We start from the raw sequence: 60,948 nt of genomic DNA on the forward strand, positions 1-60,948 counted from the left end.
TCTGAATGTTAAGTCTGTGAGTGGTTAATTGCCCCCTGCGGGGGCAATTAACCACCCACCCCTTCAAACAGTCAAAGCAGCCTACTCCCGAATAAGCCGGACGGTTTGACACCTCATTCATGGGACTACGACGAACGGTGCAAGACTCAGTCAAAGTTGTTCTCAGTGTTAAGTCTGTGGGCGGTTAATTGCCCCCTGCCCACCTCATTCATGGGTCTACGACGAACGGTGCGGCACTAGTAATTTTTTTAAATTCCCATTATAAGTCAATGGGCAAAGTCACCAAATTCCCCATTCAAATTCTATGGGGCAACTTTGGGGACCTCTCTTGCCCCGGGGGTCGAACTTATCCCCCTGTGCCGGGTATCTTCTGACACAGGCTGCAAACCTCTTCAAATCTGGTAAGTTTGATGTCTCTACAAAATTCACTCTCTGCGCTATAATTCGTCAAAGTTGGTCTCAATGTTAAGTCAATGGGATTTTTGGGGCGGTTAATTGCCCCCTGCGGGGGCAATTAACCGCCCACCCCTTAGAAAAGTCATAGCACCCCATTCCCGTATAAGCCGCACGATTTGACACCTCACTCATGGGTCTATGACAAACGGTGCGGGACTAGTTACGCGCCAAACTTTTGTACGGAAGAATTTTGCAAGATAACAATAGTGATGCTTTGCAAGCACCACTAATAAGCCTGCAAGATAACAATAGTGATGCTTTGCAAGCACCACTAATAATAAGTTTGCAAGAGAATAGTAGTGATGCTTTGCAAGCACCACTAATAATAAGCCTGCAAGAGAATAGTAGTGATGCTTTGCAAGCACCACTAATAATAATAATAAGTTCGCAAGATAACAGTAGTGATGCTTTGCAAGCACCACTAATAATAATAATAAGTTCGCAAGATAACAGTAGTGATGCTTTGCAAGCACCACTAATAATAATAATAATAATAATAATAATACACTTTTAAGGAAAATGTCCTAAAATGTATTTTTGAGAAATGATCATAATCCCCCCCCTCCCCCCACAGTTTAGGTAGAAAAAAAAGTGTGTGTGTGTGGGTGTGTGTGTGTGTGTGTGTGTGTGTGTGTGTATGCAAGTACACTAAAAACTCCAACTAGATAAATGTTGAATGAATCAATAGTGTGTTGTCCCAAGAAGTTGGCCCAACTTCTAACAGTGGTATTTGTTGAGACAACAGGTAACATTGTGTACTTAAAAACTTTGAGACGCAGACTAAATGAACTAATAGATTCCAGTTGGGCCAGCAATTTACCCTCACTGAGATGCAATCACATGATTTTATGAACTTTTTAAGTCTAACACATTGCGGGAAAAAGATGCTGTTCTTTTTTATCTTTAAGTTTTTAAAAATGGTTATTATATTGCAACATAAAAGAATCAGTAAGAGAAAAAGAATATTTTTTTTAAATAAATGAGCAGTTAGGTTAATTCAACCCTGGAAAAATATAATTCATTGAGCCCACAAGCAATACTACTGTACTTGAGCTGATTCAGTATTTTAATTGAAGTCAATTCTTTTAAGCTGTTCACACTGTCAACTAAACATCAATGTGAAATGTTATGTTTTCTCCAAAAAAAGAAAATTTCTCCAAAAGTTGAGTAAACTTAAAAAAGTTGTGCAACTTCTTACTAAACTTTTTTACTTTTAGGGTGGATTTTTATTTAATTTCTTTTTTTACAGAGTAAGCTAAAATGTTTTGCTTAAATAAACATAGAAAAACAGGCCACCTAGGAATTTAATTCTTAAACAGTGTAAAATGCTGTAAAACAAGCTTCAATTTACAGTAATGCCAACATAGTTCTTGGAGGAAAATGCGTACCTAATAATACCTTGATCACATAATAGAGGGTGTGGATAAAATTGTGTGACAGTATTCTTTCTGACAAGGAAGGTTATTTGATTTTTCAGTCCTTAGGGACAATTTAAGTCTAGATCTTTTCAAGCATGTAGTATCTACAATACACATAACCACTACTGCATTAAAGGCCCCAGCTTGAAAACCTTATAAAATCTGTTGATTAAAGAAGAACCAGATTTTTTTGCACTTTATGTTGACTGAGACTTAATCGAAAGCAAATGACTAAGCTGAAGCTCAGTACATGGCATGACTAAAATGGATTCCTGATGTCAGAATACACTTGCGTGGGTGTAGTTTCATCCTGAAAATCAGACATGAAGGAAAAACCTACAAGGTTGTTTTAGATCTTTAAAAGCAAAAAAAGTGTAAAATCAGCTTTTTATTTCATACGGCATACTGTACATATACTATTTGTATCAGCCAGAGAAAACCCTTCAAGTGGGCAGATTTGTAGCAGTTCTGAGAACTACAGGCTTTCCTGAGCGGAAGTTCTTCCTTATTTGCATGTATTACAATCAGAAGTGAAGTTCAATTCCTTTTTAAAATCTGGTTATCTCTAAAACTGTATCGGGAAAACTGCACTTAACAAATTCTTGCCAAATAAACTGTTAAATAAAATGATCTGTCTGTTTTGACATTTAAAAGTTTATCTACTTATGCAAAAACAAAAATGTAAAAAAGATATGCTTAGAAGTGGAACCGGAGTTTTCACTTAGCATCATCCACGTCCCTCTTCATTGGTTCTTCAGTTATCAGATCTCGGCTCAAAATAAGATTTGTAGGGAAACGATCAGTGATTAATTTATACCATTCTTATGACTAAACTTTGATGCATTAATGTTCTTGTAAGATGATTAAACAAAATCCACTGCTATCTGTACAGACTGTGTGATTGCCCTTATGGGGTTTGATTCCCAGCTAGGCTCGATTCCCGTGTCTGTGTGCATGAAGTTTGCATGTTCTCCCCGTGCTTGGTGGGTTTCCTCTGGGTACTCCGGTTTCCTCCCACAGTCCAAGACATGCAGATTAGGATTATTGGCGTTCCCAAATTGCCGGGAGTGTGTGTGTGAGTGTGCCCTGCGATGGATTGGCACCAATTCAAATTCAAATTTTATTTGTCACATACACAGTCATACACAGTACGAAATGTAGTAAAATGCTTATACGACTGCCAGTGACCATAAAAGAGAATTAAAGCTTATAATAAGAAATAAATATGAATAAAAGAAATAAGACAGAAAAATTAAATAGAAAAAATTAAATTAAACTAGGAAAAATAGAACAAAAAATAAAAATGGAAATATTCTGTACATGAAAAATAGAAATATACTGTACAGATTGAAATATACTGTACTATACAAGAGCATTTAAGAAATTGAGAAATTTTTATATTTTGTAAGAAAGATGGTGTGCAAATATGCATAGAACCAGGGTGTACCCCGCCTCGTGCCCTAAGCCTACTAGGATAGGCTCCAGGTCCCAGCGACCCTGAATACAGAATGAAGCAGTATAGAAGGTGAGTGAGTGAGTGACTATCTTTGGGCAGGCTGACTGCGTTTATAGCCTTGTTTCTAAACTGACGTGAGCGTGTTAGGAAAACAGCCAAGGCAAGGTTTTCAGTTTTCAGTTCTCTTTAAACAGTCGTACAATCAGTTTTGATTTAGACAAAGGCAGATTTGTTTTGTTACTGTTTCTCTAGATACTATTAACAGATACTGTTAATAATTCAAACCTTTCTGTTAATGATCAAGTAGTATTGCGCAGCCTGGACAAGTTGTGAGGTTAAAGTATGATTAGTCGATTAATGGTTACTTGGCTAAGCCATGATTAATGATTAACTTACAGTACTAAAAGTTGGTGAAGGCGATGTGGATTGTAAACAGGCTTCGCAGCTCAGGTGTGCACAATAAATTTATTTTAATGGAAACATGGAAACAAATCTGCTATATAAATGTATTGTAAATTGGGGGTGTTTGTTTTCTTCTTCTTTTCACTTCTTTATTCATTTCTAACATTACCGTTTACTCAAAATCTGCATTACTGAAAGGATCCCCTATAGGTCTTTCAGTTTAATTCAATTTCATTTGTATACCACTTTTAACAATGGTCACTGTGGCAAGCAGCTTTACAGGATCAAAAGAAGATTAGGGAAATGTGTATGAAATGTGTGAAAAAATAAGTATGAAACAAAATGATCAGATTGTCCCCGATCATTGAGCAAGCCGAGAGCTGACGATATGGCAAGAAAAAACTCCCTGAGATGGCAATAGGAAGGAAACCTTAGAAGAATGAAACTTTAAGAGGAACCAGGCTCAACAGGGAACCGGTTCTCATTCGGGCTATAACGTAAAGCAAGAACTGTTTCGTTATAGGAGGCTGGACGTTCAATGTAACCGAATGTGTTTAAGTTAATACTGTATGGAGTCCAGATTCGTAATTAGAGGCTCAGGTACAAAACTGTATGAAATTCCAGTTCGGAATTATTCAGCAACTGCAGTCACAAGTCAGCAGAAAACAGTTGTTGGCCTTAGCCAAATCCAAGACCGTCTTCATGGTAAAGTGGAACCATTCCCAGTCACCACACACTTCCCAAGTAAACCACCAGGATGAGTCAGATAGGTCTGGAAGGTAGAATTTTCAATGAGTTCATGGGAAAATAATATACTCAGCTTACTCACGTATTAATTTTATGCTAAAATGTTAAGGAAAAAAAAAAAAAAACATACCGTAAACCAAGTTCACAAATGGTTTTATAACCGCATTAAGACATTGATCTCAGATTTTTTTTCCACTTCTGTTTATTATCCTTGAGATTCCTGATTATGTTTCACGATGAGGATTATGATCAGTGTTGCATGTTAAGACTGAAAAGTTCAGCTCTCTCTCTCTCTCTCTATAAAACCTCTCTCTAAACCTCATTAAAAAAAAAAAAGCCATGCAATGAAAGGAACTGTTTGTCATCCCCCGAGACTTTTCCTAGAACTGGTTGCTAAGCCAGACTGTCAAGAAGGTGACCAACCCAAAGGCTATTTTGACGGAAGTCTAAAGGCTTTCACTAGAAAACCTTCTCACATTGTGTTTATGGTAGTACAGCTACACAGAAACCACTCCTTGGTGCGAGGCACATAACTGCTCACAAAAAGCACCTATAGGCCATGAAAGATTCTATGATCGGACAAAAATAACTCTAATCTTTTTAACTGAAACATACCAGCAAAATTGTGTGGGGAAACAGTCCGTGGATGTTCTTGACAAGTAGATGACAAGTAGATACAAAGACACTTGATAGAAGGTGAGATTTTTTGCAAAGAGGAAGAGGAAAAGATTCATCCAACCCAAATGTACCAAGCATGTAGCGCAATCACCATGACTTAAGGCTGTACAAATTAAGCTTCAACAAGTTTTTATATGTCACTTCAAATAAATGTAAAAAAAAAAAAAAACCTTCTTTATGCATTTACATTATTGAGAGGAGTTTTTGCAGATTGATGAGTATAGAGCTATAGTCAAGACAAGAGAACAGGACTAACTGAGATCAAATTAAGGCCAAGTCTTGCCACACCAAGCTTAAGATTAAATGCACGTGAGAAAGAGTCAAAACCCAACCCTAAGAACATTAAATAATTTCTAGACCAAGCCTTTATTTTAAATACCTGGTGTCAGTTATGCATCATGGCAAAGATTAGGCAATGTTTTCAACAAGAAGGAACAGCCTTGAACAACTCTTGTCAAACTTTGTGCATGCAATAAGACAACACAATTTTTTTGGTCAAAACTAAAACCATGTTAAGTGAGACCTATACCAAAAAAAATATATATATTTTTAACTAATTATTATTATTATTATTATTATTAATAATAATAATAATAATAATAATAATAATAATAATAATAATAATTAAAATAATAATAATAACAATTTAAAAACTGGTACAAATTTCAGTTTACAAGGTCCAAGACAAGTCCAGGTCAGTGCAAGAAATGTCTTGAGATTGGACTCAAGTCCTACAAATAAGAAATGAAAAAAAAAAAAAAATAGAATATAGATAAGAAATAAAATTTCTTTAGAAAAGACAGGTAACATAAAAAAGACAATCAGACCAGACAGACAGAAAGACCGCAAGTGCAGGCTTCTCTCAAATAAACATTGTGCAATGTAATAGGGGCTGAACTGTCAGCCTCTATCTGGAGTTCTGAACTGGTGTTAGTTTTGGAGCACAGCTCCCTCATTCCAGCCAACGCACCAACTATAACTATCTGACCCTTCAAGAAATATATTTTACTGGCAACTCATACCTAAATTTGGAAAATATCTGTCGCAAGCCATTTCTCAAGTCCTAAAAGTTTCCTAGCCTTGGGATCTTCATGGATATACATACTGGATTAGCAAACTCCACCAGGCTCTCCCAGTAAAATTGCCATCGCAAAAGCAACCTGTTCAAAGTGGATGTTATTTTTGTTGTCCATAGGAGCCATAATGTCTGTGAACCAGTTTTGTGGAATCTGGAGCATGCCAATCACTGGAATTGAGATCTTGGTGCCCGCTCCAGGCTTTTGCATACTGCATCCATTTTTCGCTCAGATTAAAGTACAAGAAATGACAACAATGCATGTGCATGAACAGGAACTCAACTATGAATGTAATACTAACATGAGCTACACTAACACGTGATACACACAACAGGTGCTAGACTCACATGATACCACAAGCGATAACATAAATACCTGAAGAACATAACACAACAGGTGATGTGAATAAGGGCATGTGATATACAACAGGACCTCTATACATGTGCTGTTCTGCCTGTCGTCAAGATGTTACCATCAGAGTCTTATAAAGTAAAGTAAAGTGGCCCAAGACTATTTCCTGCTTTATAGGTCTGGGTTTCTCATCTACCATGCGGAAGGCCTGGGTTCGATTCTCAGCCAGTGCCCAAACCCCGGCCACTGCATGCAGTGCCGGTCCCAAACCCAGATAAATGGGAGAGTGCATAAGATAAGGGTGATGAGCTGATATCCTCTGTTTCTATTGAGACCCCTGTCTACTGCATTCTGAACCAACTGGAACTTGTTTATACACCAACCCGACCTAAAGGTAACAAAAACGTGAACTCATTTTTTTTTTCATGATTTAGCGACATTATGTTGTATTTCTTATTTTAGCAACATTTATAAAATAAACGAAGGCCATACCTTATGAATACTCATTCATATTATCTACTCAAGCTCCAAATGAAAGACTGCGATCGATAATCATACCAAGGGCATAGAGGAGTTGAGAGAGTGAGTGATAATGATGAGCTCGCACCTCTGCACCAAACTTGGCAGTATGCAAAGAGGTTACTATCTACATTTACCAGAGCTTCCTGAGCACATGTTGCTTAAATGATTCTTGCCTTCAACAGACAACAGATCAGCACTATATTCTGTATTCACTGCATGAGCACGATCGAATGTGTTACAAAACCCCATGACTTGTAATATTTGGTTTCCATTAGCGCTGAATGAAATGAGAAGTAGATTTAAGGCTTATCTGTGTAACCCTGGCCACTACTAAGTGGAGGACACATTGTTCATTTACAGTAGGTTGACAAAAATAGCTAGATGATGAACATGACAGAGGAGGATCTATAAGGGCTACCGATGTGGATTCATAGTCTTGAGTTTATTATCTGACAAAGTAACAAACACATGGGAAAGTCTGAATGAGTAATTCCAGAGGAAACCCCCCTGGTGGTCTTCCGCTGTCACATTTGGATGTGCTGGAATGTACACATTACATCATAGTATACCGATTGAACTGTTAACTATAAATTAAACTAAATAAAGGACCTGTTGTAACACTATTGCTATCACACTACACCACATATATAAAACACACAGCAAGGCCAGTAATTGCTTTGTTTGGCATGCTAATAAAAGTGCGTTGGTTTTGAAATACATGACGTTTTTGCATTTTTCATATATTTTTATATATTTTCCCTTTCTTTTCCTGCTTTCGTTTATTATAGTGCATCCTACAGATGTCCTAACATGTCCAAATATACAAATGACTGTGTGACTTTTGACATTATGGTTAAACCTCAGTCAAATTTCTGTTTACAAAACAGTAAGGGTATTCAGTGTATTCGTCGACCCGTTATGCATATATATATATATATATATATAATGTATATATATATATAATTTGACTGCACCACTGTATCACTTGTATTCACTTGTATGGATGCTTCTTTTTTTGCGTCGTGTTTCCCTTAAACTAACCAACATATTCTAACCATAACTTTTGCATAGGACAAAAACCACACACACACCATGCAAACAGACACACACACACACACACACAAAACACGCCTCCTGGTGAGTCAACGAAACATTTTCCATTTGATAATGCATTTTTTTTTTCAGTGCATTCTATACACAAGTATGTAAAGAGGAAGTTCTGACAGTTTAACTGAAACAGAAAGAATGATGTAGGAGGATGACATCTGCAATGAAACTGTTCTGAAACGGAATACGAAGATTCTTTTATTGAAAATTAAAAATGGTGAAATACGCACAATGATTGGTAATCATTGTGCCTTAAAAAAAAAGTTAGGTTTAAAAATCATTCACTGTTAAAAACTAATACCATGCACAATACGTTTAAAATAATGCATTTAAGTAATATCTTTTTCGGGGAGGTTTTTTGGTATTCTGAAGACTCATAATGACCTGAGAAGTCATACATGTGATGAATGGTAGATTTCCAGCAAATCTATTAATACCAAACAATTTATTAATACGCTTTTCGCTTACCCTTTAAAAGCCGGGTTTTCTCCGATTGAGTCTTTGTTTTTAATTGTACTTGTGTTTAACTTGAAAATCAGTCTATACAGTGATAAAAAGGTTTCTGATTGTTTTAATGCATGGTTGAAAATGATGCTAGATAGGATACTATAGGAGCATGATAACAGGAATTAAGGCTGCTAAAAAGTTGTATCACAAGTTGTTTAATGTGTGGATTAGATAGTTTGTTTAAAAATATAAAATTAGAAAAATACTCTAGTATTAAATAGGGGCAGTGGTGGCTCAGGTGGTTGAGGTTCTGTGTTACTGATAAGGGGGTCATGGGTCGGGCCCTGCCGCAGCCGGATTACCGCTGTGGGGTCAATAGTGGAGCGGACCTGGGTTGCATGGGGTCACCAGGGCTCGATTTGAGGGGGGACGTGTGATCCCCCCTAAGTTGAAAACATTTTTTACAAAAACCATCCCCTCCTGATTAAGGTTAAACCACTTTAAAGAAGAGTTTGTTTTTTTTTTATTAGACTTTGTGGCTTCAGCTACTGTTCATGCTTGGGTACAAAAGGATCAAAGAGAAAGAGAGAGAGAGAGAGAGAGAGAGAGACTGGTGCGTAGTCATACAAAACTACAATACTATTAAATTAAATTATATAATTACAATTGTTTATGTAGATTTTTATTCCACTCCTCTAATCCCCTCCAGATAAAAACCATGGAAAGGATCAAATGATAATTTTGACAGTTGCATGTGTTTTGTTTTGATGGCTCCAAATTGGTTTCATTAAGCTTTTTTTATTATAAAACTGTTCTTAAAAATTTCTAAGGTTAGCTGTTGGTGCCCTCGCCAAAATAAAATAAATTAAATAAAAATAAAAAAAATAACATACATTTCCATTGTTTGTTTTTTTTTTGTCGTTTTTTTTACAATTCGACCACTTGGGATAACCCTACACACCATACTGCATGCAGTGCCGGTTCCAAGCCTGGTTAGAAAGTGGGAGGGTCGTTACAGGAAGGCCTCCCAGAGTAAAACCTGTGCAAGATTTTGTGGATTAAATGATCTGATCTGGTGACCCCTAGGATAAAACGGTTAGAAATAAGTGTTCCTTGCTCTTATCTTTCACGTACATGTACATAGACAGATGCTATCTTATCACTGTAACACCCAATATGCTAAGATTATAAAGCTATTAATATGTTTAATTTTCCAACACAAAGCTTTCTCTAAAAAATATCGAGACTTAAGGTCAGAACTGTTTTTTTAGCAGAACATGCTCCTATCCTTTTTTATCCAGAAGTATACAGACCATGGAATTCGAGCTGCTGTTTGTTCACTATTTGCTACAATATATATCAGTGTTACAGTGAAGCATAAGATAACAAAGAAGAAGAAATATGAATCACTGTCAATGAGTGATATGTGATCTCCTGTGTTACTAGGTGTGTTTTTCCCCCTCTTTTATGCATTATGCAGAACTGATCTTGGATCAGTGTTTATCCAGCATTGCATAATTCTCCATATAAAAACGTCCCAGGACTGAGGACCAGCATTCAAAGAGCAACTTTCTACTTGGGTGGATTTTTTTGTCGAAAGTGGTTGGTGTGTAGTCTCTGTGGTTGACACGGGTCGGTGTGATTGTTACATCGTGTGGGAAGTCCAACTTCTTCTTGCAATAGCACTTCCTGTCCCTGTGGAGGTTCCTAGCAATGATGCGATACTATAAACAGTTTTTTTCTTTTTTTTTTTTCTTTTTATTACTCTCCTCTCTAGACAAAGATGAATTGACACTGTAAAATGAGATTACCCTGAAGTTGTGCTCTCACCCAGACGCTGGAATGGTCCAGTGAACAAACCTTAATACTTCAACATGTTTTATGATCTCGACTTTTTTTCATTTTATTGACGTGTGAAAATATCCTCTGACATATTTTACTCATTCAACTTCCTCCTTGCTCTCTTCATCTTGCTCGATATTTTTATTCCTACTTTTTTTTATGTGCAATATTGTTTCTGACTTTCCCATGCGAAGACCCAAGGAGGAAGTTAGACATGGGAAGCAGGCTTCGGCCCTATTGAAGCTACATATATTTAAAGGGTAAGGCAATTTCGATGACATGGCCTATCTTCATTTTTAGCCCCTGTTCAATTCTTATCTCAAAAAAGAAGGAACACAATGATGCCAGATGGTGAATTTGAATACACTAACTGTGGTCTTAGCTCAGGATTATATTGTCCTGATTTGAACTGTGGGATGATCCGACCATAATGATTCAAAAATATTGTTTTAAGGTATTTTATGGTATTTAACTTGGTAAATTGTGATCATTTGGATTATGCCTGGGAATTCCAGAGAGCCTTGCTCGAGGGAAACATTCTTCAGTAGGAACATCAAAAGTTGTGAAAGTGAGTGGGGTTTGCCTGTGCAACTATGAACATCTCCCTTTCCCATGAAATTCTGGCACAGTACAGTTCTTTGCTGCCATTTCTAAACTGGCACGATATTTTACACAAGTAAAGATCATAGACCCCTTTACTTTAATACCCCTAACTAAAATCCAGTGGAACCAACTGCCTTCAGAAGTCACCTAGTTAGTAAACCTGTGTGTAATTTAATCTGTTGAATTACAGTGGTTTGTTAGACAGCATTAGTGAACAAATTGTATCAGGAAGCTCAAGCAAGACACCAGACAGGTCAGGTCAAAGTTCAAGTCATGCCACACTTTTCAGATTTTGATTTGTAAAGATTTTTTTTTTTAACATTTATAATTTTCCTTCCACTTCACAATTACAGAACTTTGTGTTGGTCTATCATATAAAATCTAAATAAAATACATTTATGTTTGTAATTGTAACATGCCAAAATATGGAAAAAAAGATATTAAAACTTTTGCTGTACTGTACTATAGTGTAAGCTTACTTTTTACTACTTTTTTTCCTTTCTAGCCATCTGAACAGCAAATGTAATAGTGTATATAACTGAATCCATTGCAGATGGTTTATTATTTTTCTTAAACCTCAATCCATGTAAGAAGAAAAGAAGTTTCATCAAACTTCTCTCCTAGCACTTCCTTCTTTTGTAATAATTTCCTTTATCACACCCTAAAAAACTGTCTGCGATTACAAAATGGTCACACACACACAACCATTTTCGAATTAAACTTTAATTTCACACCCAGCCGAACATGATCGAATCTGTTGTCACACCCAGATACTCTTCGTGGCATTCCTGCATAGCTTCCGAGAAGTTAAGCAAAGAGATAAATGTTGTTGTTTTTTCCAGTTGAGATTTCAGTACGATGACCTGGGAGGCTGGGAGCTGTTGATACCTGTAGGAAAGGCTTTGCTTCACACAACTGATTGTGTAATGTCCCACAAGTATGCATGGCTAAACTCTTTGAAAGGCTTAAATGCACTCAGGTTGGCCTAGTTCATTTGACAGGTAATGGAATAGGATATTCCCAGGTGAACTTACACTTTCTTTGAGGTATGACACAACTCCCAGTATGGGTTGAAAGAAATATATATAGTCTATTAAATGCGCTTTACTCAAGAGTTTTATTCCAAAAAAACGATAATAATTTTAAGCAAATGCTCACAATATGGCCATTTTAATTTTCAGTTTAAACTGTTTTAATCAGGTCACTTCCTTATGCCCAAATACGGTGATAGGAAGCAGAAGGAAAAGTGGAACCTCAAAGTGTAAAACAGCCTACTTCGCACTAAATATTACACTTATTGCATAGTAAAATCCCGCATATAGTACGTGCGGACACAGGCACATGCACTCACGCACGCACACACACACATTCACACAGACACAAATGTTTAGATATTTCCATATATATATATCCACACACACACACACACACACACACACACACACATACACCTTTGAATAAATAGAATTACTAATCTATGTTCTACTTGGAGGCTTGTGTAGAGATATCAAATAGGCAACCATTTCAGAAACCCTGAGCATTAACGGAATTTCAAGTACTAAGTATAAAGGGAAGCTTTGTAAATAATTTTCCATTTTTACGTTTCTAACCGTTTTAGTGTTGAAGAATATTATTATAGTCACTTACTTACTCTTTATTTACGCCTTGTTACGCCTGGGAAGGGGTAGCTCAATCAATCAATCAATCAATCAAACAATCAATCAATCAATCTATCTATCTATCTATCTATCTATCTATCTATCTATCTATCTATCTATCTAATGATCTATCTATCTATCTTTACTGAACAGCCTTAACATTATGTACACCGCCCTGATATTCAGTACGTCCCCCTTTTGCTACCAAAACAGTAATACACTGTGTGTTCTGACACCTTTTTATTGTCAGCAATTTGACCTACAGTGGCTCTTCTTCTGGATCAGACTAATCAGGCCAGCCTTTGCTTCCAACGTGCATCAGTGAGCCTTGTCACATGACCCCCGTCACCAGTTCACCGGTTTTCCTTTTTTGGACTACTTTAAGTATGTCCATCACCAATGAAGACCGGGAACATCCCACAAGAGCTGCAGTTTTGGAGTTGCTCTGACCCTGACATCTAACCACTACAATTTGGTTCTTGTCACAGTAGCTAGTGCTACAATATCTCAGTACAGTGGAACTTAGTGTGGGTGGTATACATTAAGCAGCAAATCAAAATTGATGTGCTGAAAGCAGAAAAAATGGGCAAGCATATGACGTAATGTGAGTAACCTTGACAAAGGCCATGAACCGAGATACAAGAAAGTGGGAAGGGGAATCATCAGTCACCTCCGGATACGATATAATCATGATACTTTAGTGCCGAATTGACTAAAATTCTGAAGTATCACGAGTTAATATATATTAATAATATAATAATCCCTGCTTTTGTTGCAGTTGAATTGTTAATTAAATGTAGCCTGTTCCTTATAACATTAGTTTTCTTAGTTAAAAACCAAGTGCAGCATTTAAACAATACAAAATAACTTTAAATACAAGAGTTGAACATTTATTTAAAATTAAATTAAACAAAAATTTTTTTTTTTTTTTTTTACTGAGCAGCACTTATCTCTGTCGTCTGCCATAATTATTATTATAAACTTATTCACTTATTCAAACTTATTGTAAATAATCAACTTTTACCACACAGGATTAAAATGTGTAAATGGTTCAGAGCGTCCCAAATGTAAGCTGTAACTGTTGGATTTTTTAAAACGGTTAATCTCTGTTATAAATTTAATGATTTTTTTATTTTATTTTTATTGATTTTGGAGTCAGTGTGGTGATACACGAATCAGCACACAATGAATTCATAACTAAATCTATTTTTTATTTCTATGCATCTAGCAACCTCTGCAGTCCAGTATTTATTCCTGTCACTGTATTTATTTCTAAGGTCATAGGAAACTCTGGTCAACACACACTTACACACTACAGGCAATTTAGGAGCACCAATTAGTCTAACCTCCATGTCTTTGGACTGCCATTTGCATCTGTATGGTTTGTACAAAAACCATGTAGACCAATTTGATCGAATGCTTATATGCTCTTATTCTTTCCATCTTGCTTCTATTATTAATTGCAATCTGCATTCATGCTTTGTAAATGTACTGTACTTTTATGTCAAAACTTGAGCCACATGTTTGAGAAAACTCCAAGTTGTTAAAAAACGTGCCAAGAGCTCCATCTAGTGTACAAGCATTTCTAGCCGAGTGAATCCTAAATCGCAGGTCTGTCCACGCATAGGGCACTTATCTTAACCGTAGAACGCGTTAGTTTTACGCCCTACGTAGTGCTCTATTGCGTGGAGTGTGTAGCGGTTTAGGAGTTTTCCGGCGTAGTGTGTTTTTTTGCGACAGCGCGCTGCGGGTTTCCGGCAGCGAGGCCGCTGTGAGGATGAGGGGGAAGATGTCCGAGGCTCATGTCGAGGCGGGAAACGACATCATGCCGGCTAAAAAGCAGAAACTGAGCAGCGATGAAAACAGCAATCCTGACCTGTCCGGGGATGAAAATGTAAGCGAAGTGTGTGTTTGACTTTTTATTTTTATTAAATTTTTTGGCATAGTTGCAGCTGTAGTGTGAGGTGGTGGTGGTGCTGCTGTTACCAACGCAGTATTTCCCTTGTTGAAGCTGTTAGCGAGGTGTTATTGTGGTTACTACTGAGTTCACTTAGCGGATTATATAAGAGCAGGATGTGTTTATTCTTATAAAAAATGGGTTTGTTTTTATTTAATTCTCTTTAATTTGTTTTTAATCCTCCCCTGAGTGTGTTTTGTGCCCTGAGACTGGCTAACAGCTTGCTAGCATGCTGGGGTTTGTTTTAATGTTTTTGTTTTAAATATTTAATTATTTATTCTCTTATTCCTAACTAAATAACTTGTCTAAATAATTAGATGTTCATGTGTATTGAAGTTAACTCTTTGTGTGTGTGTGTGTGTGTGTGTGTGTGTGTGTGTGTGTGTGTGTGTGGAGGGGAGGGGGTTCAAACATAGGCGTTGATGCTAATCTTACTATATACTGTACTGTCTGTCCTTAAATATAGTGTAAATGCATTGGCTTTAAAGAAATCAGCAAGCAATATACACCTGATCAGCCATAACATTATGACCACCTGCCTAATATTTAGACAAAGTGGCCTGCTTCGCCACCAAAACAGTAATGAACCAGAATTAACCTCAGTTTGAGCTTCAGGAGCTCTTACATGAGAGTAAATGAGCGAGAGTGATGAGGTTAGTTTAATTTAGGGCTGTAGCTATCGAATATTTTACTAATCGAGTATTCTACCAAAAATTTTATCGATTAATCGAGTAGTCTGATAGAATGTAATTTTGCTTAATTAAACAGCAATGTAAAATATATAAGGGAAACAAAGATCAATTGGTTTTCTTTTTAGAAAAATTTCCTTTTATTTAAAAAAATTAACATTGTCATTATTCACAATGCAAGGAATAGCTTAAAGTTGACTGAGATGAATTAAGTGCATTACAGTGCCATACATTTTTATTTTAAAGCCTTTTCTTAGATGCAAAATTTTTTTTTAATAATTTAAATGACTTTAAGTATCAAAAAAACTAAGGCACATGGTATATATATGGGTGATTCCATCTCAAATCAACCAGAGGGTTCCACCACATGATCACAGATTTTGCTGATTTTTTCACCAATTGTTGATATTGCCATGAAAATAAAAACCCCCAATTTTTTTGTCCCAACTCCCACTTGTTAAAAAATGGCAGCCATCTTAATTTTTGGCCTCAAAGTGCTTTTAGACATGCCACGCCCCTTTTTGAAATCCCCTTTTCCCTGATAACTCACTTGCTATATGTCATATGGAGATGAAACTGGGTATATTTATGTAAGTTTTTATGTAGATTCAGATTCTGCAATCGGAATTTGGCTATCTGCTGTGGTTATGGAGATATTTCTGAAAAAACATTTTTTGGGGGTACCCCTTTTCGACCCCCCAGAACCCAAGGTCTGCATGTATATATGTTACTCAAAAAAATAGGGGTTACTTCACATCACCTTATCTTGAAAATAAATAAAAACCAGGGGTGTGTTATGCCCTGTTTTATAGAAATCATTAAAAATTAATTGTCCAGGTTTTGCAACATTAAATGATTTGACACACAGAAATGCACTGCAATATCTGTAGAATATTTAATGCATACTCATAAAATCTGCTTCTTTCAAAGTAAAAGTTACCTCAAATTCTTCTGTAATGCATGTCTAGTCAAAGACTGATAATGACGTTATTCATCTCTCTACACTAAAAGGACTAATCACAGTTTTTTTTTTTTCATCACCCTGGGTATCTGATTCTAAAAGAACAAAGCCCACAAAAATGAGTTCATGGAATAAGACAAAAAGGTACATGCACATGTACGAGACCTGTCAAGTTGCAGTGACACAATAATAATAATATCAACTAGGAAAGGCATGCACTTTGTAGCTACCAAAGTCATTTTGATAGGAAATGCCTCCACAAATTTGTAAAAAAAATATATATATAGTTCTTGTACTGGCTGGCTGCACCATCTAAGAAGTAATGCACATGATTTAAATTAGGTAGAAGAACTTTCAGTGGATTCATGAGAACCTTAATAAACCTGTGAACAACAATAGCATTGTGTTCCCTTTCATTACTGACAACACAAAAACTTTTGCAACTTAGTGAACCATCGTTTTCACTACCACCCCTATAGTAAACCACGAAAGGATGCAGAATCACCTGGGATGTATCCCAATGAAAACCTTGAACAGCATCCTGACAAATAAAAAATAACATTCGGCAAAATCCATGAGGATAACAGCCTCCTTTCCAATGGGAAGTTTCTCTTTCAGTTCTTTCAAATAAGCAGCTTGGGCCTTGGCTGTATAGTGATGAGCTGTGCAGTAGTCACATTTTTCACAAAGTCTCATAATGAATTCCATTGTTGGAATTGAACAATGTCATCTGGGTCCAAATCAGCATTTTCAAATATACCATCAAGATTAGGGCTGGGCCATATTATACCTTTTACGGTAATACCGGTACAATGTTAGGCAATGATAAGAAAATGAAATATTGCGATAGAATATGGGTAAAACACGCATGTGCAGTGCCTTTGTTTCCAAACGCTTATGACGGAAAAAGCATGGCGGCGGCGGAGAGTAAGAAAGGCGAAAGCGGATCGTTAAATGAAACAGATGAATCAGAATTAGTTTGTAAAAATGGTTCAGCTTCAGTGGTGTGGAATTTGCATTTGCACTGTTAAAATGTTATATAGCTTTAATGCACATACAAACAGCTGCTTTGTCTCGTGTCAATCATATTGTCAGTTATATCATTATCGCAAATTTTCAAATCTATATCGTGATAAATATTTTTGGCCATATTGCCCTGCCCTAATCAAGATAATCAGATAGTTTTGATTTAGGGGGGCACTGCTCACACCTGTGCAACATATAGTCACGAGAATTCAAAGAACAGACAAGCTTTGCCATCAAGTCTTTGTAATCAGATTGTAATTAAGATAACAAACTACATTGGAAAGCTTCAGTTAATAAATTAACATAACACACTTACATGCTTTTGTTTTTCTGCACTTAATTAGCACCAAGAAAAAGATGATGCAATCACCAAGTTCCTTGAGTGCGAGGTCACTCATGGAGTTGGTTGGAGATGATTCAACTTTCTGATCAGTATGAACCTGAATGGTTCAGTTACAGGATACAGTTTGACAGTGATACATGTATCTTACATGTACCACCATAAAATGACACATTTACTGGTAGATAAGACCTATTGTGTCGATCCATGTACATTCTCTGTATATAAAATGTGTATCAAATCATAAAACATTAGCAAAACCTGGACAATTGATTTTTGATGATTTCTATAAAACAGGGCATAACACACCCCTGGTTTTTATTTATTTTCAAGATAAGGTGATGTGAAGTAACCCCTATTTTTTTGAGTAACATATATACATGCAGACCTTGGGTTCTGGGGGGTCGAAAAGGGGTACCCCCAAAAAATGTTTTTTCAGAAATATCTTCATAACCACAGCAGATAGCCAAATTCCGATTGCAGAATCTGAATTACATAAATATACCCAGTTTCATCTCCATATGACATATAGCAAGTGAGTTATCAAGGAAGAAAGGATTTCAAAAAGGGGCGTGGCATGTCTTAAAGCACTTTGAGGCCAAAAATTAAGATGGCTGCCATTTTTTGAGTGGGAGTTGGGACAAAAAAATTGGGGTTTTTTATTTTCATGGCAATATCAACAATTGGTGGAAAATTTCTCTTTCATTGGTTGATTTGAGATGGAATCACTCATATATTTGATACAGATTTTGTAGGGGGGGGGCAATCCATGGCGGGGGGGCAATCCATGGCGGGGGGGCATTTTAGCGCATAACGCACATTAAAATAATTATACAAAAACACTAAGTTGTGCAACTTAACTTTTAGAACTAAAAGTTTAAAAAAGGAACAGCTCAGTTATTCGAGGAATCGTTTTAGCCCTAGTTTAAATATGTCCAAATGGTTAGGGAGTGTGGTAGAGAAGTGAAGACGGGAGTGGAGGCAGGGAGGAATGGGTGGAGAAGAGTAGCAGGAGTGACCTGTAACAGAAAGGTATCAGCATGAATAAAAGGGGAAAGTTTACAGAACGATAGTGAGATCAGCGATGTTGTACGGTTTGGAGACAGGAAGTGGAGCGGAAGATGCTGTGACTTGCTCTCAGCCAAAACATGGCCATGGTGCAAAAACGTGTATCACCTTATTGGAAAAAGTTAATTTTCGTATGAGATCACATAACACCATTTTTCATAATACTTAATGTTTCCTTATCTCCCAATCCATGCAGTTTTTTTGTAAATATGTTTTTATCAGATAAAAATAATAACACATTGCATTTGCTGTATTTTTAGCCCTTTTCTTTAGTGTCCGTAACCTTTTTTTTTTATTTAAATCTTTCCATGATCCTAACTGTCATTCAGATGAAACTTGGCCAATTTAGGTTTTACATGAAAAGACGTAAACCTGCAAAAATGTATTATTCTAAAATTCTAAATTGTTAAAATATCGCAACATGAATTCAACATGGTTACGGACAATACAGATTTTTTGCTTTTTAAACTTTTACTTGAAAAAAAAAAAGTAAACAATTTTAGCAACATGTTTTACAGGTCATATGCTTCTAGAAGCTTACACCAATTTTAGTATAAGTACTCATAAAGAAATATGAATTATTTGCATTTTAAATTATTATTGCTTAAGCAAGACATTATAACGCAAAAAAATGGCCATTTCTGAGGCACATATAAAATCATCTCTCCAAAACTGCTGACGTTAGCAACTTGAAATGTTTAGGAAAGCAAGATTGGTCGCTTCCATGTTGCATAAAACTTTAGAAGTAGCTTCTTTGGCACTCACATTTTCTGTATTATATGTATAACATTATTATTTTATGTAACAACATTATTATTTAATTGGGAATTAATACATTAGAGGGACAGTGCAGGTAGGACGGTTTGGAGACAAAGTTAGAGATTAAGATGGTTTGGACAGGAGAGAAAAGGGGTATATCTGGAGGAGAATGTTTGAGATGGAGCTGCCAGGCAAGAGGAGAAAAGCAAGGCTTAGGAGGTGATTTATGGATGTGGTAAGGGAAGAGGACATGCAGGAAGTTGGAGTGATGAAGAAAAATGTGGTAGACAGAGTTAGAAGGAGACAATAGTGGGGGCTACTCAGTATTAGTCAGGTGTTCATAATGTTATGTCTGATCTGTGTATAAGAGTGAAACCGGTCTCTTACAGCACTGTTTTCCAGGATCATGCCAGTAATTTGGGTCCAGCTTAAAAAATGTGAATCAACAGCTAAACATATTAATGATGATGGCAATTTATACTGTGTACAAGTATAATATATTTCTTTAATCACTTTACCACCACAACTCCACTGACTCTGGATAGATCGGACATATGGTTTCAACTCAAGACAAAAAAAAAAAATCTCTGTCCAGTCTTTTATGTATTGTTTTAACAAGCCAAGTCGTCTCTTTACCATTCACACGGATTAGTGAAATTCCTCGAAAACATCCTTGTCTCAATTAACTGCCTTCAGTAAAACATGTGCTGATTGGATACAACAAGGCACGATAGAGGTTTTGCTACAGAAGCCGTGATTGTTCATGTTTTAAAAAAAATTCTGCGGTGAACAGTACTGTGCGGAGCCACTCCCTGTTTTTTCATATTAAATGAAATACCGGTCCAATTAAAGAAATAGAAGCTAAGATTTTACTGCGACAGGCTGCAAAGTGTTATTCCAGTTCTTTAGTAATTTTTTTTTCCTAACGTCTACATAAGGGTTCTGGATATTATCTATGAAAACGTAATTAGCATATCAAGTCAATATTTCAGAAGTCATTTTTGGATGAAGCGCTTATTGTTGAGATGTTGTTTGTGTTATAGGACGATGCTGTCAGCGTTGAGAGCGGAACGAACGCCGAGCGGCCCGACACCCCTACCAACACGGCTAACGCCCCAGGCAGAAAGAGCTGGGGCAAGGGCAAGTGGAAGTCAAAGAAATGCAAATACTCCTTCAAGTGTGTAAACAGCCTGCGGGTAAGCAAGGAGCACCACATATACATATTAGGTCTGGTAAAACTAGATCTAATATAATCTTGCACTACTTTTCTTACATGCTTTATTATTATTATTATATAATCAGTCAGTGATGTTCACTACCAGTCAAAAGTTTGTGGAGAACAATATGCTAGTGGAGTTAGTAAATACACAATAATCTCCTTTAAACTGTTGATATTGAGATGCGTCTCCTACTCATCCTCTGTAAAGCTTCATAACGGCTCTAATCTGAGGTACTGTTTAAGGTTAACTGCAGCAGAGGTAAGTCTTGCTTTCCTGGAAAGGTCTACCTGAGAGACAATTTCAATCCAAACTTGGACTGGTACTGCATACAACTACTCGACAATGAAAGATCAGATACCTTGAAGTAGGGCTGGGCGATTCTTTAGATTTTTCTGATTAATTTGAATTTACGTTTTAAGACTATTTAGTTTTTTCTTAAATCAAGGTATGACGATTTTTAAATAAAAATATTAAATACATTGTAATTGCACCAATGGCAGAATAATTAAGAGGCAATATTGTCCGACCACATGATGGCTCGCGTAATTAACCGCTTACTTGTGAGTATAGAGCACTCTATGAAGGAACTTAATAGGCTACAGAAATATCATAGAGATGGACGGCTCTTCACGTCAGGATGACCTTGTGCCAAAGAAAGGTAGTAACGTTTCCTCTGTGGTTTGGAAATGGTTCGGATTTGAGAGGTCAGATGTCGAACAAACTTTAGTCAAATGCAAAATATGCAGAAAGTCAGTTGCAAAAAGGCGGAAAAAAAAAATTACAGATGCTGTGTCGTTTCATCTCGCTAAGGACATGGTTTCCATATACACCATCGAAAAGCCATGGTTCATAAAAATGCTACACGCTGCTGATCCAAGATACAAGTTGCCGAGCCGCCGATATTTCAAAGACGTAGCGATTCCCAGAATGTACTGTACACTGGAACATGTGAAAAAGTAGCTGAGCAGCTTATAAAGGAATGTTTTTTTTTTTTGTTTTTTTTCACAACTGACCTGTGAAGGAGTCGTACTTTTTAGCCTTACATAAGTCTTACAGCCCAGTATGTTAATAGCTGAAATTATGATGATGATGATTGTTTTGCTTTTGTAATAACAGTGCCACATTTGTCTATGTTAATTCTGTTTTTAGGAAGACCATGGCCAGCCTTTGTTTGGTGTCCAGTTCAATTGGCACAGTAAGGAGGGAGACCCTCTTGTCTTCGCAACAGTGGGAAGCAACAGAGTGAGTGGCTTCACCTCTGTGCCGTGTATAAAAGATTAGACCAATTTTGTACTGAGCGCAGAAGTGGCGTTTTAAGCGTCCAAGTGGCACAACAGTAAAAATATTTTATGCCGTTACATTATCAAAAATTGCATCTTAAAAGCTTATGATCTGTCTTTCTCTCTGTGAGTGAATTAGTCTCAATCCCACTCACACACACACACACACAACAGTCTCAAAACACCGTCAGCGTCAGTTCATCAAAGAGTGTTGAGTTTTGAAACTTTGGAGGCATTTAAGGATGTAAAACATCTCCATTTCTTTACAATCCTACAGGACCTACACGGAACTATTTTAAAAAATTTTCATCCTGTGTGATAGGAGTGTATAATTTACAAAGTTTGTTCAGAAATAATAATTGTCTTCGATGACTAAGACACGTGCTGCTCAGTAACAGTGTAGCTTTTCACATTATTTAATTTTAAGTTAAACGTTAAACTCTTGTATTTGAAGTTAATTTGTACTGTTTAAATGCTGCACGTGGTTAATCTTTTTATTGAGAAAACTAATGTTATAAGGAATGAGCTACATCTATTTAATCACCTAATACTTTTTTTAAAGGTTTTAAATTGTAACAAAATGTGCAAAAAAAATATTGAATCAGGATATTAAAATAAAATTAAATTAAAAAAAAAGTTAAAATGCTGCACTTGGTTAAGTTTAAGTAAAATAACTGATGTTATAAGGAATGGGCTACATTTAATAAAAAAAAAAAAATAACAAAATCGGGCGAGATGTAATACTTAATCGGGATGCCAAAAAGAAATATGTGGTCAAAATACTGTATGTAAAAATGGCAAAAATGTAGAATTTTTGTATATTTTTATGTTAAAGCATGGTCACATTTTGACACAGGTTGTGTCAAAATGTGACCATGGTTTGGTTTGTGGGTAAACGAATGTCGGGTGATGTGCAAACCTCCAAAATATTGTGCCTGGTCACCATGTTTTAAGAAACAACTCAGATAAAAGAAAAATGCAGAGCTTAAATTTTAATTAGTGGGAACATCCTTGAAGAATTAACTTTTTACAATAAAATTATTTATTTCTTATTATTTAAATAATTATTTCTACTATCTTCTCTACAGGTCACCTTATATGAATGTCACTCCCAGGGAGAGATCCGGCTCCTGCAGTCTTACGTTGACGCAGATGTATCCTTGTCTCAGTCTCTTTATTCCCAATCACTTTTTTTTAAACTCTTTATCAATTCCTTTGTTATATGGTTTAATTATTAACAGTAACATATAATACCGAGCTTCATAAAATATCATTAAGTGCTGTCACAGCACAGGAGCCTATAATACACAACTGAGCAAATTGTTCAGATGCTCTGTATACATTTACTGATGATATGGAACATTAGTGTTCATCAAAACACACATAAATTTCCTAAAATATATTTCACCTAAACAGTGTGAGGAAATTTAATTGCCCAAGCTATATTTCTACAAATATCCTATTGACCCAGGAGTAAAAACATTCAGTAGCAAGGTTTTAGATATCTTTATTTAGACTAAGTGTGATTTCCATGTGCCATGTTGCTGGATGGCGACATGCTATAGAAAAAAATTAGTATGAATCTAATCAACAACACTGTGGTGAAAATTAATTTTGTTAATTCATCAACCAGAATGCTAAACATGTTAAAATACTTACATTGCTAGTGGTTGAGAGACTTGCAAAAGGAAAACATGTGCATAAAGTGGCACATGTATATATGTATCGTGCATTTGATAGATTTTGTAGTTACATAATCATGTTGTAATCACTACAAAGAGCTCAAAAAGCTACAAATGACAACAGCCTCACACCATTGTGATCTCTGTCACCGTCGTCCTCGCCTTGCTCATCAGAGACAATCATATCATTTTGATTCATATACATTGACATTTCATACAAACTTAATTCTTTTGATTGTGTAAAGCTGCTTTGTGATGATGTAAATCGTTAAAAGCGCTATACAACTAAAATTTTATTGAATTGAATCTTCTGTAAGTACCTGAGAAGGTGACTGTAGAAATGGGTCGTTTTAGCTGATGTTGGAACTTGAGGTAAAAATGACATTTTAGTTGCTGATACTAATCTGTTGCAAGTACTGTAGATTAGTTTCCCGAGGTCAAATGCTTGTTTTATCCATTTATCCAGATGACTTTTTTTTGGTAGAGTTTATACATTTCTTTATATTTCTTTATTTTTAAAGATATGAACCTGTATTATGTTTTTTAGTTAAAAAAATTAGATTTATTAAAAAAAGTAAATTGTTCTTGCATTACTCATTGTTAAAAAGTAAAAACTATTCAGTCGTAATTCTTGTTTATCCTAAATGTTTTGTTAATTGAATTGATTCAAACTATGAGTCTATTTAAATCATGACTTACCAGTTAAAAGTGTTTTCTTGGAGTCACCACATATTTTTAGTATCGTAAATTATTTTAAATATCTGAGTGTGTTGTGGCAAAACAAATCCATATTTCAGTTCTTTTTATTTGTAAAGTATTTTATTTATTCGTATTGCTTCTTAACGCCTGCATAGACAGATGAGAACTTCTACACTTGCGCTTGGACGTATGACACCAGCACCAGTCACCCTCTGCTGGCGGTGGCTGGCTCCCGCGGTATCATCCGCATCATCAACCACATTACTATGCAATGTGTCAAAGTAAATTATCATCAATACATAATCATTTTCACTCTCCCCGTTATTCTATGCAACAATATAATCAGTAATACGGTTATACAGGTGCTATGAGGATCCCGTGATATCTTTGATTATTTCCACTCGCAGCATTATGTAGGACACGGCAACGCGATCAACGAGCTCAAGTTTCATCCACGAGATCCCAGCCTACTGCTGTCTGTGAGCAAAGGTAAAAAACATGTTTAATGTTAAAAACTTAAATGTTAAAGCTTATCTATATAACTTACATTTCTAATGTTCCGGATTAGACCATGCATTACGTCTGTGGAACATCCAGACAGATACGCTCGTAGCCATATTCGGAGGTGTGGAGGGGCATCGAGATGAGGTCCTGAGTGCGGTAAGTTGGATGGATGATAGTGTGTGTAGGTTTACACGGCATGACTTTAAAGTCTATGAGGCCTAGGCCACATGATATCTAAAAACAGGTCTAACAACTTAGGTCTTCATGAAAACACAAACATGCTGTCAAAAAATGCAGGATAGCTGTAAAGCCATGTTGACCAATTAGAAGTCTGAATAAAATTCTCACAACATATGTCACACTCTGACGTCAAATACGGGAGATGCAATGCATGAAGTGCATGCTCTCACAGGCCAAAAACAATGTTTGTCCTGTCCACATCTTAACACTGAAAACGGATTTTCCAAATATCTTTAACTTGGAAGGAGATCCCCCCCCCCCCAAAAAAAGCTTTTTTTAGTGATTTAATTAGAAGTTTGCACGTGGACTAAAGGATAAAACATATGGGGGGGAGTTCATAAAAAATACCCATGTATATGTGGAAAAGGACTGAAATAAAGGAGACATCTAGAGGAAAGGTGGAATCGATAAAATAACATTACAAAGTATTCTATAAATATTCTAATGCAGTTAGTCCCCAATTTATGAACATTTTTGAGTTACGAATTCCCGCAGATATGAACAGGCTGTGTATATACAAACATAAATATATACAACAAAAAATAGACACTGCAGTGCACCAGATACTAATATTTGGTATATTTGGCACTCAGTAAACACCATGTACCATTCTCCTCCCCCTGATGTCTTCCGGACTCCATTTAAACAAGGTCAGCTGATCCTGATTCCACTTGCAATTTAAACTAAATCTTTTTTTTTTTTTTTTTTTTTTTAAATGCTCTACATTGTATATTTGTCAAAGGAATAGTTACAGATAAATCTGACTTACAAACATGCTCCTGCGGGCCTGACTGTATAAAAAAAATAAATAAATAAATAAACGTTAATGAAATGGAAAATGGTTTATATGGTGTCTGAAGTAAGTAAAAGTTATACTCCAATTTAAATGTCCTGTCTACTATAGGATTTTGACCTCCTTGGGGAGAAGATCATGTCCTGTGGAATGGACCACTCTCTGAAGCTGTGGAGAATAAACTCTGAGAGAATGCAAAAAGCAATACGAGGCTCATATGAGTACAACCCCAGCAAGACCAACAGGTGAGAACAGGTCGACTGCAAGCTATGACTGTAGTTGTAAAAGTCCTAGGTAATGTATTGTAAGGAAAAATGTTTAACATCCATGTTTATCATATAACAGTGTTGGGTGTAACGTGTTACAAAGTAACACTTTTCGCACACTTTTCGGCTTCGCATACGCATAGACACACACACTCTCTGCCTTACACACAAACTCCGCTCTGTCGCGAAACACGAGAGGAGAGGAAAATGGATCTTTACCCCCTATGAGACTTGCTTTTGCTTTATATGCGCGCTGTGCAAACACAAAATTAAATATGTTTGACACACACACATGGTCACAGTGTTATAGTAAACGGTACACGTGTGCACGGATGCAAGAGAAAGAAAACCCGGTGGCTCTCATATTCAAATGTATATCGAAATATCAGAAATGTGTTTAAAAATCACCATTATTGAAGAAAGTTTTATCGCGATATATATTGATATCAAATTATTGTCCAGCCCTAATTAGAAAGTAGATTTGAAATAGTAGTTTATTGTACTTTGACAGAAATATTGTGAAGAGCTTACTTCTTCATAACTTCAGAATATGAATCTAAAACCTCATATTAAGTGACTGGCACTGTTATTACAAAAGCAAAACAATCATCATAATAATAATTTCAGCTATTAACTAACATGCCGGGCTGTAAGGCTTATGTAAGGCTGAAGAGTACGACTACTCCACAGGTCAGTCGTCGTAGAAAAAAAACATTATTTTTCGAGCTGCTCCGCTACTTTGTGTTTCAGTCTACATTCGGGGAATATTTGCAGCTCGGCAACTTGTATCTTGGATCAGCAGTGTGTAGCATTTTTATGAACCCTGGCTTTTCGATGGTGTATATGGAAACCATGTCCTTAGCGATACGAAACGCCACAGCATCTTTAATTTCTTTCCATCGGGCGCCTTTTTGTTGTATGGAACAGAACTGAAAAATGATACCGCTAACGACATCTGCCGTTTTGCAATTTTAGGTGGACCTTTTGCACTTGGACTTAGCTTGTCTTCATCTCTTAACTTTAAACATTCTTCTATTCAGCTTGGTGCCTTTGTCGCAAATGTTGGAATAAATTAGTGGTGCTGCTACTGCCGGTTGCAACTGGCTTTCTGCATATTTTGCATTTGACAAAAGTTTGTTCGACGTCTGACCTATCAAATTTGAACCATTTCCAAACCACAGAGGAAACGTTACTACCTTTCTTCATCCTGATGTGAAGGGCCGTCCATCTCTATGATATTTCTGTAGCCTATCACGTTCCTTCATAGAGTGCTCTACTCTCACAAGTGAGAGGTTAATTAGGCCTCTTAATTAATTCTTAATATTGCCTCTTAATTATTCTGCCATTGGTGCAATTACAATGTATCTAATTTTATTAAAAAAAAATTGCGATACCTCGATTTAAGAAAAATTAAATCGTCCTAAAACGTAAATTCAAATTAATCAAAAACATCTAAAGAATCGCCCAGCTCTAGCATATACAGATGCTAGTTTTATTTATTTATTTATTTATTTTATTTTAGCCAGTTTTATTATTTATTTATGTAGGGAGACAAATGGCTTTGTCCTGTAAATGGTGAGGAACAGTACATGTATACATGCAAGGGGGTGGAATTCCAATCAAAGTATGTATTGTGTGACAATAAATCCACCATTTAAGTCTTGAACCCCCCAATTTTTAGCTTCCAAAGAGGCAGCCTTGCTTGTACACTCTAATGTAGCCTAGAGACAGGCAGAAGAATTTTACACACTGACCTAATAATTCAAGCATTAAAAAAAAAAAACATCTAACTTAAAGTATGAACCAGGGAGAAACAGGTACTGAATGCTGGGTAGGAGAAAAGATGAGAGGGGAAATGAGGTTGCTGCTAAGGTCCTTATATAAACAGCCCGTCACACTAATGCCTTGTGTTCAACGCCATTTTATATTTCAGGCCTTTTGTATCCCAAAAGATTCACTTTCCAGATTTCTCCACACGGGACATCCACAGAAACTATGTAGATTGTGTGCGCTGGCTTGGAGATTTAATTCTCTCAAAGGTAAGATTTAATTATTGACATCAGCAAAGTGCTTATTCATCCGTGCCTATTTTACATTTGTATTTAACATTCAATCTTCATCGCTTCCTTTGTGTTTTAGTCCTGTGAAAATGCCATCGTGTGCTGGAAACCCGGGAAGATGGAGGACGATATCGACCACATCAAGCCCAGCGAGTCTAACGTGACCATTCTGGGCCGCTTCGACTACAGCCAGTGTGACATCTGGTACATGCGTTTCTCGATGGACTTCTGGCAAAAGGTGCAAAATCCTAGAAAAGCATCTCTGCTATGTCTAAAATATCTTGCACACCCTCATTCACTGTTCACTAGTGCATCACAGACACCAGACTGATACAGATATTCATTGCTGCACGCTTATTAACAAAAAATAATAATTGCACCACCTGGAAATACAAAGGTGAATTTCTGTATTGAATGCACCGCCAACTTACTATACCCTGTTGTAAACTGGATTTACATTGACGGTTATAATACAGGTAGTCCCCAACTTAAAAACATTTCAATGTGAGTTTCCACAGATATGAACAGATGGTGCTTTTATAGAACATTCATAGATTCGAACAAATCGTGGAAGTAGCTCACATGGATTATGCAAAAAATAGACACTACTATTACCAATATTTACAATTATTTACAATATTTTCATTGTGTATGTGAAGGTATAAAATGTCTACAAGACAGAACAGAAAAAAGTTTAACAAATTTGTATTGTGAAACACATTTTACCTTAGGAAATAATGTAAATGTAGATAATCCTTTCCAGCCACCGAAAAAATATTACCATTATTATCAGTTTATAGCACTATAATCATATTTTATTCATGTAAAAACAATCAAAATATTACTATCACTTTGAAATAGACATTAAATCTCACTTTTTTAATTCCTTTTGAAACCGGGTGCTTTAAAAACCAAACTGAAAGTGGCTTTTTGTTTTCTTGCTACAGATGCTGGCTTTGGGAAATCAGGTCGGAAAACTGTACGTGTGGGACCTGGAGATTGAAGATCCTCATAAAGCAAAGTATGATACTTCCTTGCTTTCAAAAATTCTAGTTTTTTTTTTTTTTTTTTTTTTTTTAATGCAAACTTACTTTTAACATCATTTGACTTTAAGAATAATGGTCATTTTTCTCGTTCTCCAGGTGCACCACTCTCACGCTGCCTAAATGCACCTCAGCCATCAGGCAGACCAGCTTCAGCAGAGACAGCAGTATTCTCATAGCAGTGTGTGACGATGCGTCTATCTGGCGCTGGGACAGGCTACGCTAATAACTTTTTATACCCTGATGCTTTCTTTCCTCGACCGCTCTAGAAAATAACGCTCGCCAAAGGACACGATCCTTACGGCTAAGCAACCTGGACTTTTGGATGCTTATTAGCTTCAGCTTTGGAAGTTGCTTACCTCAGATGTGTCTGCTTTTTTTTTTCTCTTTTTGTTACCTTTTTCTGTCTTTAATAAAAACCTATTTTTACTTGTTCACATTAGTTTTTGTAGGCCACAAATTTCCGTCTAAAAGATTATAAAACCGCTTATAATATGCAAGGTTGTAACTGATTGATGTGTTGAGTGTGGGAGAATTTTCTTTGCATCACACCTTGAAGAATCCGTAGTCTGTTTAATTATTTTTATACAGTGGTGAATAAATGGAAGAATCACCTCAAAAATCAAAAACTAGACAGTGGTAGAGTAAATACACAAAGGAACAAAAAGAATTTATAAGATTAACAAGTAGAGCTTTAATAGTTGTGGAATTCCAAGGGTATAAAATGGAGATCCAAGTACCATTTTATAAAGTTGTGCTTACAGAATGTCTTTTAAGCAAACAAGTTTAAAGAACACAGAGTGCATGAGACCAGAAACTGAATCTGAAACTATATACTCAGTCAGAAATGGCTGGATAAAATTATCAATACAGCAAGTCCCCGACTTGAGAGTATCACATACAATAGAAATCCTGGTGTTACCCAACGAGGATGGGTTCCCTTTTTAGTCTGGTTGCTCTCCAGGTTGCTTCCTCATGCTAAATCAGGAAAGCTTCTATTGCCAGTATTCATTTGGTTCAATTCAAATCTAACCTACATCTGCATCCTGGGTTCCAAAAAAAAATGAATTGAAAAAATGTATCTGGTAAAAAGCACTAAAAATAAAATGCAAGGAAAGTGAGGAACGGTTGTGACACATTCACAGTCTGTTACTCACTTTTCTTTCCAGTGAGGAACACCTGTAACGGAACTACCTGTGCAAACACCAACTAGCCAAAAAATTATTGTTTTAAATATAGATATAGATTTTTATATTATTATTGGCATCATTTGGAGGCTGAGGTTTCTCGCCTGCCATGTGAAAGTCCGGGGTTCAGTTCCCATCCAATAGCCAAACCCCAGCCAGTGCTCGTTCCAAGCCTGGATTAAGTGGGAGGGTTGCGTCAGGAAGGGCATCCAGTGTAAGACCTGGGCCAAGTTGTGTGCAGATCGGGTGGTCAACTCGACGGGAGCAATCGAAAGTCTAACAACATTATTGTCAGCCCTGTGACTTTGTGATTAGCACTGTCGCCTTGCACCTCCTGGGTCCAGGTTTGATTCCTGCCTCGGGTTTGTGTAGGTAGTTTGCATGTTCTCCTGTGCTTGGTGGGTTTCCCCCGGGTACTCCGGTTTCCCCTTCACAGTCCAAAGACATGCAAATTAGGCTGATTGGAGTTCCCAAATTGCCCGTAGTGTGTGAAAATGAATGTTGATCAGAGGTCCTAATACGGTTATAAAATGGAAATACATTGGCCTCCAAGGTGCGTAGTTTGACTACAGAGGTAACCAGGTGGATTATTATTATTATTATTAATATTAGGGGAGGAGGATTAAGGCTTTAGATAATTGTCTATGTAAACAGGCATATTCTGCAATAAATTATGTGGCAGATTGTTGTAGACCATTAATTTATATACAAATATGACAGTTTCTTTTTTTTTTTAAGTGATCCAATAAAATATGGAAGTTATTTGAGATAATTAGTAATTATAAAATAATTGTTTATTTGTTATTAAAATGTATTAACAATTAACAACAATAAATAATAATAATAATAATAATAATTATTAATATTATTATTATCCCCAGTGAACGATCCCTTCGAGCACGTTTCTTTTGCCGTTGAAGACCCCCCTAGTGGTCCCGCATATTTTCTGAGCACGTGATCAAAGCCACGCGGGTTCTCGCGTTTCATTTCCGGGGTCAGAGTTTGTAGCAGTTGTTTCAATAGATCAGGAGCTGGAGCACCGCCCACTTGTCGAAGTTTCTAGCAGCAGGAAAAACATTTGCAGTCTGATGTGATGATGTGAGCTGCCTGCGCTCGCATCAGACCGGTTATAGCACCGCTTCTTCATGAAGACAATGGTTATAGCCTCAGTAGATTTTATTAATGTGTTTTTGCTTCGAATCGAGTAATTTGATAATCTAGTAGTAGACCGGAGATTAGACTGACAGCTGAGTATGTTCGGGTGTCTGGTAGCAGGCAGATTGGTGAGTATGGGTGTTTAAAGATAACTCTGAGCGTGTTGTCTACGTATATAAATAAATGAAATGGGTTTTTTTTTTTTGTCTGTACATTTGTCAGAACTCGCTCTTTCAGTGATTATATTTATGTTTCATACGTTTGAGGACCTGAAAACAGTCTCAGAATATTTTCTGTATGTCCAGCCAGGTTATGTCACATCATCACACAAAACAGAATCTAATGAAACTTTTGCAGTGTTTAGATTTCTGTCTGCAGTCTAACCTGCAAGTGAAATCTAAATCTACTTTAAGATAAGCCACTAATATGCTACTTGCTCAATGTAAACACACACCTGCACCAATAGATATTAATTCAAATATTTTTAGTAATATAGATTAGTTCATATTTTCACTGCTGAAGTTGTATAATTAAATTTTAACACACTGGACTCGTTTTAAGACAAACTTAATCTTTATCTGATCTACTTTTTCCGATTTCTCATCTGTGATTCACTCTCGGATTACTGAACAGGGAGTGTATTTGACTGACGACGAAAGAAGAACACCTTAGTGTAAACATAAACTTTTCTATATTCTCTTTTTCCCATTGATTGTAATAAGATGAAATGACAGTATATTCAAAATATTGCTGTGAACCAGGTAAGTTTGTACAATTTCCTAATATTTAGGCACCAATCAGATGAAAACCAGTGGCATCTAATGTTGTCACACCAAATTTTTTTTTATGAAATTGCAGTAAAAAGAAAAAAAAAAAAAATTTTCATCTTTGTTGCAGGCAGACATGTCTGTGGGTTTCAACCTAAAGTAATAATAATATCGCTGATAATATTAAAGCTGATCAGTGTATTTTAAGATTTAACCGTTTAACTTTTTCCCCATACACTTTTTTTGTTATGCTAGTTATACTGTATACAAATATTATTAATACGAATTTTGATTTAACTGTTGTTTATTGGATCTCAGCCACTGTGTGTCTTTAAAATCATGTCACTTGTCCACTGAAGGTCCAGACCGATGCCCAGCAGGTCGCTGGAGATAAGTTTGTGTTCAACCTGCCGGATTATGAGAATGTGAACCATGTGGTGGTGTTCATGCTGGGCACGGTGCCTTTCCCTGCTGGCATGGGAGGTGCTGTTTACTTCTCCTTCCCTGATCCCGCTGTGGGCCAGGTGTGGCAGCTGCTTGGCTTCATCACCAATGAAAAGCCAAGTGCCATCTTTAAAATCTCTGGCCTGAAAGCTGGTAAGTTCTGTATTTATTAAGTCAGGGGTAAAAGTAGGTTTAAATTCTTGCCGGCACACCAACCGCGATACATTTCTGTATCGTCGCTTCGTATTGTTTGCTTCTTTTAGCCTTATGCATCATTAAAAATATATCTGTCTGGAGTAAAAAAGAAATTAGAAACACTTGATATTTGGCATGGAAAAATATTTGCTTTAATGATTAACAGGCTTCACTGAAAATTGACCAAATTGATTATTTATAGAAATTAGATTTCGTTTAAAATCTTTGCCCAAAAAATTACTGTATCAGCTTTTGCCATGACACTGAAAATGAAAGTTATGTGCATCCTGTTTCCAATGATCATCTTAAGCCCGATTCGGACGGGACTAGTTTTCCAAACGACGTTTGAGTTAGAATTTTTTTTAAACGACATCTGTCATTTCATGTATGCATTTGGACGGGACTAACATCTCCATGTTTATTACGGAGGTAGGAGTGTCTGTGTTTTACGTGTGGGCGTAAGAGACATTATTGGTGCGCAACCTTGAATACCTGCGCGTTAGAGATAGTACGGTAGTTTACATTGAACAAAACACAAAAGAAAACGCTTTTCGGAAAAAAACATTTTCGGCAATCACAGACATTCACATTTGGACGGGTTTAGATTTCTCAGAGGACCGACGAGTTTGCTAAAAAACAGTAGGTAATTTGCTCTGAAATTTTTACAGAGGTCGTGTAAGAGAAAGACAGACATGGCATATTTGAACGATGAAACAGAAATTTCTCTAACAACCCCCTGTAAAACTAGTTTCGTCCGAATAGAGCTTAAGAGATGTTTCTACAACTCGTTTGGATTCACACACTAGTGGTAAATTCAGTTAATTGGACATAATAACCAAGCCATGAAGTCCAAGACCTCAGAGACAGGATTGTATTGAGATACAGGTCTGGGGAAGAATACAAAAGAATTTCAGCAGCATTGAAGGTCCTAATGAGCACAGTGGCCTCCATCATCCAAGTTTGGAACCACCAGGAGTCTTTTTAGAGCAGATCACCTGGCCCAACTGAGCGATCGGAGAAGAAGGGCCTTAGTCAGGGAGGTGATCAAGAACCCGATGGTCACTCTGAAAGAGCTTTCAGAAGAACAACCATCTCTGCAGTACTTCACCGATCAGGCCTGGAGTTTGCCAAAAGGCACCTGAAGGACTCTCAGACCATGAGAAACAAAGATTTGGGTTTTGTTGAAGCACCTTTTGCACCAATTACAACGTCAAGTCTTTTTGAGTATGATGCTACAAGATGGTAGTTCTTCTAGAAGGTTCTCCACTGAACTTCTTTTTTGTAGAATTTTAAGTAAAATAATCAATTTAATCAATTTTGGAATATGGCTGTAACATAACAAAGTTCTGTGAATCCTTTCCAGATGCACTACACACTATATGGCAAAAACAGGTTGCTAACTTATTTATCCTGTGAAAGCTTCAAAGAATGAGGTCATGATTAAAATATCTCACAGTCCATCCCTTGTGTGTCCTTGTCTTTTCTAGGTGAAGGCGGAACTCACCCGTTCGGTATGATGGCTGCCCCACAGGCCACCTCAGTGGCTCAGGTCGGTGTTTCCGTCGAACCCCTCGACCAGCTTGCTCAACAGACTCCGGTTTCCAATGCAACTGTCTCCACCGTGGATTCTTTCAAACAGGTGAGCGAGAAAAACTAAAGTCCAACATTTTCCCTTGTGTAATTTGGAATAGTTTACCTCAGATAAAATGTCTTGGCTGCATGTTAACATTCTGTCTACTACTCTGGTTAGTTCACCCAGAAGATGTTGGAGAGCCTGTACAACTTTACCTCCTCCTTCGCTCTGTCACAAGCTCAGATGACACCAAACCCCTCGGAAATGTTCATTCCAGCCAGCTCAATCCTTAAATGGTGAGTGTTTCTCAAAAACTATTTTTTGATACTCGAGGTTAACCTCAATGATAATCATAATTATAAAAAAAAAATTAACTAAGAAGTCGTCCAGTTGACATGACTTCTAGATAACCTCACCTGGATAACTAAAAATCTTCACAGACTGAGGAAAGTAATATTACCAGGAACGGGCTATATTTACTTAATTATTAAACTACTTAAAAAGGTGTAATGTAATATAATATCGTATTGGGATATTTATAAATTCGTGATATCTGGTGCCCTCGTGTCAACTTGATTTTCTACCCCAAGGACATTTTGAGTTGTTAATGTGAAATACAGTCTTTTAATACAGCTTACATTATGTTTCTTAACTTGGCTAACGTTAGACATGTTAAAACGCAGATTCGCCATAACGCTAGATCCATTTAGGATTTAAGTTCCCCTTGGGCCACCAAAACAGCTTTGATCCTTTGGAGCACGACTCCATAAGACCTCTTTAGCGTTACTGTGGTGTAAATGCTATGTTTCAAGGAGAACACCCCATATTTTCTAAATCAGATTTAAATCTGGGGGATTTGGGGGCCGGATCAACAAACTAGAACTTGTCTGCTAAGTCCCATACACTGCAGACTGATTCACTGGATGTTTTGATATCTTTCTATCATAGCCAGAATTAAGTTTTTGTAGTTTGTACTGCATTGTTTATTCTTCGGTATCAGACGAGACGAACCTCGGGTGCCCATGATCTGGTCACTGTGTATATAACAGTTGATCATCAGTGTCATTCAATTTACCTGTGGTGTTAATCGTTGTATGTAACATAAGTTAACTTTTTTTGGGGGGGTGGTATGGGGGGGGATTCACAAAATTCAACCAATGAAAAAGAAAACGGCAGAAAAGTTTGTAAAACAGTGCTGATCATGTGTTCTTAGGCTTGGAGTAAATTCATGGCCATTGTAATCTTGTAGCTATTGCTTGACTTTTGAAGGTCAACGCACAGATGCCTTACTTGAATGGAGTGTTCCCTTATATTTCCCATGTTGAAGAGTGGAGAAGAGGAATAGGCCTCTGTCACATCATATTTAAACCACAGGGTCTAGAAACTTTTACTTGTATTCTGAAACACTCGTAAGCCAACTTAAGTTTTCCCATAAGAAATTATGAAAACTTAAATTATACATATCACAGCCCCAAAAAATAAATACATAAAAATAATTAACACAAAATATTAAGTCAAAATAAAACAAATTAACCTGCACTTTACCTTAAAAAAAAGTAAAAAAAAAAAAAAGTGTTTCCGTTTGTGCTCGCAGGCGCTGTGTATGTGTGTGTGAATCGAAAGTGAGCTCCCCTCTCCCCCTTCTCATCTTACACAGTTACCCTCTACTCTTATTACACACATGCACGCACACAATGTAAACATTGTTTTATTGGAAAACAAGAAACCAAGAAATCTCTCTAATGACACTTAATTAATTTGTACTTTACCTTTGAAAAGAATCGCGACAGAGCAGTGTTTCTGTGTAGAGCAGAGAGAGAGAGAGAGAGAGAGAGAGAGTGGGTGTGTGTTTCTGTGATGGCAAGGTGGTGTGTGTGCGCGCGGCACGGTGTGGAATGTCGCGCACACAGACCCAAAGAGCAGGCTGATGCAGAGATAGAAAATGGATATTAAACCCCACTAATAACACTTGCTTTTGCTTTACATGCGCGCTGTACACACACGCATACATACACAAAACAAAAAAAAGGGTTTTACGCACACACACATCTTGCAAAAAACTCTCAAACCGTGTTACCCGCAATCCGAGGTTTCACTGTACTTTGATAAGCTTAATAAACTAGAGTACAAATAAATTTAAAAAATGCTCTAATTAAAATGTTAGGGGTGTCAATAATTGTGGAACAGGTAATATATATATATATTTTTCCTTGAGTTGAAGGTTTGATTTTTCTACAAATTGCAGTGCAAGATTATGCTTTTACAATAAAAAAATTATTTATTAGAAGCCTAAGAACACATCTTTACCGGGGTACCAATAATATTGACCAGCACTGTATATACAACTGAATAGTAATTAATTGTAACATTAATGATAATTGTGTTTAGTTTGAGCAGTGACCTATTGTAATGTGTGTGGGTTTTTTTTTCTTTCTTAACACTGTACTTAATTTACATATGCCATGATCAATGCAAAACAGCTGGAATGGCAAATTCCAGGAATTTTTTGGCAATTCCAGGAATTTCACAAAACTGGAACACCAGTCTTGTGAAACCTTCATGTCTGTTGTGTGCTAGTACAACACAAGCTGTTGTAACATTGATTCAGTTTTGGTGTTCTTGTCCTCCCTTTCCAGGTATGAAAACTTTCAGAGACGAATGGTGCAGAATCCAAACTTCTGGAAGACATGATGTGCCTAAGCTCTTCATTAACAGAGCAGCAGAAACAATTGTGTATTATCGTTTGGGTTGCCTTGAAACAGCTCAGTTAAAAATATAACGCCAGTGTCAGTGTACTTCATGGATTTTATAGCTGAAATGGAACAGCAGACAAGTACGTACAGTATTACTGAAAGTGTTTTTCTGCAGTGGGAACTGACTTTTTTTTATTTTATTTGGGGTTTCTCAGCTATAGATGGGTTACAGAATTTTCATAGTGGATGAGTGATGCTTGTTTGTTATTGAAATGCAATCCTTCACATGTCTTAACTTTTACGTAATCTGTTGTACTAGCCAAAAAAAAGAATAACACTTTCTTCCTGTCTTTGGTAAGGCTTGGAAAAAAATCAGATCATGTTTTTATTATTATTATTATTATTATTATTAGTTTGTGTGTGTGTGTATATGAAGAAAATGTAATAGCAGCTTTTCTTTATACTGATTTAGGAACATTTAATGTGAAGTAAGGAAAATGAATGAACAGTTTTTTTTTTTTTCATTCTAGTCTGTTTGCTTCTATGAGAAAAATGTGAGATAAAATGCTAAAAACACATTGTTTCATTTTGTGTGTTTGTGTGTGTGTGTCTTTTTTTTGTTTTTTTTTATGTCTTCACTGGTAAAGAGTTTTTTTTTTTTTTTTTTTTTACCGTCTTATCCACGCACAGCTTGCAGGTTTAATGCCCTTCCTGACGCAACCCTCCCATTTTATCCAGACTTGGACTGGAATTGCCTCTCAGTGACTGAGATTTGGGCATTGGGTGGAAGCTAAGCTCGGGCTTAGACAGCACTGCCTAAAAAGTGGTTTTTATTGACTTAGTATGAAAAACTATGCAGTTTTAAAGAGTCTTAAACTCCTGTTCTTGGTTTCCAGGAGTGGAACCTGATGTGATCTGCTGTAGCGTTTTTTGCCTTAAGCTGTGATGCTTTTTTTTTGCTCACATTTTTCTTGCACAGGTTTTTTACCTTTTCCTTTTATGTCGGTCCATTCTCATTAACAAGGTGTTGCTCCTCGCTAAAATGTTTAAAATGTTAAAATGAGACAGATTTGTGTAAAATTTCCAGGATATTCCCGGAACATTTTCTAAATTTATCAAACAAGCTACCTGGCACAAAGCAACCATGCTACAATTAAAGTAACTACAGTCACATTTTTCCTATCGTCATGGTTGCTGTGAATTTCATTCGGATTCTTATTTAAGTCTTCTTTTAATTGGTTGTTTCTGAATTATTAAATATTCATATTACAATACAGTGGATTGGCAGCTCGTCCAGGGTGTACCCCGCGTTGTGCCCTAAGTCTCCTGGGCTCCTGTGCCCTAAGTCTCCTGGGCTCCAGCTTATTTGTACAAAAATAAGCCAGTAAGAATATTTTCCTTGTAATAATGCTGGAAACTTCTCAAATATAAACTGGCAATGCATTTTAAAAACAAGTGACTGGAACCCTGCAAAGTCTTTTTTTTTTTTTTTTTGTCACCTGCTGATTATCTCCCAGTTTTAAAAACTGTCATAGAAGAATGTTAAGAGATGAGGAGGTGTTTTGATTGAACGCAACTTTAATGCAAGTTTTAAAAGGAGTTAAATATCAAGATCTGATGGACGAATGGACAGTCAGGCAGACTATATGGGCAAAAGTATTTGGCCAAACTGCAATGACATTGTATCCAAATACATATACTTAAATATGGTGTCTGTCCCCCTTTTGCAGCCATAACAGCTTCCACTCTACTTTTAAGGCTGTCCACAAGATTGTGGAGTGTTTCTGTGGGAATTCGTGCCTATTTATTCTGTAGAGCATTTATGAGGTCCGGCACTGATGTTGGACGAGAAGCCCTGGCTCGCAATCTCAGTTCCAGGTTATCCCAAAGGTGCTAGATGGGGTTGAGGTCAGGGCTCTGTGCGGGTCAGTTGAGCAACAGTACAGACAATAACACAAACACAGGTTGTAGATGAGATTGCACACTGTATATCTTATACATATAGTTATTGTAATATGTTTATATATATATATATATATATATATATATATATATATATATATATATATTATAATTGAATAAATCTATATATAAAATTAAATTTGATATAAAATATTAATATTCTTTTCCTGACTCTGTATATGAACAATATAGGAATACAATTTACTATATATTTTTGAATATGGTACTACTATATTGTTTTATAGTATAATTGTATTGTTTTAATGTTTATAGAGAGTGTGTGCTGATTATTGGACTATAAATAAATAAAGTCTGAGGTATATTTTTCCAGTTCATTCTCTTGCTATTGTTTATCACTATGCGGGAGGTTCCGCGCGCATCAGTGTATTGCGCCGCGTCTCCATGGCAACGAGCTCAACGAGATTCCTGAGCGCGACCGCAGCGCTCGCGCACACGGATTTCTCTAATAGTTTTTAACATTATTATTATTATTATTATTATTATTCAAGGTTCAGTTTTAACGCCATGACGGACGGACTGCTCGCTGTTGTATCGGAGGCAGAACGCAACAGCTTTCCGACTCTGTCTCAGCTGAGCGAGAACGGTAATGTCCTCTCAGCGGCACGGATTAAACACAGGGAAAAGTACAGATCGTTTGGTTTGTTATTATTTACTCGCTAAGTTTCTCCTTAAACTAAAGGTTGAACAAGGAGACAAGTGAATATCACATTAACTGCCTCAAGTGTAATCTGTAACGTGACCTCTAGGAGTGTTCTAAACACCATGGAGTTACTGATTTGATTTATTATAAGGAATTGGTTTAATCTCTATAAATATCTTAAAGGATTCGGTAATACGTTAATTGCTATGTTGTCCTGCCTTAATTTAACTAAAATCAGTGATGTGTTACAAAGATTTAGATATTAAGTGTTTCCGACAGGTCAGAAATATTAGATTAGATTCAACTCTGTCACTGCATATGTAGGTAAAGTTAGCATCTAACCATAAGTGAATCATCACAGTGCAAAATAATCTGCATGTTTAAATAGTATATAGTGAGGTAGATATATTACAATGAGTGCAAATGATTTTAGATGATGCGGTAAGGAAGGTGTACCATGATAAAGATGGTAAACATTATAATGTACAGTGAGGTATAATGTGTCCAAATGAGCAAATGAATAATAAGTGGATGCAACAAAAAGATATTGTATACTATAATACAGAAGTGCAATGATTTTGATGTATGCAAAGTGTAGTGAGAAAGATATTGTATAATCAAATTTTGTATACCGTATGCATGTGTAGCTGTATACAGAAAGGGTTATATACTGTACGTGCACACAACTGCATTTGAACAAAAATTAAATACGTATGACCAATATTTCGATTTATTTGATATTTCTACACTCTAAAACATGCTGGGTTGTTTTTGTAAACACATTGTGGGGTTGTTCATGCTGGGTCATAATTGTGGGTTATTTCGGGTACTTTAAACACATTTTTGGGTTGATCTATATTGGGTGAAATGAAATGTAGTGAGTCATTTACAAATGAACACCTGGTTGGGTTATTTTTACCCAACAACTGGTTTATTTTTTATTCTCTGATTTCTCCAAACGGCAGCCTGCAAAATGTTGAAAATATTACTGTTATTGTGTCACAAGGTGTAGTTTTAAGAGTTGTTTAAGCAAGAATGCAAAGTATGTGTGTGCAGCTCACAACATCAATCGGTTAGAATAAGATAGCATTGTTAACATGTAATGACCAGACAATGTGAGAGTAGGGGGAGTTCTTATGTATGTCTTTCCTGGTGGACTTGTAAGGAGGTTTTGCCTTTCCTGAGATAGATGAAAGGACAACATGAGAAACAGGAGAAAGGCTGTGCCTAAGATCTCCACCTTGGTTGAGAGATGGATTTTCCACTTGCACCTAGATGACCTCTTTTACACTCAAACCTTCTATCCTCTCAGCCCAAGATTTGTACATTATTGTCCTCAAAGACTTTTAGTCAAAGTTGTTCGGCTTTAACAATCAACATCGACATTGTAAAAACTACTTTAATTTGCTGGCAAGACTTTCTGTTTGAGTCACTACCAAATCACAATTAAAGCATGATTTATTATTATTATAATTTTTTTAATTATTAAAACTCAAACCACTATATTGCTGATACTAAATTACATACTTTAATAACCACAAACACAGCTGCAGGCTGATTTATCTATTGTAATAGAACTGTGGGAGATGGAATTATAGTTAAAAAAAATTATTTAATTTTATTACCAAAACAATTTCAATAAAATATCAAAAATAAATAATAAAAAAGCATTTGTGCTCTTGTGACAAAAAAACATGCAGAAAATAGTTTTGCAATCAGTTTGCAATACTTTTTTGATAAACTCATTTTCCTCATTATTGTTATCTCATTCCTCATACAGTCCAAGAGCACTACACTAAAGACGTTCTTTCAAATGCCAAATGTAAGTGAAATATCTTGGAGGAGAAATGAAAGTGATTCAAAGTAAATAAATTATGTGTTTTATTTCTGCATAGATGTGGATAACATTTGGGTAAATGTGTCAGCCTTCATCGAACGTCACATGTCTATGCAAAAAGTAAGTACACAATGTAGTATAAAAATTGTTTGCAAATCTGAATTAAAAGAATATGAACATTTATTAAAAGCCAAGTGCTCATAAATGGAATTGAGTTATTAAATTATTGGATAATATTTATTAAATAAATCATGTCAAATCAAGTTTATTGTGATTTGTACAAGTCTACACCACAGGTTTCCAATCCTGATCTTTTATCATCCCCAGTCCTCCACATCTGATTCAACTAATCACTACTTACAAACCCGTCCTTATTTGTGCGGGTATGTTAGAGCAAAAAAAAAAAAATTAAAATTAAATGTGCTGAACAGGAGCTACAGTACCTCAGGAGAAGGGTTGGGAATCTTTGGTCTGGCCAATACTGTTGGTGAAATATCAGTTTGGAACATAATTTATGTGAGTCTCTTAATGTTCTCCAGTATAAATATTATCCGAATGTAAGTGGTCAGTTGGATATCCTTTAGGGAGTGTGCATTGCTGGGCTTGGCGTGTTCACCTTTTCCCAGCAGAAGCTGGATATAGGCAGCAAGAATGTCCTTTATCAGCGGCCAGTCTTCATCTTAACTGAGAAACTCTGCCAGTCTCATGGCCTTAAACAGACCAAACCTCTTGCTGCAGGTGAGTAAATGCATAATCACTCAAGTCAACTGTGAGGACGACAATGCTTTCTAAAAAATCGTCTGTTTTTAAATCGCGGGTCATGTTTTCTTCCACCAAAGATCATTAAAAGAAATTAAACACATACGAAATTACAGCATTTTACTAGGCTATGTGTTTCTGAATACTGGTATCCAGTTGTAATCATTAAAACTTTCAAGTTGTGACATTTTGCCCATTTTACCACAAATACATATGTGGAATTAAGGTGGTGTTTATTTTGGCCATGGTTTCCTTATTAATGTCATGAACAGTTGTTAATGCAGGTACTGATTATTTGACTTACTGCCTGCCAGCAATAATTTGAACCCTTACTGATGCAGTGAGTAGCTTCTTATTTCTTAAACATACAGTAATGTCAGAAGATGGACAGTCAGTGCGGTCATGGAAAAGCTGTTATTATTTTTGGCCTGTATCAAGCAAAGAAAACAACTAAGGAAACTGCAAAAATTACTGAATTGGGTTGCGACCTGGAAAGATCATACTGAACTATCAACTTGGTGGTAGAAATGTGATTAAAAAAATTATTCTGATCGGAGACGGACATTTTCCAGCCATGCTGATGTCTCACTCCCAAACAAGTATCCTGAAGGTGCAGTTTAATGGCAAGGGCTTACATTAAGTTACAAGGTGGAGCAGACTTGTTTGTCCTGCACATTCCAGGGAAGCTTGATTGGATTGAGATCTTAGAACTTTTTCAGCAATTTGTGCTACATATGAGGGATCGGACCAAACAGGTTGGCTGTGGTCCGCACAGGCATAGATCAGCCTTGGTTGGCAAATTTACTGGTTTATAATTAATAATCAATGTTATTTACATTTGAGCAACTGAAAGTATTTAAAGGACCTGTTAATGTCCTTTTGGTGACAGATACCACAGCACACTTTTATAGGTCATGTGGAGCCATGCATTGAGGGGTCAGAGCTGTTTTGATGGCACAAAGACTTGCACAATATTGGGCTTGATGTTTTGGTTTTTAATAATATGGCTTGGTGTTTGGTATATTTTCGGTTTGGTATAATATATTGTATCTTTGCAGAAATTGTTATTATTTGCTTATATTCCCATTAGCGCAATATTTACATTGCTATAATATATATTGCAAACTACACAAAATACCTATAAATAGCCCATATAGTTTCATTTTAAATTGGTCATCTTGACCTGAACTGAACAGGATTACTCGTATTATAGAAGCCCATGGAGTACTGTATAGCCAGTTATGGTTTCATTAAGCTTTCTAACATAAATAACACACAGCAGGGGACATTCCGGTGGTTCAGCTCAATTTCACCGCCCTGAGCCTGGACAGCCCGTTCGAGCGCGACGTGGTGGAGGGATGTGTAAGAGAGATGCTCCTCTTGCTGCTACGTGCTGTGTCTGCCCAGCGCACCGTCTTCCTTATCTTCAGGGGCATCGGAATCCTCTCGTTCCGTCACAGCATCGTCAAGATGAAGTTCTACCGTGACTTCATCTCAAGCATGGATGGCTCAGGCAAACTCCTCTGGGCTCTGACCAACGTGAGTCTGAATTTACACGTATATAGGTTGGGGTTTTAATGTAGAGTAATAGCGCTTACAAAATGTCTAAAATGTACAGTTATCAGTTGAGGAGATTATAGTTTAGCACAAAGTTGATGTTTTTTTTTAATTGGTCAAAGGTTAGTAATGATACTTATTATGCAGTCTAATAGCAGTTACTCTGCACTGATGGTTTTAACACAGGCTTCATGCTTTCATATAACAGCGAAATTATACAGTATAACAATCCAATAATTAATAAAACAGCTAAATTAAATTAGAAATTGTGGCCTGCAGTTTTTTGGTTCCAGAGCTGGAACAATGACACAATATATTGACTTTCTTCCACAAATGTGGCCAAATTTAATTACATTTTTTTATTAATTATTTTTTTAAGCCAATTCCAGTGTAGACTGGTCACAGATACTGTGCTTTATCATTTCCTTTTTGTCTTTCTTTCTGTCTTTTCCTCTTTAACAGAAGGGGTACTCCGTACTTTGTTTACCCAATAAATGTTTATTTGTATCAAGTCTTAAATTATGTAATAAAATGGACACACGGTTGTCAAGCAATCTTCATTAAAACCACACGCTTATTTTTTAGAGACCTGGAACAAGCATCTCTGTAGTCTCTGGGAACCTCTCAAGCCTCCAGCGCCCTGGAAGCTGCAATGCCATGACGTTCCCCAAAATCTCATCAGGAAAGGCTCTGAGAGAGGAGAAGGGGGACGAGGAGGAAGATTCTGTCCCTGAGCTGTGTGATAGACAAGGAGATAGTAGGAAAGGTGAGTTAATACTCACAGACCGCAGTTATATAATATTTAAACTCTTCCAGAAATCACTATGCATGTCTTATGTTAGGGGTTAATCATCAGACTGGAGGAATTATACATTAATACAGTCAAGAAAGTCATACCATGATTGGCATAATGTCTGGGTGTGCTTGTGTGTATTACTGTAGTTACCAGAGCACAGCCTGAATTTAAGCCATCCACAGCCGAAGCAAATGGAAACAGCTCAAGTGACAACCAAGAGACTGATATTTCATTAGAAACGATGGAAAGGTATGTCAGTTGGAATACGGTAGTAAAGCGACTATAAGGCAAACAATATGAAGTAAATACATTTGTTTTTATGTCCACAAGATAAACAGGCTAACCCTCCACAGCTTTTAGATTAAAAACCCAGTCGTCATCTTGATTCTGTTCCAAATGAAACCTTCTGTGCTTAATTTCTACACTGATTTGCATTTCATTACGTTTAAGCTGAAAATGAAGTAAAAGTGCTAAATATGATTGAATCATGTGCTCTTGTGTTCCGTGTGCATTCGGAATTGTGCACGAACTGTATAACTACCACCAGGGTGTGCTCCAGGCGCTGTTGTGTCAATTTTTATAAATATTGTTTACAGTACGGTATAAAAGTAAGTTATGTTATTAAAAGTACGTTGACACCTTTTCAAATTGTCGCCAAGCACACAAACTTTTGAAAGCCCTCATATTTGAGTGCTATAGCATTACAGTTCGCCTCTCCTGGAAATAAGGGGTCTAAAACAGGCATATGATTTTACATTCTGGAAATGAAGTGAGGTCCATGACGACATTCTTTGCCACGGTTCAATGACCATAAGGCCAAAGCGTATGGATCATGTGCATCAAATCATTCACTAATTCGTTGTGACTGTGAACTATCCTAAAGAGCCCTATGGCAGGATAGAAAAAAGTCAGCATAGGATAATGGTGATCAGTCAGGTCTCATTTGCCAATCAGGGTGAAATAAGAACAAAAGTTTGACGACTACTGTACACTCCATAAAATAACATACCATAAAAAGAGATGTCCCTGTCAGGTCAATGAAAAATCTGTTGCTAAGTACTGAATGTGTCATGATGGCTAGACTGATGTAGTTAAAGCCCTTTGTAAAGGTCACTAAAGGACATACTGCCAGATTCTAATAGAAAGCATTATATCGTAAAAGAAAGTGCATCACTGAGCTGAGAGCAGCATCAAAAGCACAACCTTGACTGGCACTGAAATCCAAAACCCTGCGGAGGACTGTGCCGTTTGTCAGCACTGTCCCATATCACGGTAGGAAGCGGACAATCTACACGCTGGCCTTTAGTGACCTGTTCCTTTAGTGTGTGCTGATTGAATAGACTTAGATTACCACTCAGGGGGTCGCTTGCTGACAGACTGATTTTTCAATTCAATTTCCCCCACAACCCCACCCAGGTAAAGTAGTATGGAAAATGAATGAAACGACAAATGAATTCCTATTATTAATAAATTAGTAATCATTATAAAAAAGTATGATGTATTACTGAGTCTCATTCAGTCTCTATACTGCTTAATCCTGTACAAAATCAAGTAAGGCCTGGAGCCTATTGCAGGGCACTAGGCAAGGTACATGCTGGATAGGGTGCCAATCCACAAGCACACACTAACACACTCATTCATACACTAGGGGAAATTTGGAACTGCCAATTAGCCTAATCTCCATGTCTTTGGACTGCATACCCACCAATCACAGGGAGAATGTGCAAACTCCACGCACACAGGCCTAGGGGCGGGACTCAAATCTTCAACATTGGAGGCGTGAGGCCACCACTATGCCACCATGCCACATTTAGGCATTACTTAATACCTAATTAAGTATTGGTGGTGCGCCCCTGCTGTAGTTATTGTATTTTTCTAAATGTGAAAACCTGGCCAATTAATGCAGGTCATAATGATGAAGGTTGTACTGAAGTGGCCCAATTCCTCTTCCCTACTGGGAATGTCAAACTATTACTGTTCTAAGGAATTTGATTGATGTTTTTTCATCAGAATAATTATTAAATCTGAATAATTTTTGGAGACACAGAAAAAATATAAACTTTTGCACAAATTTTTTTCTGCTCAAGGTTATTTGAACATGTAAATATATATATATTACATTATAAAGATGCACAACCTGACAAACATCCTGTTCGATTTTAGACATCCTAAAGCTCCAAAGCCACCAGATGGCAACACAGGAAAAGTAGAAGTGAAACAAGAAGCTGCCTGTCCCAGTCCAACATGCCTCGACCACACTCGAGCCGGACAGGTGAGTCAGCACACACCAACGTTGCAAATGGTCCCAATGAAAGGAAAATGTAATCTTAAATACATGGTTTGATGAGTTTGTTGTGGAAGAACTTGACTGACGCGCACAGAGACCTTCAAGCCCACCAACTGGAACAGAGATTGCAAGTCAGGCCTTCTAGTCCAACATCAGTGCCTGACCTCATAAATGCTCTGCAGAATTAATGAGCAGGAATTTCCACAGAAACACTCCAAAATGCTTTGAGACAATAACCATTGATAAAATATAACAAAAATATAAATAAAATTGAAAAAAATTGAATAAAATCTTGTGAGCATCTTGTGAGCAGCCTTGCAAGAAGAGTGGTAGCTGTTAGAGCTGCAAAGTGGAGACCAACTCCATACTGACGTATATATGTATTTGGATACAATCACATCCACTTGTTAGAAAGTTGAGTGCAGAGTCAGCCAGGGTACGGATTGCCCAAGGCAGACAGGGTTAAGAGTCTTGGACCACTGTTGAAGCTTGAACCATTGACATTCTGATTACTACCACAGACTTAACTGTTTCGCATGTTTTTCCATCGATCCCCTTAGTATGGAGTTGTTTCATAAATTTTATACGTCTGATATAATGTTACAGTATGCTTTTTGTTTAAGTATATTTACTAAAGCAGAATTTTTTTTACTTTTAGTACTTATTAAAATTATAAATTTTTATATATCATTGGATTTTTTTTTCATAATTGTTAAGTTTCTGAAGTTTAGATTCAAATATTAAATACAAATAGTTTATATAAGGTGGCATGGTGGTGTAGTGGTTAGCACCTCCAGGGTCTGAGTTCGATTCCCAGCCAGGCTCGATTCCCGTCTCTGTGTGCATGGAGTTTGCATGTTCGCTCCGTGCTTGGTGGGTTTCCTCCTGGTAATCCGGTTTTCTCCCACAGTCCAAAGATATGTAGGTTGGGTTAATTGACATTCCCAAATTGCCCATAGTGTGTAAATGAGTGTGTGTACAGTATGTGTGTGTGCCCTGCGATGGATTGGCACCCTGTTCAGGTTGTACCTTGCCCTGTGCCCTAAGTCTCCTGGGATAGGCTCCGGGCCAATGTGACCCTGAATACAGGATAAAGCGGTAAAGAAGATAAGTGAGTGAGTAGTTTATATAAGGGCTGTACCAAAATGCTGTAATTAAAAAAAATTGCACATGGTGCTAGAGTAACTCTTCCTCAATACATGCATTTGCTCCATTGTTAAACCCAATTATGGAATCCTCTTAAAAAAAATCCCCTTTGTTAAATTTGATGGTCTTTCACTGCGCTACAGAATGTTTACGGAGATGACACCACTGACAAGAGCAATGTGCACTGATGGAGGAAGGAGTTTAAAGAAGGGGAAACCAGCATTGCCAAAACAAACCATGCAGCAGCACAGAAATAAAAATCCATAGAAATGACTAGAATTCAATAAATAAATATGTATTATAACTTAGATAAGTATAAAAATATGGATTAAAGGTTCCTTCACCTCATTTTAATGACCATGGATTTAGAGCACATGAGTCCATCTTTTATGTATTGTATGTCCAAGTTGCAAATTGTTTATGTATTTGTGTGTAGGAGCTATGCTACCTGTGTATGCAGCGAGCCCAGCGTAATGTGCCCCTGTATCTGGCAGAGGAAAGGCGCAGGCAAGAAAAGGAAGAGGAAAAACTCCTGCTGCTTGCTGAGAAACACAAAGATGAACAGTTTTTAAAGGGAGAACAAGTGGGTATTAGACACACACAAATACCCCCCCAAACACATACATGTTGAGATCTGTTCCTAATCAAGTCATGTGATGCTTTAAGGCCAAGCAAGAGCAGAAACGGCAGGACGATAAAAAGATGGCAGCATTTAATCTCGGGGTCGCTGAAACACTGAGGGCAAAGAATTCGACAAGGTTGTCCCAGTTTGAGGTGTGTCTTATCAAAATAAACACACTCACACATTTAGAAACACACATTAAAACCCATTTAGATTACTATCATTATGGGACTTTCCTATTGCTTTGAGCATTCATGTAACTAAACATGATACATATAAGACAGGGGTGTCCACAAAAACACCAAATATCTGAGGATTGGTCACAAACACATCCTGAACTACTTAAACTATTAAACTATCTGTGCAAAAAAAAAAAAGTCATTTTCTGTGATAACACTTGTAATACGCTAACACACACTATCCCAGGGCTCGTATATCTTTGGCAAACGGCCTGCCACTCCTCCTAGACGTCTGAAACAGAGGTCCTACATGCAAGAATTGTCAGAGCAGCTGACCCAGAGGAGGCTAAACCACACAGAGAGATGCCAAGAACACAAGCTTACTGAACGGCTCCACCAAATCCAGCTCGCTGACGAGTAAGACTATGATACGTGTGTTGCTTTGTTTGAGCTTTATTCTGGATATGAATACATGATTATATATTGCTGTCTGGCCAAATTAAGTCACACAATCTAATATTTTGTTGAACTGCTTTGATCACGGCATATATTTTGTGGCAGATCATTTCGATTTTTGTTCAGAATTACTTTAAACTTTTTCCAAGATCTTGTATTGATGATAGGAGAGTAGGACGGCTGTGTAAAGTCCTCTTCAGCACAACTCAAAGATTCTCAATGGGGTTAAGGTCTAGACTCTGTGGTGACCAGTCCATGTGAGAAAATGATGTCTCGTGCTTTCTGAACCACCCTTTCACAATTTGAGCCTGATAAATCGATTGTTATCTTGGAATATACCCATGCCATCTGACCAACCTGCAGAAATCCCACCAAGCAAGAGAAAGAACAGGCAAATTCCATGCACACAGATCCTAAGCGGTAATCAAACCCCAACCCTGGAGGTGCAAGGTAACAGTGCTAACAACTAAGCCACCTTACTGCTAATTATCCAATGCTGTCAGATGTAGCATCCTCATTTTAGCTCATTCAAAGGACTGGTGCCATACCAATAAATAGGTCCAAATCTATATTAATAGCCAGCCAAACCCAAATCTGGCTCCTTGTCCTAGCAATTTGGGGACACATCTGTCACAAGTGGAAGCCCAAAGACCAACGAGCTTTTTGGGATTACTGTTTGTCTCACCCCTCTAAACAACCTTATGATAGCCAAAGGATGTGGCATAAACAATGCATAGGCAACATGTGGGTGGAGGATATTGTACAAGTCATTTAACTATGGTTGAGCCCCTAAACAACCTAAAAAGGAGTGTGAGAAATTGAACTAACTAAATGGAGTGCAAAGGAATTGGGACATTTGACTCAATACCTAGTCCACATTGAACTACTGGAGACTCCATTGTCCTTGGGAACTAGAATGATGGGGCTAGACCACTTACTGGGGCTCATCAATTTCACCCACTGCAAGCATAGCCTTTTCCTCCTAAGCAAACTATTTTTTAGGTTAAGGGAAAAGTTGGGCAGGCAGTGCACAATCAACCCAGGGGAAAGCCCAGTGTAATGGTCTACGAGATTAGGACAGCCGTACATACGTGGATTGGATGATCCTTTGCAGTGACCCCTTGAGGGGAACAGCCGAAAGAACAACAATTCTGTTTGAGGATGGTAAACAATTCCCCAAATAATTAAAACTGTAAGAACTGTAAGTGTTAAAATAACTGTAAGAGTATAAGATATATTTACAGTAAAGTGATAATTTTGTGCATAATAAAATAACACAACAGTGCATTACCCCAAACTTTGCTGATGCCCTGAGTCCCAACTCAACTCACCCAACCCTTGAGCTTTTGTCATGGTGGAATTTGTACACATCTTTTGATCTGAAATCAAAATAATCAAAAGAATAAAAGCAGCTGAATCAACACGCTAATTGAATTAGTTGTGTTAGCTCAGTGCCAAAAAAAATCTAACCACTCCATAACTTTTAGAGAACTCATAATTTCACTGTACCATTACAGAAAGTTAAACACACACAGGTGCATGACCAGGGGCAGGTAAAGGTAGCATTCTGTACCACAATGATAATACGCTTTAAGAATGTACAGTGCCTTGCAAAACTATTCATATCCCTTAGACATTTCCACATGATGTCAAGTTACAACCACAAACATAAATGGGTTTTGGGGGATTTTACGTGATAAACCAACACAAAGTGGCATATAATTATGAAGAAAAACGTTGAAAGAAAGCCATAAGAATTTCCACTTGCAGATGGGACAATCCACATGGAACTGCAAAAGGGACTTCTTATGGCTTCTTTCAACAATATCAAGCTCTTCCATAAAGGCTAGATTTGTGGAGTGCACTACTAATAAAAAGGTTCTCCTGTGGATCTCCGCCAGAGTTACTACGAGTCTCTTGGCTGCTTCTCTGATTAATGCTCCCGTTGTCTGACTGGTCAGTTTAGGTGGACGGCCATGTCTTGGTAGGTTTTTGGATGATGGATTGAACAGTGCTCTGTGAAATGGATATGGGATATTTTTTTTATAACCCAACCCTGCTTTACATTTCCTACAACTTTATCCCTGACCTCTGTATTGTGTCTCTTGGGCTTTATGATGCTGTTTCTTCACTAATGTAATGTAAATGTAAAATAAAATACATTTATGTTTGTGGTTGTAATTTGACAAAATGTTAAAAAGTTATAAGGATGTGTGGTTTAATAATGGAAGTGTTGTGATTCTCAGGTTCGCTAAACTGAAAGCTCATGAACTTGTCCAGAAAAAGGAAAACATGAAAAAGCTCCAAAAGGCCCTAGATATCCAGGTAAGGTAATAAACAGAAGAATTAACACGTTATATAATATAGTATATTGGAATATTGGAAATTTTAGGTTTAGATTCATTTTAAAGCTTTGAATACGTTTGGTTAGAAAATATTGTTAAATATGTAAAAATATTAGCTAAAGCATTTAAGTGGCACACATTTTGTAGAATGTGTCTACAACTAGTACTGTCTAGGCAGGGTTAACTCTATAAAGGGATGTGGAGAAGTGTTGCACATTCATAGAAAGAGTGTTAAAAATTATGTATGATTTACTAAGTATGCATAGATTTTTATACACCTACTAAATAATCATCAAGTCTGATGTACTGTATACTGTGTACTGTATCTTTCCACACTCAGCTGGAACACCGAAATCCAGGCCTCCCTGCACGTCAGCCTGACTCGGATGGTCCTGTGTTTGGGGTGAGGGATAGTGCTCCAGCTTTGTTATATGAACAAAAACAAAGAGCACAAAACGTTTGTGAAGAGCAAATAAAGGCAGCGTGCAACAAGAGGAAGGAGGTGCTGTTTAGCCGGCTGAGTGAGCAGAGAAAGGAAAGAGACATGCTGCAACGCAACCAACAGCAGTGAGTGAATACAGCCTCAAAATAAAGACAGGCATTGCGGCAAGACAACCAGTTATGAGAGTAAAATCTTGCTTTATTTCTCTATATAATCCCCTGCTACACTAATGCACTTATCCCAGCATTCCACTAGTGAAATCAAGGTAGAAAGTTTTCTCGGCATGCCAGAGCCATGATCGGAATGTCTGCTTCGGGTCGAAAATCCTTTAATGGCCCAAATAAGTGGAAATGGCTTGTAGCGAGGTCAGGACTGTATGAGGGATGTGGCAATAACTCCGCGCTGAGTTCCTGTAATGAGCAAGTGGTGCCGTGGGCAGGATAAGGTTATGCAAAAACAAAATACCTTTGGGAAACAAACAAGGTTGCTTTTTCCCCCCGAGAGTGTTTCACTCGCTAAAGTTCACAGGAACAACCGGTTTTTCATCTTTATTAAGAAGAAATCTCATTACAGTCCCGGATTGACTTGAACAAACCCTTATAGTTCAAATTATTTAATGTTATTAATAAAAACAGACACAAAATAGATCTGCTACAACCGGGATCCAGTCGATATGGTGCATGCGAAGTGGGAATATAATGGACAGAATCATATTTGTGCTTCTATTTATTGACATCATAGATACAGTAGATAGATAGATAGATAGATAGATAGATAGATAGATAGATAGATAGATAGATAGATAGATAGATACTTTATTTTAAAAAATTTGCATGTGTCTTATATGTGTGTGTTAAATGTGTGTGCGTTATATTCATTCATATACACCCTTACGTACTGTACATGGATTTAAAGCAAACATATCATCCATGCATGTGAGAGGGCTTAGGAAATATTTGATAAAAACAATGATAAAATATTTCTGAAGCCCTGTCACATGCATAGATGATATATTTGCTTTAAATCCATGTACCTAAGCATCAACATATGAATATAACAAGAAACAAGACAATGTGGGCATAAATATAATAGCATCCTTTAATTTGGCACATTTTCAACCTTCCCTGACATTTGAAATTTCCTTCAAGATCAATAAATTATCCATTCCTCCATCCATCCATCCATCCATCCATCCATCCATCCATCCATCCATCCATCCATCTATCCATCCATCCATCCATTTATATTTGTGTATGTCATGGATTTAAAGTAATCATCATGGGTATCCAAGGCTCATTTATGCCTGTGGAGAGCAAAGTCTGGCCTGTCAGGTCCAATACCACCAGACAGAAATGCCAATGTAGCTGAATTCAGAAAAGAAAAAAGAAAATTCTGGCCTTGAAAGGAACTTATCAGAATACTCAGTGCATAGTTGGCAGAAAAATTCAAGGTTGTTCATCTGGCTTCCAAATTCCTAAGATCTTAATCCAATTGAGCAACCATGGAGTAATGTGCTGAACAAACAATTCTCATCCATGGAAAACCGCAACTTACAGTACAGCACTTAAATAAAGTCCTGGTGCCAGACACCATAGCACACCTTCAGTGTCTTGTGAAGTAATGAGTTTTTTGTGGCACTGTTTTTGTGGCACAAGGGGTACCCAAAATCTATGTGGTTTTAACATTAGTGGTTTTAATGTTCAGACAGATTGTTGTGAAAGGGCAGGATATTATTGTATAAATTCACAATGTTGCATGAAGTAAGTACAGTCTGGGAAGTGTTCATATCAGACTAGGCTCATTACCAAGAGGTTTACATTTTATCCAGATTAATCCAGCTATGATCTAAAGGAAAATAAAATTCTTTCACAACGAGTTCATTTACATTCACCCAGAAGTGAAGATATAAACTGATACAGTTGATATATTCTTAGAAAAAAAAAATTCTCAGAAACATAAGAAATCATTTAGCAGTCAGTGCATGTGTGTATTTGGTTATTTTGTGTCCAACAATCATATACAGTTCCAGATGTAAGAGGAAACTCTGCATTTTTGAATAATTCTTGAGCCAGCTGTCAACACTATTCCTCGCTGGGAACTGTGCTTTTTTTTTTTCGCAGTCAGATGAATTAGGTAATATTTAGCAGGAAAAGGTTTTGTAGAAATCAGAATAAGAAACAATGATTCCTGTTAAACCCCACCCGAAACCATAACCATTTGTAATATAAAAAGAACTGACTTGGCCAATTTTTTTTTTTTTTCAGATTTGCAATGAAACTCTGTAAATCTCATATTTCTCTGCTTGGCAGACTGATAGCAGATCGGATCTCCCGCTATGAGAGGCTGAGGGATTTGAGGACTTCACTGGAAGACACATGGTCTCGCAGCGCTGGCCTGAAACACTTCCGAGACCTTGAGGAGAGAGCTTTCATTAGGTGGGACAGAAAAAAAAGAATATTTGATTGGAAAAAATCCTTGGAAGGTTTAAAGAAAATTGGCTCTGAAACCATCACATAAATTATTTTGCACTTCTATTCATCATGACATTGTATGGTTTTTATGATTTATTTATACAATCCTACTCCTCTATACAACAGTACTGTTAAATCTAAAATCTAATAGGTCAGAAGGTATTGATTTATTTTCTAAAGCACCTTAAACACCTAGGACCTGTTACTTCACCCAATGCTTTACTCAGTCATGTAACCTTTCTATTCTTTTTTACTGTAGTTACTAAATAGCTGATAGAAGGGCAGTGGTGGGTCAGGTGGTCAAGGTTCTGGGTTACTGATCAGAGAATTGGTGGTTCAAAACCTGCCCCTGGGAGTGTGCCACTGTTGGGCCCTCGGGCAAGACCCTTAACCCTTTGCCCATATATAATACCAGGCCACTGGAGAGGCAGGGTGATGGAGTGGACAAGGGATGACATATAGGCTATGGATAACTGAGTTCAGTTAAATGCAAAGCAATGGTAGTGTAAAGCTTACTGCATAAAGCTGAGGTCAAAAGTTGTGTTCCAGCCAACAGCCAAGCGACATTGTATTTTATAAGTTTTTTTAAATTTGCCTATTTATATATTAACTGAGTCTAGGCTAAGTCTGCTCCTGCCAACATGATGATGACCAGAGCCTCCATAATTGAGCTTCAGAAGCACTTTTCAGAAAACCTATTGGTGCTATCACCTAGTTGTACAGATCTTATAGAGTCTATGGAATTATTATGTATGATACATCAAAGAAATACAATAAGAGTAGAATAATCATAATATTAATTAATATGAAAAAAGAACAGATTGACATTTCCAAAAAAATGTTTTTTTTAATATAGGCCTCATGTAAATGTACAGTACATGTGGTATCAGTGTCACTTAATCCACAGGATCATTAGTTTTCTGATATTTAGCATGTGTTCGTATACGCAGGTCAGGTGGCAGGCTGCTGATGAATCAGTGTGAACAGTACCGCCGCTGTTTCCAGTGCAAGAGAAAAACCACCAACTGCGGCGAGAGCAACATCTGGAAGGACTCGCACTACATCCCTGGCTCCCGTCTCATGGTCTAGTCTCTTCTACCTCTACTCTAGAATAAAGTAAAATACTTGAAGTTTTAACAAACTTGAATATATATGTTTGGTACTGTATATGTGTAGAAGCTGAAGCCTGTGCTGAGTGATTTCCTCACACTAAAAATCATAAAGATACAAATGTCTATCTTGTTGTCATCCTTTTAATGGAATAATATTAAAAAGTCACAGTGAGAATAAAATCTGGATTATTTCACACTTATTTTAAACATGTTTTACAGAAGCAAAAAAGAGCGATTATCACTAATTTGCATTGAACGATGAATCAATGCAAAATTTCTGGAACAAGAGAAAATAATGAAGCATATACATAAAAAAAACTCAGAATCATAAAGTATATAAATAAATATTAATAGTTAAGTATTAACATAATGTTAAGACACTGTCTTGTTTTATTCTTGTAGCCTAATATGTTATTCACTAATCTCACTCGCTCATCATCTCTACCGCTTTATTCTGTATACAGGGTCACTAGAGCTTGGAGCATATCCCATTAGACTTAAGGCACAAGGCGGGGTAGACCCTGGAGGGCACTTAGATACACACACACACTCACATGCTTATTTACACACTACATGCAATTTTGGCAACACCAGTTAACCTAATCTGCATGACTTTGGACTGGAAGGAAACCAAAGTACCCGGAGGAAACCCAAAAAGCACTAACATTGCATTTAACTCCATACACATACAGTAGACCTCAAGGTGGAATCGAACCCGGACCCTGGAGGTGCAAGGTGACAGCGCTAACCACTAAGCCTCCGTGCTGCCATATGTGATTGAGTTAAGTTTTATTTTCATAGCTCATTTAATCGAAAAAAACACTGGCAAGAAAAAACACCCTGAGATGGTTAAAGGAAGAAACCTAAAGAGGAACCAGACTGAAAAAGGACCATTACAGTACGATACAGTACATTCATTATATTTTTTAAATCTGTTTTATTAGTTTTTAGTTTTTAATCTATATTATATCATATGAAGTGTCATTATCAGAGAAAGAAAGCAAGAGTTTTGCTTTTGTCTGAGTGGGCCTCCAACAGGACAGGCCGTCACCTTTTAAAGAGAATCCCATACCTCCTCCTGTAGTTTTCTTTATTTTGAATAGTACAAAACCATACAAAACATTCTATTGTGTACATCCAATTTTGGGGGTTTGACCATACATGGGTGTACAAGTTTTTTTTCCCAAATAGCCTGGTGGGGGCGCTGAATTGGTTCAGACAATTGAGGCTCTAGGTTGCTGATTGTTGCAGAGTGTTGGAGGTTTGAGCCTCACCATTGCTTGGTTGCCAAAGTTAAGGCCCTTAACTCTACACCCACTTATAATACCCAGTCACTGGAATGCAGGGCGTCCTAAGTGCCAGTCCGGAGAAATGGGTGATTAGAGACAGAAAGGGCAATAACCTGCAGAATGAATGATCTGATGAGCCACTTCAAGGAAGAGAAAAATCCCAAGGAGACAAATCTATATAGATTTTTAGCTCAAATTTGGTTTAGACCTGGGCATGCTGGCAAGGAGAAATACTTTTGTTTATTTTTTAAATAAGTCTTATATTATTACCCTATAATTTGGGTTAATCTACACTGTGTCCTAAAATGCTTTCATATTCCACAGTAAATAGTCTTTATTAATGCTGCAAATGATGGTACAAATTAACAGCATGACTTTACACAGTGTCAATACTTCAGCTTTTATTAATGCCAGTTTATACTTTATATGACTCAGAGGCTTCTAACATATAACATATGCTTCATTATTATGAAATCATTAGTTGAGTATTTGCTGACCTTACGGTAAGATGTTTCTTTATAACTTTCATTTATAAGAAGTTATAATCATTTGGTGTTTTAGGAGAGCGCTCTTCGTCTTTGACCTATATATCGTAAAAAACAAAGTTACAGTTTAGGAGATTTCAGATGGCAGACAGAAAGCAGGCACTGGCATGGACAGGCAGGCATGCTTAGGCTATTTGGTGCTTACACAGCACAGGCAAAAATTTGCTCTGGAATGCGACCCTTAGCGTGTGTGTGCATGCATTATTGTTCTTTATCTGCATTTGTGGTATGCACTGAATATATTCCCCTTCACTAATCAGAGACTACAGCAAGAAAATTTGTAGATGTTTATTTTACCATCATGATATGACAGTTCGTGGGTTGGCCAGCATGGCTGATTTTATTTTGCAGTTTGTACATGTTTGCGTGTCTGACACAGAGACGTGGGAGTGGGAGAGTGCTAGAGGGGGATAAAAAACCTAATGAGAAAGTGTGTGTGCAATTATATGCTACCAGATAATCCTAAACAGTCCTCTCTGTGGAAATAAACATTGCATTTAAAACTATCTTCCAATGTAAACACAAAGTTGCATTCTCAGAATCTGTATCATCATTCCAGGGAAACCCATGAATAATGTCACTCAGTGCGTTTGAGAGATTAGTGGTGATCTATGTTGGTCAGGCTTATTGTAATAAAATATAATGCAAAGTATGTAATTTTTTTTAATGTAGCTAATCCCTATAGAGAATTACAGCTTGTGTTAGCAAATGTGTAACCATTATTATATATTTTAGGATTGTACAACAGTATTGTAAGCCCTTTGTAGTGAAAAAGCCCTTTGTCTTTATATGAATACTACTAACCACTTATTTGTTTTAAAATGATTACATGATCTATTATGAATGAGGGATAATGAAATAGTCTGAGTTCATCACATGACATGAAGGGAGTCAACAGTTAAAAAAAGTTAAAGCTAAGCTACGGCATTGTTAGAGTAGGGGTGTGTTTATTAAGCATTTGCTACAATAACAGGATTGGTCTAATCTTAATGAACTGGATGAAGCTTTTAAATCGGTTCTCTAGACACAATAGGTGTTGTTTGACTTCTTAGAAGCATGAACAGTCAAACTAGTAAAAAGTTTTTACTATTGTCCCAAATTCCAGTTTTGCCGATCCACAATATGGTTAAATCTTTATTTACATTCTATCCTAAAGTGACAATTGGACGTTTATTCTACAAAAGGTGTTCATGGCTTCGGCATACTGAGAAAACTTTCTACCTTACTGATTGATATTCAAGCACTAGTGAAACTCTGGGATAAGTGCATTAGTGTAGAAGGGAATTACAGTATATAGAGAAATAAAGCTTTTTACTATCAGAACTGTGTTGTTATTCTGCAAAATCAAAACATCTGGTTTGACTTGAACATCTGTCATGTGCAAAATAGCGATGGTGCATGGTGGCTTAGTGGTTAACACTGTCACCTTGCACCTTCAGGTTCTGGATTCGTTTTCCGTCTTGGGGTATGTGTGCTTGGTGGGTTTCCTCCGGGTACTCCGGTTTCCTCCCACAGCCCAAAGACATGCAGATTAAGATAACTGCCATTCCCAATTTGCCGGTAGTGTGCGAATGTGTGTGTGTGTGTCCAAAAATTTTTGTGACATTTTAAAGAGAAACGTCATTAAAAAAACTCTTTATAAAAAGGGATTTCTTATTCAAAGGCAGCAATTGGCCCTGCCAGTAAAATAGGAAACAGATGGCGTTACACCCGAGAACTCCCTCCACACCTCATTTTTCTTAAACCTGCTGAAACCCTAAAACACTTTCTGCACCGAGCAACAGCTACCTTAACCTCCGAAACAACTTTTAAACTCCTACATACAAAAGGCTCATACAGGGTTTATTTAGTAACGGATTTAACAGCCGTTAAATGTGTAATTAAAAGTCCCCTAATTTTGGTCAAGTTTGTTTATTTTATTTTCAATGCCCTCACAAAATATTGACCACTTTATAGAAAAAAACAAAGGTACTTTATATTTTTTTTATAATTTTTAGTCAGTCAATAGAATTTTTGTTCCAACAAACAGTTCTCCACCCTGCCACCAGAGGGAGCCCTTCCCTGAGTTCTAAAATAGATAATTAGTTCATTCTATTTCCTGCTTGAAGATCAGAAAAACCAGATTGACACAAAGCCTTGCAGTCCGTTTAATGCTATTAATTTCAGAACCTTTTGTTCTTGACATCCATTCCATGAGTGACCTTGCCTAGTTTTTCATTCAACATTAAAACCACATGGACACAAAGCCTTGCTGACTGTTTTCTCTTGTGCAAGTTCCAAGCCCTTTGTTCTTGAAAGTTATTCCATGTACGACCTTGCCTAGTCTCTCGATTTCTCTTGTTCTGGACTGAGCACATTCATATGTCCACTATTATAAAAGGGTGTGTACAATTATAAAACAAGATTATTGTGCATGCTTTCTGTTTTTCTCTGAAAATGTTTTTCACTTGAACTTTATTGTTTTCCATATCAAATTAGTGATTGATCTTGGTTTCAATCTTTCATTTTCATTATTAAAACTTGCAATTTTTAGGGCCCAAGCACTATGACATCATCCCTGTTACATCATAGTGTGTGAGGGCCCTCTTGTTCTTCTAAGGTTTTTGGTTCCAACATATGGGGCTTTTAGGGGGTCTTTACATCGTCAAAAACTCATTCCAGCTCAGACAGGTTGGAAGCTGTTGCCATTAGGATGTCTGAGAGTCTGGGCCCAGGGTGGTGAAACAATTAACAGAAATCCAGTTATTTTGGGTCGTATGCAAAATGCAACCAAAGGAATTTGATGCACTCTTTCAAGGAAATTTATACGAACTGCACCAAACCAGGCCTATTTGATCTCAATACATTGAGAATGCAAAATTGAGGGGGAATTTTTCATAACTATCTCAAGCGGGTCAGCCGTGACGATGCCTTAAAAGTATGTTCAACGGAAGTGGTTAATAACTTTGTGTGACATCATATTGAGTGACATCATATTGAGTAACATTAAAATGTGATCCTTTTTTTCCAGCATTCGTGGCTTTTTGGAGGTCTTAACATAAAATTCCCCTTTTCTACACACTCACACACCCTAACAAGTCACGTTGCACATACACATCACAAATGTTAACACAGATTA

At 37.0% G+C, this 60,948-nt stretch overlaps 3 protein-coding genes across 5 annotated transcripts; all 3 read left to right on the plus strand.

Moving 5' to 3' along the window:
* The first annotated feature begins 14,380 nt into the window (after nucleotides 1-14,380).
* Nucleotides 14,381-29,785, plus strand: eed (embryonic ectoderm development). Of its 2 annotated transcripts, none has more exons than XM_053476456.1 (12): nucleotides 14,381-14,666; nucleotides 20,607-20,759; nucleotides 21,933-22,025; nucleotides 23,152-23,217; nucleotides 24,600-24,725; nucleotides 24,852-24,933; nucleotides 25,013-25,104; nucleotides 26,093-26,226; nucleotides 28,181-28,286; nucleotides 28,387-28,545; nucleotides 29,255-29,328; nucleotides 29,450-29,785. In XM_053476456.1, exons 1-12 carry the CDS (start codon nucleotides 14,541-14,543, stop codon nucleotides 29,574-29,576), a joined length of 1,338 nt encoding a protein of 445 aa, XP_053332431.1. In that variant the 5' UTR covers nucleotides 14,381-14,540; the 3' UTR covers nucleotides 29,577-29,785. The 2 variants fall into 2 exon arrangements, with proteins under 2 accessions (XP_053332431.1, XP_053332432.1); XM_053476457.1 differs by having other exon boundaries at nucleotides 14,422-14,657.
* Nucleotides 29,786-31,549: 1,764 nt separating this feature from the next.
* hikeshi (heat shock protein nuclear import factor hikeshi) lies at nucleotides 31,550-37,924 on the plus strand. Of its 2 annotated transcripts, XM_053476578.1 has the most exons (6): nucleotides 31,552-31,820; nucleotides 32,326-32,365; nucleotides 32,819-33,056; nucleotides 34,586-34,737; nucleotides 34,849-34,967; nucleotides 37,308-37,924. In XM_053476578.1, exons 3-6 carry the CDS (start codon nucleotides 32,906-32,908, stop codon nucleotides 37,360-37,362), a joined length of 477 nt encoding a protein of 158 aa, XP_053332553.1. In that variant the 5' UTR covers nucleotides 31,552-31,820; nucleotides 32,326-32,365; nucleotides 32,819-32,905; the 3' UTR covers nucleotides 37,363-37,924. The 2 variants fall into 2 exon arrangements, with proteins under 2 accessions (XP_053332552.1, XP_053332553.1); XM_053476577.1 differs by lacking the exon at nucleotides 32,326-32,365 and having other exon boundaries at nucleotides 31,550-31,820.
* Nucleotides 37,925-39,850: 1,926 nt separating this feature from the next.
* LOC128506830 (coiled-coil domain-containing protein 81-like) lies at nucleotides 39,851-56,048 on the plus strand. The gene is made up of 14 exons (XM_053477428.1): nucleotides 39,851-39,930; nucleotides 41,883-41,944; nucleotides 42,409-42,562; nucleotides 43,863-44,122; nucleotides 44,726-44,906; nucleotides 45,083-45,185; nucleotides 47,100-47,208; nucleotides 48,806-48,952; nucleotides 49,036-49,143; nucleotides 49,418-49,587; nucleotides 51,873-51,951; nucleotides 52,312-52,538; nucleotides 54,723-54,848; nucleotides 55,835-56,048. Exons 1-14 carry the CDS (start codon nucleotides 39,852-39,854, stop codon nucleotides 55,971-55,973), a joined length of 1,944 nt encoding a protein of 647 aa, XP_053333403.1. The 5' UTR covers nucleotide 39,851; the 3' UTR covers nucleotides 55,974-56,048.
* The last annotated feature ends 4,900 nt before the right edge of the window (nucleotides 56,049-60,948 follow it).

Source organism: Clarias gariepinus, chromosome 18 (genome assembly GCF_024256425.1).
Source record: "Clarias gariepinus isolate MV-2021 ecotype Netherlands chromosome 18, CGAR_prim_01v2, whole genome shotgun sequence".
NCBI classification, from domain to species: domain Eukaryota; kingdom Metazoa; phylum Chordata; class Actinopteri; order Siluriformes; family Clariidae; genus Clarias; species Clarias gariepinus.

Bases quoted from the DNA above. Each gene is read 5' to 3' on its own strand.
- eed (XM_053476456.1), top strand. From the start codon at position 14,541: ATGAGGGGGAAGATGTCCGAGGCTCATGTCGAGGCGGGAAACGACATC. The intron at 20,760-21,932 runs GTAAGCAAGGAG...TTCTGTTTTTAG, and splicing joins AGTGTGTAAACAGCCTGCGG to GAAGACCATGGCCAGCCTTT. The intron at 28,546-29,254 runs GTGCAAAATCCT...TTCTTGCTACAG, and splicing joins CGATGGACTTCTGGCAAAAG to ATGCTGGCTTTGGGAAATCA.
- hikeshi (XM_053476577.1), top strand. From the start codon at position 31,791: ATGTTCGGGTGTCTGGTAGCAGGCAGATTG. The intron at 34,738-34,848 runs GTGAGCGAGAAA...TACTCTGGTTAG, and splicing joins CCGTGGATTCTTTCAAACAG to TTCACCCAGAAGATGTTGGA. The intron at 34,968-37,307 runs GTGAGTGTTTCT...CTCCCTTTCCAG, and splicing joins GCCAGCTCAATCCTTAAATG to GTATGAAAACTTTCAGAGAC.
- LOC128506830 (XM_053477428.1), top strand. From the start codon at position 39,852: ATGACGGACGGACTGCTCGCTGTTGTATCGGAGGCAGAACGCAACAGC. The intron at 44,907-45,082 runs GTGAGTTAATAC...GTATTACTGTAG, and splicing joins ACAAGGAGATAGTAGGAAAG to TTACCAGAGCACAGCCTGAA. The intron at 52,539-54,722 runs GTGAGTGAATAC...TCTGCTTGGCAG, and splicing joins CTGCAACGCAACCAACAGCA to ACTGATAGCAGATCGGATCT.